A 72,089-nucleotide genomic window follows, 5' to 3' on the forward strand; every position below is an offset into this window, starting at 1 on the left:
TCCCTCACTTGAGCCTCTGCATCCCTCTCTTTTGAGCCCCTGCATCCCTCTCTTGAGCCTCTGCATCCCTCTCTTGAGCCTCTGCATCCCTCTCTTAAGCCTCTGCATCACTCTCGTAAGCCTCTGAATCACTCTCTTGAGCCTCTGCATAACTCTCTTAAGTCTCTCCATCACTCTCATGGGCCTCTGCATCCCTCTCTTAAGCCTTTGCATCATTCTCTTCAGCCTCTGCATCCCTCTCTTAAGCCTCTGCATCATTCTCTTCAGCCTCTGCATTCCTCTCTTAAGCCTCTGCATCACTCTCTTGATCCTCTGGATCCCTCTCTTAAGCCTCTGCATCATTCTCTTGAGCCCCTTCATTATTCTCTTGAGCCTCTGCATCAATCTCTTGAGCCTCTACATCTGTCTCTTGAGCCTCTGCATCCCTCTCTTAAGCCTCTGCATCACTCTTTTGAGCCTTTGCATCACTCTCTTCAGCCTCTGCATCCCTCTCTTAAGCCTCTGCAACACTCTCTTCAGCCTCTGCATCACTCTCTTAAGCTTCTGCATCCCTCTCTTGAGCCTCTGCGTCCCTCTCTTAAGCCTCTGCAAACACTCTCTTCAGCCTCTGCATCACTCTCTTGAGCCTTAGCATCACTCTCTTCAGCCTCTGCATCCCTCTCTTGAGCCTTTGCATCACTCTCTTAAGCCTCTGCATCCCTCACTTGAGCCTCTGCATCCCTCTCTTTTGAGCCCCTGCATCCCTCTCTTGAGCCTCTGCATCCATCCTCTTGAGCCCCTGCATCCCTCTCCTAAGCCTCTGCATCACTCTATTAAGCCACTGCATCACTCTCGTAAGCCTCTGAATCACCCTCTTGAGCCTCTGCATCCCTCTCTTGAACTCCTGCATCCCTATCATGAGCTTCTGCATCCCTCTCTTGAGCCTTTGCCTCACTCTCTTAAGCCTCTGCATCCCTCTATTGAACCTCTGCATCACTCTCAAGAGCCTCTGCATCCCTCTCTTGTGCATCTGCATCCCTCACTTGAGCCTCTGCATCCCTCTGTTGAGCCTCACCATCCCTCTCTTGGGCCTCTACATCCCTCTCTTGAGCCTCTGCATCCCTCTCTTAAGCCTCTGCATCTCTCTCTTAAGCTCTTAAGCCTATGCATCACTCTCTTAAGCCTCTTAATCACTCTCTTGAGCCTCTGCATCACTCTCTTGAGCCCCTTCATTCCTCTCTCAAGCTTATGCATCACTCTCCTGAGCCTCTACATCACCCTCTTAAGCCACTGCATTACTCTCTTGAGCCTCTGCATCTCTCTCCTAAGCCTCTGCCTCAGCCTCTGCATCACTTTCTTGAGCCTCTGCACCCCTCTCTTGAGCCTCTGCACCCCTCTCTTGAGCCTCTGCATCACTCTCTTCATCCTCTTCGTCCTCTCTTGAGCCTCTGCAACACTCTCTTCAGCCTCTGCATCCCTCTCTTAAGCCTCTGCATCCCTCTCTTAAGCCTCTGCATCACTCTTTTAAGAGTCTGCATCACTCTCTAGAGCCTCTGCATCACTCACTTTAGCCTCTGCTTCCCTCTCTTGATCGTCTGCATCACTCTCTTGAGCCTCTGCATCGCTCTCTTGATCGTCTGCATCACTCTCTTGAGCCTCTGCATCACTCTCTTGAGCTTCTCTATCACTCTCTTGAGCCTCTGCATCACTCTCTTAAGCCTCTACATCTCTCTCTTCAGCCTCTGCATCACTCTCTTGAGCCTCTGCATCAATCTCTTGAGCCTCTACATCCCTCTCTGGGCCTCTGCTTCCCTCTCTTAAGCCTCTGCATCACTCTTTTGAGCCTTTGCATCACTCTCTTCAGCCTCTGCATCCCTCTCCTAAGCCTCTGCAACACTCTCTTCAGCCTCTGCATCACTCTCTTAAGCCTCTGCATCCCTCTCTTGAGCCTCTGCGTCCCTCTCTTAAGCCTCTGCATCACTCTCTTGAGCCTTAGCATCACTCTCTTCAGCCTCTGCATCCCTCTCTTAAGCCTCTGCAAAACTCTCTTCAGCCTCTGCATCACTCTCTTAAGCATCTGCATCCCTCTCTTGAGCCTCTGCATCCCTCTCTTAAGCCTCTGCTTCCCTCTCTTGAGCCTCTGCAACACTCTCTTCAGCCTCTGCATCACTCTCTTGAGCCTCTGCATCACTCTCTTGAGCCTTTGCATCCCTCTCTTAAGACTCTGCAAACACTCTCTTCAGCCTCTGCATCACTCTCTTAAGCCTCTGCATCCCTCTCTTGAGCCTCTGCATCCCTCTTTTAAGTCTCTGCATCACTCTCTTGAGCCTTTGCATCACTCTCTTGAGCCTCTGCAACCCTCTCTTAAGCCTCTGCAACACTCTTCATCCTCTGCATCACTCTCTTGAGCCTTTGCATCACTCTCTTGAGCCTTTGCATCACTCTCTTGAGCCTCTGCATCACTCACTTAAGCCTCTGCAACACTCTCTTCAGCCTCTGCATCACTCTCTTAAGCCTCTGCATCCCTTTTTTGAGCCTCTGCATCATTCTCCTGGGCCTCTACATCCCGCTCTTGAGCCTCTGCATCCCTCTCTTAAGCCTCTGCATCACTCTCTTAAGCCTCTGCATTACTCTCTTAAACCTCTGAATCACTCTCTTGAGCCTTTGCATCACTCTCTTGAGCCCCTGCATCCCTCTCTCAAGCCTCTGCCTCACTCTCTTGAGCCTCTGCATCACCCTCTTACGCCTCTGCATTACTCTCTTGAGCCTCTGTGTCCCTCTCCTAAGCCTCTGCCTCAATGTCCCAAGCCTCTGCATCACTCTCTTGAACCTCTGCATCACTCTCTTCAGCCTCTTCATCCCTCTCTTGAGCCTCTGCAACACTCTCTTCAGCCTCTGCATCTCTCTCTTAAGTCTCTGAATACCTCTCTTGAGGCCTCTGCATAACTCACTCGAGCCTCTGCATTATTCGCAGTTTGAAATTACGACATTTTATACCGAAAATATGCCAATTACTGAGAGCGGCGATAGGTCACATATTGCCCAAACTCCCCTGCAGCTTTCAATATATCCCAAACATCTCAAATTCGACGCTTGAGCCATATGTTGGAGCCAAATTTTGGTATCCTGTACATGTTCGCAGTTTAAAATTACGACTTTTTATATCGAAAATATGCCAATTACTGAGATCGGCGATGGGTCACATTTTCCCCAAACTCTCCTGCAGTTTTCAAAATATCCCAAACATCTCAAATTCGACGCTTGAGCCATATTTTGGAGCCAAATTTTGGCATCTCTTCACTTATTCGCAGTTTAAAATTATGGCTTTTTATACCGAAAAGATGCCAATTACTGAGACAGCGCGATAGGTCACATTTTGTCCAAACCTCACTGCAGTTTTCAAACATCCTAACATCCCACATTTGACCCCTAGAGCAATATTTTGGAGCCAAATTCTGGCTCTCGTCACTTATTCGCAGTTTGAAATTACGACTTTTTATACCGAAAATATACCAATTACTGAGAACGGCGATAAGTCACATTTTGCCCCCCCCCCTGCGTTTTCAAAATATCTCAAACATCCAAATTCGACGATAAAGCCATGTTTTGGAGCCAAATTCTGGCTCTCAGCACGTATTCGCAGTTTGAAATTAGTACTTTTTAAACCGAAAATACGCCAATTACTGAGAGCGGCGATGGATCACATTTTGGCCAAACCCTCCCTGCAGTTTTCCAAATATTTCAAACATCTCTAATTCGACGCTTGAGTCATATTTTGGAGCCAAATTTCGGCTCTCTGCACGTATTCGCAGTTTGAAATTACGACTAATTATACCGAAAATATGCCAATTACTGGGAGCAGCGATGGGTCACATTTTGCCCAAACCCTCCTGCAGTTTTCAAAATATCCCAAATTCGACCCTTGAGCCATATTTTGGAGCCAAATTCTGGCTCTCTGCACGTATTCACTGTTTGATATAACGATTTTTATACAGAAAATATGTCAAAAACTGTGAGCAACGATGGGTCACATTTTGCCCAAACCTCCCTGCAGTTTTCAAAATATCCCAAACATCCCAAATTTGGCCCTTGAGTCATATTTTCGAGCCAAATTCTTGCTCTTTACACGTATTCGCAGTTATAAATTACGACTTTTTATACCGAAAATATGTCAATTACTGAAAGCGGCGATGGATCGCATTTTGCCCAAACCCTCCCTAACATCCCTAACATCCCACCCAAAACACTCTCTTCAGCCTCTGCATCACTCCCTTGAGTCTTTGCATCACTCTCTTGAACCTCTGCATCACTCTCTTAAGCCTCTGCATCTCTCTCTTCAGCCTCTGCATCCCTCTCTTGAGCCTCTGCATCACTCTCTTGAGCCTCTACATCCCTCTCTTGAGCCACTGCATCCCTCTCTTATGCATCTGCAACACTCTTCAGGCTCTGCATCACTCTCTTAAGCCTCTGCATCCCTCTCTTGAGCCTCTGCATCCGTTTCTTAAGCCTCTGCAACACTCTCTTCAGCCTCTGCATCACTCTCTTGAGCCTCTGCATGCCTTTTTTGAGCCTCTGCATCACTTACTTAAGATTCTGCATCCCTTTCTTGAGCTTTTGCATCACTCTTTTGAACTCCTGCATCCCTCTCTTCAGCCTCTGCATCCCTCTCTTGAACCTCTGCATCACTCTCTTAAGCCTCTGCATCACTCCCTTGAGTCTTTGCATCACTCTCTTGAGCCTCTGCATCCAACTCTTAAGCCTCTGCAACACTCTCTTCAGCCTCTGCATCACTCTCTTGATCCTCTGCATCACTCTCTTGAGCCTCTGCATCACTCTCTTGAGCCTTTGCTTCACTCTCTTGAGCCTCTGCATCCCTCTCTTAAGCCTCTGCATCCCTCTCCTGAGCCTTTGCATCACTCTCATAAGCCTCTGCATCCCTCTCTTGAGCCTTGGCGTCACTCTCAAGAGCCTCTGCCTCCCTCTCTTTTGCCTCTGCATCCCTCACTTGAGCCCCTGCATCCCTCTCTTGAGCCTCTGCATCCCTCGCTTGAGCCTCTGCATCCCTCTCTAAAGCCTCTGCATCACTCTCTTAAGCCTCTGCATCACACTTGTAAGCCTCTGAATCACTCTCTTCAGCCTCTGCATCCCTCTCTTGAGCCTGATTTTTTCACTGATCACTTTCTTGAGCCTCTGCATCCCTCTAATAAGCCTCTGCATCACTCTCTTGAGCCTCTGCACCCCTCTCCGTAGAATCTGCATCACTCTCTTGAGTCTCTTCATCACTCCCTTGAGTCTCTGCATCACTCTCTTGAACCTCTGCATCACTCTCTTAAACCTCTGCATCCCTCTCTTGATCCTCTGCATCACTCTCTTGAGCCTCTGCATCATTCTCTTGAGCCTCTACATCTTTCTCTTAAGCCTCTACATCATTCTCTTGAACCCCTGCATCACTCTCTTGAGCCTCTGCATCACTCTCTTTAGCCTCTGCATCTCTCTCTCCAGCCTTTGCATCACTCTCTTGATCCTCTGCATCACTCTCTTGAACCTCTGCTTCACTTTCGTGAGCCTTTGCATCACTCTCTTCAGCCTCTGCAACCCTCTCTTAAGCCTCTGCAACACTCTCTTCAGCCTCTGCATCACTCTCTTAAGCCTCTGCATCCCTCTCTTGAGCCTCTGCATCCCTCTCTTAAGCCTCTGCAACACTCTCTTCAGCCTCTGCATCACTCCCTTGAGTCTTTGCATTACTCTCTTGAGCCTCTGCATCCAACTCTTAAGCCTCTGCAACACTCTCTTCAGCCTCGGCATCACTCTCTTGATCCTCTGCATCACTCTCTTGAGCCTCTGCATCACTCTCTTGAGCCTTTGCTTCACTCTCTTGAGCCTCTGCATCCCTCTCTTAAGCCTCTGCAACACTCTCTTCAGCCTCTGCATCACTCTCGTAAGCCTCTGCATCCCTCTCTTGAGTCTCTGCATCCCTCTCTTAAGCCTCTGCATCCCTCTCATGAGCCTCTGCAACACTCTCTTGAGCCTCTGCATCACTCTCTTGAGCCTCTGCATCACTCTCTTGAGGCTCTGCATCATATTGTTGAGCCTCTACATCCTTCTCCTAAGCCTCTACATCATTCTTTTGAGCCCCTGCATCACTCTCTTGAGCCTCTGCATCACTCTCTTCAGCCTCTGCATCACTCTCTTCAGCCTTTGCATCACTCTCTTGAGCCTCTGCATCCCTCTCTTAAGCCTCTGCAACCCTCTCTTCAGCCTCTGCATCACTCTCTTAAGCCTCTGCATCCGTCTCTTGAGCCTCTGCATCCCTCTCTTAAGCCTATGCATCCCTCTCTTGAGCCTCTGCAACACTCTCTTCAGCCTCTACATCACTCTCTTGAGCCTCTCCATCACTCTCTTTAGCCTTTGCATCACTCTCTTGAGCCTCTGCATCCCTCTCTTAAGCCTCTGCAACATTCTCTTCAGCCTCTGCATCACTCTCTTAAGACTCTGATTACCTCTCTTGTGCCTCTGCATCCCTCTCTTAACCCTCTGCATCAATCTCTTGAGCCTCTGCATCACTCTTGAACTCCTGCATCCCCCTCATGAGCCTCTGCATCCCTCTCCCGAGCATTTTCATCACTCTCTTAAGCCTCTGCATCCTTCTCTTGAGCCTCTGCGTCACTCTCAAGACCCCCTTATGATGCCTTATATGCCTTATATTCATTTTTACCAATATTTCGATTCTATTTCATGTAGTTTCACGATATGTGATTTGGCCTTCATATCTCAGATTTTCGCATAATATTGCATTTTAAGCAAGTTTTCTTGCATTTGGTTTTGTACTAAAAATCATCGAATTTAGAAATTTTTTGACGTTTGTCATCCCCTTTTCCTTTATGTGATTTAAACAAAATATCATCGAATTAGGCAATATTTTGCCGTTTTCCATGTTTTTGTGAATTTTCAGTTTATTGCTAATAATTCATTATATATACAATAAAAATGATGCAAATACATAATTGATTAGAAAAAACATTAAATACTTCATTTTCAATCAACTCTTTGTTTCTCGTTAAAATACTGAGTAAGATGTTGAAAAGGGGAGAAGTTCTATTTTTATTGCATATATCGACGTTTCAGCCGGATTAAAGCGGTTTTACGTGTACATCTTCCATCGGTAATATAAACGGAAAATCAGGAACATTTTAGTTAATTCTAATGAAAACACATTGATTTTTATCATTTGTGTTGGAAACAACATCTTTATATGTCTTTTCTAGGATATAAATAATACGAAACCTCGCTTCATGATTTGAAGTATGATTTCCTCAAATTTGGAAAAATAGCGATTTTTTCAAGTTTTTCATGTAGTGTGACATTACGAAATTATATTCGTTTTTACCAATATTTCGATACTACTTCAAGTTTTCTCACGATATGTAATTTTGCCTTCAAATCTCAGAATTTCTCAAATTTTGCATTTTTAAGCAAGTTTTCTTGCGTTTTGTTTTGTACTAAAAATCATATAATTTAGCAATATTTTGACGTTTAACATCCTCTTTTCCTTTATGTGATTTAAACAAAATACCATCGAATTAGGCAATATTTTGCAGTTTTTCCACGTTTTTGTGAATTTTCAGTGTATTGATCTGCATTTTCAGTTTATTGCTCTGCATCCCTAAAGAGAGGGATGCAGAGGCTCAAGTGAGGGATGCAGAGGCACAAGAGAGGGATGCAGAGGCTCTTGAGAGTTATGCAGAGGCTCAAGAGAGGGATGCAGTGGCTTAAGAGAGTGATGCAAATGCTGAAGAGAGGGATGCAGAGGCTCATGAGAGGGATGCAGGAGTTCAAGAGAGGGATGCATAGGCTCAAGAGAGTGATTCAGAGGCTTACAAGAGTGAGGCAGAGGCTTAAGAGAGGGATGCAGAGGCTCACGCGAGGGATGCAGAGGCTCAAGAGAGGGATGCAGGGGCTCAAATGAGGGATGCAGAGGCACAATAGAGGGAGGCAGAGGCTCTTGAGAGTGACGCAGAGGCTCAAGAGAGGGATGCAGAGGCTTAAGAGAGTGATGCAAAGGCTCAGGAGAGGGATACAGAGGCTCATGAGAGGGATGCAGAGGCTTACGAGAGTGATGAAAAGGCTTAAAAGAGTGATGCAGAGGTTCAAGAGAGGGATGCAGAGGCTGAAGAGAGGGATGCAGGAGTTCAAGAGAGTGATGCAAAAGCTCAAGAAAGGGATGCAGAATCTTAAGAAAGTGATGCAGAGGCTCAAAAAAGGGATGCAGAGGCTCAAGAGAGTGATGCAGAGGCTGAAGAGAGTGTTGCAGAGGCTTAAGAGAGGGATGCACAGGCTCAAGAGAGGGATGCAGAGGCTGAAGAGAGTGTTGCAGAGGCTTAAGAGAGGGAAGTAGAGGCCCAAGAGAGTGATGCAGAGGCTTACGAGAGTGATGAAAAGGCTTAAGAGAGTGATGCAGAGGCTTAAGAGTGATGCAGAGGTTCAAAAGAGGGATGCAGAGGCTCAAGAGAGGGATGCTGGGGCTCAAGAGAGGGATGCAGAGGCTCAAGTGAGGGATGCAGAGGCACAAGAGAGGGATGCAGAGGCTCTTGAGAGTGATGCAGAGGCTCAAGAGAGGGATGCAGAGGCTTTAGCGAATGATGCAAATGCTCAAGAGAAGGATGCAAAGGCTCATGAGAGGGATGGAGGAGTTCAAGAGAGAGATGCAGAGGCTCAAGAAAGAGATGCAGAGGCTTAAGAAAGTGATGCAGAGGCTCAAACGAGGGATGTAAAGGCTTAAGAGGGTAATACAGAGGCTCAAGAGAGTGATGCAGAGGCTCAATAGAGAGATGCAGGGGCTCAAGAGAGTGATAGAGAGACTCAAGAGAGTGATTCAGAGGTTTACGATAGTGATGCAGAGGCTTAAGAGAGTGATGCAGAGGCTTACTAGAGTGATGCAGAGGCTTAAGAGAGTGATGCACAGGCTTAAGAGAGTGATGTAGAGGCCCACGAGGGGGATGCAAAGGCTCAAGAGAGGGATGCACAGGCTTTTGAGAGTGTTGCAGAGGCTCAAGAGAGGGATGCAGAGGCTTAAGAGAGTGATGCAAATGCTCAAGAGAAGGATGCAGAGTCTCATGAGAGGGATGCAGGAGTTCAATAGAGGGATGCTGAGGCTCAAGAGAGTGATTCAGAGGCTTACGAGACTGATGCAGAGGCTTATGAGACTGATGCAGAGGCTTAAGCGAGTGATGCTGAGGCTTAAGAGACGGTTGCAGAGGTTCAAGCGAGGGATGCAGAGGCTCAGGAGAGGGATGCAGGTGCTCAAGAGAGGGATGCAGAGGCTCAAGTGAGGGATGCAGAGGCACAAGAGAGGGATGCAGAGGCTCTTGAGAGTGACGCAGAGGCTCAAGGGAAGAATGCAGAAGCTTAAGAGAGTGATGCAAAGGCTCGGGAGAGGGATGCAGAGGCTCATGAGAGGGATGCAGGAGTTCAAGAGAGTGATGCAGAGGCTCAAGAGAGTGATGCAGAGGGTTAAGAGAGGGATGCAGAGGCTCAAGAGAGGTAATCAGAGGCTTAAGAGAGTGTTGCAGAGGCTTAAGAGAGGCAAAATGTGACCCATCGCCGCTCCATGTAATTGGCATATTTTGGGTATAAAAAGTCGTAATTTCAAACTGCGAATACGTGCAGAGAGAAAGAATTTGGCTCCTAAATATGGCTCAAGCGTCGAATTTGGGATGTTTAGGATATTTTGAAAACTGCAGTGAAGGTTTGGGCAAATAAATGTAAAATTTTGAGGCTAGGTAATGATGATAGTGTTACAAGATACGAGCTAGATGGTGTTGAGATTGCGAAATCGGATTACGAAAGGGATCTGGGAGTTAGGATTAGTAAGAATTTAAAACCAAAGGATCAATGCATGAATGTTCGTAATAAAGCAAATAGGACACTGGGATTTATTAATCGCAGCGTCAGTAACAAGACACATGATGTGCTTCTTCAGCTATATCTTGCTCTGGTTAGGCACCATTTAGATTATGCAGTTCAGTTTTGGTCGCCATATTATAGAATGGATATAAATTCACTTGAACGTGTCCAGCGTAGGATGACAAAGTTAATTCCCCAAATTAGAAATCTTTCATATGAAGAAAGATTAACAAAGCTTAAATTGCATTCACTGGAAAGGCGAAGAGTTATGGGTGACATGATTGAGGTTTACAAGTGGATGAATGAACATAAGAAAGGGGATATTAATAGAGTATTAAAAGTATCAACTCAAGACAGAACACGAAACAATGGATATAAATTGGATAAGTTTAGATTTAGGAAAGACTTGGGTAAATACTGGTTCGGTAACAGGGTTGTTGATTTGTGGAACCAATTACCATGAAACGTAATGGAGGTGGGGTCCCTCGATTGTTTCAAGCGTGGGTTGGACATGTATATGAGTGGGATTGGTTGGTTATAAATAGGAACTGCCTTGTATGGGCCAATAGGTTTTCTGGAGTTACCTTTATTCTTATGTTCTTAAAATGCGATCCATCGCTGCTTTCAGTAATTGGCATATTTTCGGTATAAAATGTCGTAATTTCAAACTGCGAATACGTGCAGAGAGCCAGAATTTGGCTCCAAAATATGCCTCAAGGGTCGAATTTGGCATATTTGTGATATATTTTAAAACTGCAGTGGGGTTTTGGCAAAATGTGACCTGTCGCTGCTCTCAGTAATTGGCATATTTTCGGTGTAAAAAGTCGTAATTTCAATCTGCGAATATTTGCAGAGAGATAGAATTTGGCTCTAAAATATGGATCAAGGGTCGAATTTGGGATGGTTTGGTTATTTTGAAAACTGCAGGGAGGGTTTGGGCAAAATGCGACCCATCGATCCGTTCAGTAATTGGCATATTTTCGGTATAAAATTTCGAAATTTCAAACTGCGAATATTTGCAGAGAGCCAGAATTTGGCTCCAAAATATGGCTCAAGGGTCGAATTTGTGATGTTTCGGATATTTTGAAAACTGCAGGGGGGTTTGGGCAAAATGTGACCTATCGCTGCTCTCAGTAATTGGCTTATTTTTGGTATAAAAAGTCGTAATTTCAAACTGCGAATACGTGCAGAGAGCCAGAATTTGGCTCCAAAATATGGCTCAAGGGTCGAATTTGGAATATTTGTGATATATTTTAAAAATGCAGGAAGGTTTTGGCAAAATGTGACCCATCGCTGCTCTTAGTAATTGGCATATTTTCGGTATAAAAAGTCGTAATTTCAAACTGCGAATACATGCCGAGAGCCAGAATTTGGCTCCAAAATATGGCTCAAGCGTCCAATTTGAGAAGTTTCATATATTTTTAAAACTGCAGGGAGGGTTTGGGCAAAATGCGATCTATCGCTTCTTTCAGTAATTGGCATATTTTCGGTATAAAAAATCGTAATTTCAAAGTGAGAATACGTGCAGAGAGCAAGAATTTGGCTCCAAAATATGGCTCTAGCGTCGAATTTTGGGTTTTTGGGATATTTTGAAAACTGCAGGGAGGGTTTTGGCAAAATGGGATCCATCGACGCTTTCAGTAATTGGCATCTTTTCGGTATAAAAAGTTGTAATTTCAAACTACAAATACGTGCAGAGAGCCAGAATTTGGTTCCAAAATATGGCTCAAGGGTTTAATTTGGGATGTTTGGAATATTTTGAAAACTGCAGTGGGGGTTTGGGCAAAATATGACACATCGTCGCTCTCCGTAATTGGCATCTTTTCGGTATAAAAAGTCGTAATTTCAAACTGCGAATACGTGCAGAGAGCCAGAATATAGTTCCAAAATATGGCTCAAGGGTCGAATTAGGGATGTTTGGTATATTTTTGAAAACAGCAGTGGTGGTTTCGGCAAAATATGACACATCGTCGCTCTCTTTAGGCACATTTTCGGTATAAAAATTCGTAATTTCAAACTGCGAATACGTGCAGAGAGCCAGAATTTGGCTCCAAAATATGGCTCAAGCGTCGAATTTGGGATGTTTAAGATATCTTGAAAACTGCGATGGGGGGATTGGGCAAAATGTTACCTATCGCTGCTCTGAGTAATTGGCTTATTTTCGGTATAAAAAGTCGTAATATCAAACTGCGAATACGTGCCGAGAGTCAGAATTTGGCTCCAAAATATGGCTCAAGCGTCGAATTTGGGATGTTTTGGATATTTTGAAAACTGCAGGGAGGGTTTGGGAATAATGCGATCAATCGCTGCTTTCAGTAATTGGCATATTTTCGGTACAAAATTCGTAATTTCAAACTGCGAACACGTGCAGAGAGCCAGAATTTGGCTCCAAAATATGACTCAAGGATCGAATTTGGGATGTTTGTGATACATTTAAAATTACAGGGGGGTTTGTGAAAAATGTGACCCATCGCTGCTCTCAGTAATTACCATATTTTCAGGATAAAAAGTCGAAATTTCAAACTGCGAATACTTGCAGAGAGCCAGAATTTGTCTCTCTAATATGGATCAAGTGTAGAATTTGGGATGTTTTGAATATTTTGTAAATTGCAGGGAGGGTTTGGGCAAAATGCGATCCATCGCTGCTCTCAGTAATTGGCATATTTTCGGTATAAAAATTCGTAATTTCAAACTGCGAATACGTTCAGAGAGCCAGAATTTGGCTCCAAAATATGGCTCAAGGGTCGAATTTGGTATGTTTCGGATATTTTGAAAACTGCAGGGGGGTTTGGGGAAAATGTAACTCATCGCCGCTCTCAGTAATTGACTTAGTTTTAGTATAAAAAGTCGTAATTTCAAACTGCGAATACATGCAGAGAGCCAGAATTTGGCTCCAAAATATGGTTCAAGGGTCGAATTTGGGATATTTGTGATATATTTTAAAACTACAGGGGGGTTTTGGCAAAATGTGATCCATCGCTGCTCTCAGTAATTGGCATATTTTCGGTATAAAAAGTCGTTATTTCAAGCTGCGAATATGTGCAGAGAGAAAGAATTTGGCTCTAAAATACGGCTCAAGTGTCGAATTTGGGATGTTTGGGATATTTTGAAAACTGCAGGGAGGGTTTTGGCAAAATGCAATCCATCGGTGCTTTCAGTAATTGGCATATTTTCGGTATAAAAAGTCGTACTTTCAAATTGCGAATACGTGCAGAGAGCCAGAATTTGGCTGAAAATATTGATCAATGGTCGAATTCAGGATGTTTCGTACATTTTTAAAACTGCAGGGGGGTTTGGTCAAAATGTGACCCATCTCCGCTTTCAGTAATTGGCATATTTTCGGTATAAAAATTTGTAATTTCAAACTGCGAATACGTGCAGAGAGCCAGAATTTGGCTGTGAAATTTTGATCAATGGTCGAATTCGAGATGTTTCGTACATTTTTAAAACTGCAGGGAGGGTTTGGGCAAAATGTGAACCATCGCCGCTCACAGTAATTGGCATATTTTAGGTATAAAAAGTCGTAATTTCAAACTGCTAATACGCGCAGAGAGCCAGAATTTGGCTACAAAATATGGCACAATTTCACAGTTTAAAATTAGGACTTTTTATACCGAAAATATGCCAAATACTGAGAGCGGCGATGGGTCACATTTTGCACAAACCCCTTCCTGCAGTTTTCAAAATATTCCAAACAACCCAAATTCGACCCTTGAGCCATTTTTTGGAGCCAAATTCTGGCTCTCTGCACGTATTAGCAGTTTGAAATTACGGCTTTTTATACCGAAAATATGCCAATTACTGAGAGCAGCGATGGGTCACATTTTGCCCGAACCCTCCTGCAGTTTTCAAAATATCCCAAATTCGACCCTTGAGCCATATTTTTGAGCCAAATTCTGGCTCTCTGCACGTATTCGCAGTTTGAAATTACGACTTTTTTATTATCGAAAATATGCCAATTACTGAAAGCACCGATGGATCGCATTTTGCCCAAACCCTTCTTACAGTTTTCATAATACCCCAAACATCCCAAATTCGTCGCTAGAGCCATATTTTGGACCCAATTACTGGGTCTCTGAACGTATTCTTAGTTTGAAGTGACAACATTTTATAACGAAAAGATGCCCATTACTGAGTGCGGCGATGGGTCACATTTTGCCCAAAACCCCCTGCAGTTTTCAAAACATCCTAACATCCCAAATTCGACCCTTGAGCCATATTTTGGAGCCAAATTCTGGCTCACTGCACGTATTCGCAGTTTGAAAATACAACTTTTTTATATCGAAAATATGCCAATTACTGAAAGCAATGATGGATCGCATTTTGCCTAAACCCTCCTTACAGTTTTCAAAATACAAAAACATCCCAAATTCGACGCTTGAGCCATAGTTTTGAGCCAAATTCTGGCTCTCGTCAGTTTGAAATTCCAACTTTTTGAACCGAAAATACGCCAATTACTGAGAGCGGTGATAGGTCACATTTTGTCCAAACCCCCCTGCAGTTTTCAAAACATCCTAACATCCCAAATTCGACCCTAAAGCCATATTTTGGAGTCAAATTCTGGCTTTCTGCACGTATTCGCCGTTTGAAATTACAACTTTTTATACTGGAAATATGCAAATTTCTGAGAGCAGCGATCGGTCACTTTTTGCCCAAACAGCCCCTGCAGTTTTCAAAATATTGCAAACATCCCAAATTCGACGCTAGAGCCATATTTTGGAGCCAAATTCTGGCTCTCTGAACGTATTCGCAGTTTGAGAATACAGCTTTTTATACCGAAAACATGCCAATTACTGAGAGCAGCGATGGGTCTCATTTTGTTTAAAGCCCCATGCAAATTTCAAAATAACACAAACATCCAAAATTCGACCCTTAATCCATGTTTTGGAGCCAAATTCTGGCACTCTGCACGTATTCGCAGTTTGAAAATACGACTTTTAATACCAAAAATATGCCAATTACTGAGAGCGGCGATGAATCACATTTTGCCCAAACCCTCCCTGCAGTTTTCAACCTATCCCAAACATCTCAAATTCGACGCTTGAGTCATATTTTGGAGCCAAATTCTGGCTCTCTGCACGTATTCGCAGTTTGAAATTACGACTTTTTGTACGAAAATATGCCAATTACTGAGAGCGGCGATGGGCCACATTTTGCCCAAACCCCCTTGCAGTTTTCAAAATATCTCAAATTCGACCCTTGAGCCATATTTTGGAGCCAAATTCTGGCTCTCTGCACGTATTCGCAATTTGAGATTACGACTTTTTATACCGTAAATATGCCAAATACTGAGAGCGGCGATGGGTCACATTATGCACAACCCCCTCCCCCCCTGCAGTTTTCAAAATATTCCGAATATCCCAAATTCGACGCTTGAGCCACATTTTGGAGCCAAATTCTGGCTCAATGAACGTATTTGCAGTTTGAAGTTACGACTTTTCATACCGAAAATATGCCAATTAGTGAAAGCAGCGATGGATCACATTTTGCCCAAACTCTCACTGCAGCTTTCAAAATATCCCAAACATCGCAAATTCGACGCTTGAACAATATTTTGGAGCTAAATTCGGGCTCTCTGCGCGTATTCGCAGTTTGAAATTACGACTTTTTATACCGAAAATATGCCAAAAACTGTGAGCCGCGATGGGTCACATTTGGCCAAACCCCGCTGCAGTTTTCAAAATATCTCTTATATCCCAAATTCGACGCTTGAGCCATATTTTGGAGCCAAATTCTGGCTCTCAGCACGTATTCGCAGTTTGAAATTACGAATTTTTATACTGAATATATTCAAATTTCTGAGTGCAGAGATCGGTCACTTTTTGCCCAAACAGCCCCTGCAGTTTTCAAAATATTCCAAACATCCCTGAGGCTGAAGAGACAGATGCAGAGGCTAAAGAGAGTGATGCAGCGGCTCAAGAGAATGATGTAGAGGCTTATGAGAAGGATGTAGAGGCTCAAGAGAATGATGCAGAGGCTCAAGAGAGTGATGCAGAGGATCAAGAGAGGGATGCAGAGGTTTAAGAGAGCGAAGCAGGGGCTCAAGAGAGTGATGCAGAGGCTCGAGAGAATAATGCAGAGGCCTCAGGTGAGGGATTAAGAGGCTTAAGAGAGTGATGCAGAGGCTGAAGAGAGTGTTGCAGAGGCTCAAGAGAGGGATGAAGAGGCTGAAGAGAGTGATGCAGAGGCTCAAGAGAGGGATGCAGAAGCTGAAGAGAGTGATGCAGAGGTTTAAGAGAGTGAGGCAGAGGCTTAGGAGAGGGATGCAGAGGCTCAAGAGAGTGATGCAAATGATTAAGAGAGGGATGCAGAGGCTCAAGAGAGGGATGCAGAGGCTCAAGAGATGGATGCAGGGGCTCAAGAGAGGGATGCAGACGCTGAAGTGAGGGATGCAGAGGCACAAAAGAGGAATGCAGAGGCTCTTGAGAGTGACGCAGAGGCTCAAGAGAGGGATGCAGAGGCCGAAGAGAGTGATGCAAAGGCTCAAGAGAGTGATGCAGAGGCACAGGAGAATTATGTAGAGGCTTAAGAGAGGGATGCAGAGGCTCAAGAGAATGATGCAGGGGCTCAAGAGAATGATGCAGAGGCTTAAGAGAGAGATGCAGAGGATCAAGAGAGTGATGCAGAGGCTTAAGAGAGGAGTGCAGAGACTCAAGAGAATGATGCAGAGGCTTAAGAGAGGGATGCAGAGGCTGAAGAGAATGATGCAGAGGCTTAAGAGAGGGATGCAGATTCTCAAGAGAGTGATGGAGAGGCTCAAGAGAGTGGTGCAGAGGCTCAACAGAGTGATTCAGAGGCTTACGAGAGTGATGCAGAGGCTTAAGAGAGTGATGCAGAGGCTTAAGAGAGGGATGCAGAGGCTCAAGAGAGGGATGCAGAGGCTCAAGAGAGGGATGCAGGAGTTCAAGAGAGGGATGCAGAGGCTCAAGAGAGGGATGCATAGGCTCAAGTGAGGTATGAACGTGAGGCAATTACCTCAAATGAAGTAATGTGATTACCTCAAGTGAGGTAATGAAAACACATTGATTTTTATCATTTGTATTGGAAACAACAACTTTATATGTCTTTTCTAGGATCTAAGTAATATGGGACCCCGCTTTATGATTTGAAGTAAAAATCCTCAAATTTGGTAATTTAGCGATTTTTTTCACGTTTTCCATGTAGTGTGACATTACGTAAATATATTCGTTTTTACCAATATTTCGATAATTCTTCATGTTTTCTCACGATATGTGATTTGGCTTTCAAATCTCAGAATTTCGGAAATTTTGCATTTTAAGCAAGTTTTCTTGCATTTTGTTTTGTACTAAAAATCATCGAATTTAGCAATATTTTGACGTTTATCATCCCCTTTTCCTTTAAGTGATTTTAACAAAATATCATCGAATTAGGCAATATTTTGCCGTTTTTCCACGTTTTTGTGAATTTTCAGTTTATTGGTATTAATTCATTAAATATACGATAAAAATTATGCAAACACATAATTGATTAGAAATTAACCTTAAATACTCCATTTTCAGTCAACTATTTGTTTCTCGGTAAAATACTGAGTAAGATATTGAAAAGGGGAGAAGTTCTGTTTTTATTGCATATATCGACGTTTCAGCCAGATTAGAACGGTTTCTTCAACAGGAGTTCAAGAGAGTGATGCAGAGGCTCAAGAGACTGATTCAGAGGCTTACGAGAGTGATGCAGAGGCTTAAGAGAGTGATGCAGAGCCTTAAGAGAGGGATGCAGGGGCTCGAGAGAGGGATGCAGAGGCTCAAGTGAGGGATGCAAAGGCACAAGAGAGGGATGCAGAGGCTCTTGAGAGCGACGCAGAGGCTCAAGAGAGGGATGCAGAGGCTTAAGAGAGTGATGCAAAGGCTCAGGAGAGGGATGCAGAGGCTCATGAGAGGGATGCAGCAGTTCAAGAGAATGATGCAGAGGCTGAAGAAAGGGATGCAGAAGCTTAAGAAAGTGATGCAGAGGCTCAGAAAAGGGATGCAGAGGCTCAGAAAAGGGATGCAGAGGCTTAAGAGAGTGATGCATAGGCTGCAGAGAGTGTTGCAGATGCTTAAGAGAGGGATGCAGAGGCTCAAGACAGTGATGCAAAGGCTCAAGAGAGTGATGCAGAGGCTGAAGAGAGTGTTACAGAGGCTGAAGAGAGGGATGCAGAGGTTAAAGACAGTGATGCAATGGCTGAAGAGAGTGATGCAGAGGCTGAAGAGAGAGATGCAGAGGCTTAAGAGAGTGATGCAGAGGTTCAAGAGAGTGATGCAGAGGCACAAGAGAATGATGTAGAGGCTTAAGAGAGGGATGCAGAGGCTCAAGAAAATGATGCAGGGGCTCAAGAGAATGATGCAGAGGCTTTAGAGAGGGATGCAGAGGATCAAGGGAGTGATGCAGAGGCTTAAGAGAGTGAAGCAAAGGCTCAAGAGAGTGATAGAGAGGCTCAAGAGAGTGATGCATAGGCTCAAGAGAGTGATGCAGAGGCTCAAGAGAGTGATGCAGAGGCTCAAGAGAGTGATGCAGAGGCTTGAGAGAGGGATGCAGGGGCTCAAGAGAGTGATGCAGAGGCTGAAGAGAGTGACGCAGAGGATTAAGAGAGTGATGTAGAGGCTTAAAAGAGGGATGCAGAGGCTCAAGAGAGGGATGTAGAGGCCCAAGAGAGGGATGCAGAGGCTCAAGAGAGGGATGCAGAGGCTCAAATGAGGGATGCAGAGGCACAAGAGAGGGATGCAGAGGCTCTTGAGAGTGATGCAGAGGCTCAAGAGAGGGATGCAGAGGCTTAGGAGAGTGATGCAAAGGCTCAAGAGAGGGATGTAGAGGCTCATGAGAGGGATGCAGGAGTTCAAGAGAGGGATGCAGAGGCTCAAGAGAGTGATTTAGAGGCTTACGAGAGTGATGCAGAGGCTTAAAAAAGTGATGCAGAGGATTAAAAGTGGGATGCAGGGGCTCAAGAGAGGGATGCAGAGGCTCAAGAGAGTAATGCAGGGGCTCAAGAGAGGGATGCAGAGGCTCAAGTGAGGGATGCAGAGGGTTAAGAAAGTGATGCAGAAGCTCAAGAAAGGGATGCAGAGGCTTAAGAGAGTGATGCACAGGCTGAAGAGAGTGTTGCAGATGCTTAAGAGAGGGATGCAGAGGCTCAAGATAGTGATGCAAAGGCTCAAGAGAGTGATATAGAGGCTGAAGAGAGTGTTGCAGAGGCTTAAGAGAGGGATGCAGAGGCTCAAGATTGTGATGCAAAGGATCAAGAGAGTGATGCAGAGGTTTAAGAGAGGGATGCAGGAGCTCAAGAGTGGGATGCAGATGCTCAAGAGAGTGATGCAGAGGCTGAAGAGAGAGATGCAGAGGCTTAAGAGAGAGATGCAGAGGTTCAAGAGAGTGATGCAGAGGCACAAGAGAATGATGTAGAGGGTTAGGAGAGGGAGGCAGAGGCTCAAGAAAATGATGAAGGGGCTCAAGAGAATGATGCAGAGGCTCAAGAGAGGGATGCAGAGGCTCAAGTGAGGGATGCAGAGGCACAAGAGAGGGATGCAGAGGCTCTTGAGAGCGACGCAGAGGCTCAAGAGAGGGATGCAGAGGCTTAAGAGAGTGATGCAAAGGCTCAGGAGAGGGATGCAGAGGCTCATGAGAGGGATGCAGCAGTTCAAGAGAATGATGCAGAGGCTGAAGAAAGGGATGCAGAAGCTTAAGAAAGTGATGCAGAGGCTCAGAAAAGGGATGCAGAGGCTTAAGAGAGTGATGCATAGGCTGAAGAGAGTGTTGCAGATGCTTAAGAGAGGGATGCAGAGGCTCAAGACAGTGATGCAAAGGCTCAAGAGAGTGATGCAGAGGCTGAAGAGAGTGTTGCAGAGGCTAAAGAGAGGGATGCAGAGGTTCAAGACAGTGATGCAATGGCTGAAGAGAGTGATGCAGAGGCTGAAGAGAGAGACGCAGAGGCTTAAGAGAGTGATGCAGAGGTTCAAGAGAGTGATGCAGAGGCACAAGAGAATGATGTAGAGGCTTAAGAGAGGGATGCAGAGGCTCAAGAAAATGATGCAGGGGCTCAAGAGAATGATGCAGAGGCTTAAGAGAGGGATGCAGAGGATCAAGGGAGTGATGCAGAGGCTTAAGAGAGTGAAGCAAAGGCTCAAGAGAGTGATAGAGAGGCTCAAGAGAGTGATGCAGAGGCTCAAGAGAGTGATGCAGAGGCTCAAGGGAGTGATGCAGAGGCTTGAGAGAGGGATGCAGGGGCTCAAGAGAGTGATGCTGAGGCTGAAGAGAGTGATTCAGAGGCTTAAGAGAGTGACGCAGAGGATTAAGAGAGTGATGTAGAGGGTTAAAAGAGGGATGCAGAGGCTCATGAGAGGGATGTAGAGGCCCAAGAGAGGGATGCAGAGGCTCAAGAGAGGGATGCAGAGGCTCAAGTGAGGGATGCAGAGGCACAAGAGAGGGATGCAGAGGCTCTTGAGAGTGATGCAGAGGCTCAAGAGAGGGATGCAGAGGCTTAGGAGAGTGATGCAAAGGCTCAAGAGAGGGATGTAGAGGCTCATGAGAGGGATGCAGGAGTTCAAGAGAGGGATGCAGAGGCTCAAGAGAGTGATTTAGAGGCTTACGAGAGTGATGCAGAGGCTTAAAAGAGTGATGCAGAGGATTAAAAGTGGGATGCAGGGGCTCAAGAGAGGGATGCAGAGGATTAAAAGTGGGATGCAGGGGCTCAAGAGAGGGATGCAGAGGCTCAAGTGAGGGATGCAGAGGGTTAAGAAAGTGATGAAGAAGCTCAAGAAAGGGATGCAGAGGCTTAAGAGAGTGATGCACAGGCTGAAGAGAGTGTTGCAGATGCTTAAGAGAGGGATGCAGAGGCTCAAGATAGTGATGCAAAGGCTCAAGAGAGTGATATAGAGGCTGAAGAGTGTGTTGCAGAGGCTTAAGAGAGGGATGCAGAGGCTCAAGATTGTGATGCAAAGGATCAAGAGAGTGATGCAGAGGTTTAAGAGAGGGATGCAGGAGCTCAAGAGTGGGATGTAGATGCTCAAGAGAGTGATGCAGAGGCTGAAGAGAGAGATGCAGAGGCTTAAGAGAGAGATGCAGAGGTTCAAGAGAGTGATGCAGAGGCACAAGAGAATGATGTAGAGGGTTACGAGAGGGAGGCAGAGGCTCAAGAGAATGATGAAGGGGCTCAAGAGAATGATGCAGAGGCTTAAGAGAGGGATGCAGAGGATCAAGAGAGTGATGCAGAGGCTTAAGAGAGGAATGCAGAGGCTGAAGAGAATGATGCAGAGGCTTAAGAGAGGGATGCAGAGGCTGAAGAGAATGATGCAGAGGCTTAAGAGAGGGATGCAGAGGCCCAAGAGAGTGATGTAGAGGCTCAAGAGAGTTATGCAGAGGCTAAAGAGAGTGATTCAGAGGTTTACGAGAGTGATGCAGAGGCTTAAGAGAGGGATGCGGAGGCTCAAGAGAGGGACTCAGGGGCTCAAGAGAGGGATGTAGAGGCTCAAGAGAGGGACTCAGGGGCTCAAGAGAGGGATGCAGAGGCTCAAGTGAGGGAAGCAGAGGCACAAGAAAGGGATGCAAAGGCTCTTGAGAGCGACGCAGAGGCTCAAGAGAGGGATGCAGAGGCTTAAGAGAGTGATGCAAAGGCTCATTTGAGGGATGCAGAGGCTCAAGAGAGGGATGCAGAGGCTCAAGTGAGGGATGAAAGTGAGGTAATTACCTCAAGTGAGGTAATGAAAACACATTGATTTTTATCATTTGTATTGGAAACAACATCTTTATATGTCTTTTCTAGGATCTAAATAATACGAAACCTCGCTTTATGATTTGAAGTTAATATCCTCAAATTTGAAAAAATAGCGATTTTTTCACGTTTTTCATGTAGTGTGATTGTAGGTAAATATATTCCCTTTTACCAATATTTCGATACTACTTCATGTTTTCTCACGATATGTGATTTGGCCTTAAATTTGACCCTTAGACCATGTTTTGGAGCCAAATTCTGGCACTCTGCATGTATTCGCAGTTTGAAATTACGACTTTTAATGCCAAAAATATGCCAATTACTGAGAGCGGCGATGAATCACATTTTGCCCAAACCCTCCCTGCAGTTTTCAAAATATCCCAAGCATCCCAAATTCGAGGCTTGAGCCATATTTTGGACCCAAATTCTGGCTCTCTGCACGTATTCGCAGTTTGAAATTACGAATTTTATACCGAAAATATGTCAATTATTAAGAGCAGCGATGGGTCACATTTTACCCAAACCCTCCCTGCAGTTTTCAACCTATCCCAAATATCTCAAATTCGACGATTGAGTCATATTTTGGAGCCAAATTCTGGCTCTCTGCACGTATTCGTAGTTTGAAATTACGACTTTTTGTAGCGAAAATATACCAATTACTGAGAGCGGCGATGGGCCACATTTTGCCCAAACCCCCTTGCAGTTTTCAAAATATCTCAAATTCGACCCTTGAGCCATATTTTGGAGCCAAATTCTGGCTCTCTGCACGTATTCGCAATTTGAGATTACGACTTTATATACCGTAAATATGCCAAATACTGAGAGCGGCGATGGGTCACATTATGCACAACCCCCTCCCCCCTGCAGTTTTCAAAATATTCCAAATATCCCAAATTCGACGCTTGAGCCACATTTTGGAGACAAATTCTGGCTTACTGAACGTTTTTGCAGTTTGAAGTTACGACTTTTCATACCGAAAATATGCCAATTAGTGAAAACAGCGATAGATCACATTTTGCCCAAACTCTCACTGCAGCTTTCAAAATATCCCAAACATCGCAAATTCGACGCTTGAACAATATTTTGGAGCTAAATTCGGGCTCTCTGCGCGTATTCGCAGTTTTAAATTACGACTTTTTATACCGAAAATATGCCAAAAACTGTGAGCACCGATTGGTCACATTTGGCCAAACCCCGCTGCAGTTTTCAAAATATCCCTTATATCCCAAATTCGAACCTTGAGCCATATTTTGGAGCCAAATTCTGGCTCTCTGCACGTATTCGCAGTTTGAAATTACGACAATTTATACCGAAAATATGCCAATTACTGAGAGCGGCGATGGGTCACATTTTGCCCAAACCCTCCTGCAGTATTTAAAATATCCCAAACATCCCAAATTCAACGCTTGAGCCATATTTTGGAGCCAAATTTTGGCATCTCTTCACGTATTCGCAGTTAAAAATTTTGGCTTTTTATACCGAAAAGATGCCAATTACTGAGAGCAGCGATAAGTCACATTTTGTCCAAACCCCACTGCAGTTTTCAAAACATCCTAACATCCCACATTTGACCCCTAGAGCAATATTTTGGAGCCAAATTCTGGCTCTCGTCACTTATTCGCAGTTTGAAATTACGACTTTTTATACCGAAATTATACCAATTACTGAGAACGGCGATAAGTCACATTTTGCCCAGACACCCCCCCCCCCTTCCTTTTCAAAATATCTCAAACATCCCAAATTCGACGCTAAAGCCATGTTTTGGAGCCAAATTCTGACTCTCAGCACGTATTCGCAGTTTGAAATTACTACTTTTTAAACCGAAAATACGCCAATTACTGAGAGCGGCGATGGATCACATTTTGCCCAGACCCCCCCGCAGTTTTCAAAATATCCCAAACATCCCAAATTTGGCCCTTGAGTCACATTTTCGAGCCAAATTCTTGCTCTTTACACGTATTCGCAGTTATAAATTACGACTTTTTATACCGAAAATATGTCAATTACTGAAAGCGGCGATGGATCGCATTTTGCCCAAACCCTCCCTAACATCCCTAACATCCCACCCAAAACACTCTCTTCAGCCTCTGCATCACTCCCTTGAGTCTTTGCATCACTCTCTTGAACCTCTGCATCACTCTCTTAAGCCTCTGCATCTCTCTCTTCAGCCTCTGCATCCCTCTCTTGAGCCTCTGCATCACTCTCTTGAGCCTCTACATCCCTCTCTTAAGCCTCTGCATCACTCTCTTGAGCCTTGGCATCCCTCTCTTGAGCCTCTGTATCCCTCTCTTATGCATCTACAACACTCTCTTCAGGCTCTGCATCACTCTCTTAAGCCTCTGCATCCCTCTCTTGAGCCTCTGCATCCGTCTCTTAAGCCTCTGCAACACTCTCTTCAGCCTCTGTATCACTCTCTTGAGCCTCTGCATCCCTTTTTAGAGCCTCTGCCTCACTCTCTTGAACTCCTGCATCACTCTCTTGAACTCCTGCATCCCTCTCATGAGCCTCTGCATCCCTCTGCTGAGCCTTTGCATCACTCTCGTAAGCCTCTGCATCCCACTCTTGAGCCTCTGCGTCACTCTCAAGAGCCTCTGCCTCCCTCTCTTGTGCCTCTGCATCCCTCACTTGAGCCCCTGCATCCCTCTCTTGAGCCTCTGCATCCCTCGCTTGAGCCTCTGCATTCCTCTCTTAAGCCTCTGCATCACTCTCTTAAGCCTCTGCATCACACTTGTAAGCCTCTGAATCACTCTCTTCAGCCTCTGCATCCCTCTCTTGAACCTCTGCATCACTCTCTTAAGCCTCTGCATCACTCTCTTAAGCCTTTTCATCACTCTCGTAAGCCTCTGTATCACTCTCTTGGGCCTCTGCTTCCCTCTCTTAAGCCTCTGCAACACTCTCTTCAGCCTCTGCATCCCTCTCTTGAGCCTCTGCATCCCTCTCTTAAGCCTCTGCAACACTCTCTTGAGCCTCTGCATCACTCTCTTGAGCCTCTACATCCTTTTTTTGAGCCTCTGCATCACTTTCTTAAGATTCTGCATCACTCTCTTCAGCCTCTGCATCCCTCTCTTGAACCTCTGCATCACTCTCTTAAGCCTTTTCATCACTCTCGTAAGCCTCTGCATCCCTCTCATGAGCCTCTGCATTCCTCTCCTGAGCCTTTGCATCACTCTCTTAAGCCTCTGCATCCCTCTCTTTAGCCTCTGCGTCACTCTCAAGAGCCTCTGCCTCCCTCTCTTGTGCCTCTGCATCCCTCACTTGAGCCCCTGCATCCCTCTCTTGAGCCTCTGCATCCCTCGCGTGAGCCTCTGCATCCCTCTCTTAAGCCTCTGCATCCTCTCTTAAGCCTCTGCATCACTCTTGTAAGCCTCTGAATCACTCTCTTGAGCCTCTGCATCCCTCTCTTGAACTCCTGCATCCCTCTCATGAGCCTCTGCATCCCTCTCTTGAGCCTTTGCATCACTCGCTTAAGCCACTCTTAAGTATTTCACCGAGAAACAAATAGATGATTGAAAATGAAGTATTTAAGGTTATTATCTAATAATTATGTGTTTGTCTCATTTTTATCGTATATTTAATGAATTAATAACAATAAACTGAAAATTCACAAAAACGTTAAAAAATGGCAAAATATTGCCTAATTCGATGATAGTTTGTTTATATCACATAAAGGAAATGGGGGATGATAAACATCAAAATATTACTAATTTCGATGATTTTTAGTACGAAACAAAATGCAAGAAAACTTGCTTAAAATGCAATATTATGCGAAATTCTAAAATTTGAAGGCCAAATCACATATCGAGATTTCATGATATGACATGAAATAGTATCGAAATATTGGTAAAAAATGAATATATTTATGTAATATCAAACTACATGAAAAACGTGAAAAAAGTCACTATTATACCAAATTTAATTATTTTAACTTCGAATCATAAAGCGAGGTTTCGCTTTTCTTAGATTTAGATCTAAGAAAAGACATATGACAATGTTGTTTCCAATACAAATGATAAAAATCAATGTGTTTTCATTAGAATTTCCTAAAATGTTCCTGATTTTCCAATAATACAATTATATTACCGACGGAAGATGTACACGTAAAACCGATCAATTCCAGCTGAAAAAGCGATATATGCAATAAAAACGGAACTTCTCCCCTTTTCAATATCTTACTCAGTATTTTAACGAGAAAAAAATAGTTGATTGAAAATGAGGTATTTTAGGTTAATTTCTAATCAATTACGTGTTTGCATCATTTTTATCGTATATTTAATGAATTAATAACAATAAACTGAAAATTCACAAAAACGCTGAAAAACGGTAAAATATTTCCTAATTCGATGATATTTTGTTTAAATCACATGAAGGAAAAGGGGATTATAAACGTCAAAATATTGCTAAATTCGATGATGTTTAGTCTAAAACAAAATGCAAGAAAACTTGCTTAAAATGCAATATTATGCGAAAATCTGAGATATGAAGGCCAAATCACATATCGTAATACAACATGAAATAGTATCGAAATATTGGTAAAAATGAATATATTTACGTAATATCAAACTACATGAAAAACGTGAAAAAAGTCACTATTATGCCAAATTTGAAGATTTTAACTTCGAATCATAGAGCGAGGTTTCGTATTATTTAGATCCAAGAAAAGACATATGACAATGTTGTTTCCAATACAAAAGATAAAAATCAATGTGTTTTCATTAGAGTGAACTAAAATGTTCCTGATTTTCCGTTTATATTACCAATGGAAGATGTACACGTAAAACCGCTCAATTCCGGTTGAAACGTCGATATATGCAATAAAAACCGAACTTCTCCCTTTTTCAATATCTTACTCAGTATTTTAACGAGAAACAAATAGATAATTGAAGATGAAGTATTTAAGTTTATTATCTAATCAATTACGTGTTTGCATCATTTTTATCGTATATTTAATGAATTAATACCAATAAACTGAAAATTCACAAAAACGTTGAAAAATTGCAAAATATTGCCTAATTCGATGATATTTTGTTTATATCACATAAAGGAAAAGCGGATGATAAACGTCAAAATATTGCTCAATTCGATAATGTTTAGTCTAAAACAAAATGCAAGAAAACTTGCTTAAAATGCAATATTATGCGAAAATCTGAGATATGAAGGCCAAATCACATATCGTGATACTACATGAAATAGTATCGAAATATTGGTAAAAATGAATATATTTTCGTAATATCAAACTACATGAAAAACGTGAAAAAAGTCACTATTATTCCAAATTTGAGGATTTTAACTTCGAATCATAAAGCGAGGTTTCGTATTATTTAGATCCAAGAAAAGACATATGACAATGTTGTTTCCAATACAAATGATAAAAATCAATGTGTTTTCTTTAGAATTTCCTAAAATGTTCCTGATTTTCTGTTTATATTACCGACGGAAGATGTACACGTAAAACTGTTCAATTCCAGCTGAAACGTCGATATATGCAATAAAAACCGAACTTCTCCCTATTTCAATATCTTACTCAGTATTTCAACGAGAAACAAATAGATGATTGAAGATGAAGAATTTAAGTTTATTATCTAGTCAATTACGTGTTTGCATCATTTTTATCGTATATTTAATGAATTAATACCAATAAACTGAAAATTCACAAAAATTTTGAAAAATTGCAAAATATTGCATAATTCAATGATATTTTGTTTAAATCACATAAAGGAAAAAGGGATGATAAACGTCAAAATATTGCTAAATTTGATGATGTTTAGTCTGAAACAAAATGCAAGAAAACTTGCTTAAAATGCAATATTATGCGAAAATCTGAGATATGAAGGCCAAATCACATATCGTGATACTACATAAATTGTATCGAAATATTGGTAAAAATGAATATATTTACGTAATATCAAACTACATGAAAAACGTGAAAAAAGTCACTATTATGCAAAATTTGAGGATTTTAACTTCGAATCATAAAGCGAGGTTTCGTATTATTTAGATCCAAGAAAAGACATATGACAATGTTGTTTAGAATACAAAAGATAAAAATCAATGTGTTTTCATTAGAGTGAACTAAAATGTTCCTGATTTTCCGTTTATATTTTCGATGGAAGATGTACACGTAAAACCGCACAATTCCGGCTGAAACGTCGATATATGCAATAAAAACCAAACTTCTCCCCCTTTTCAATATCTTACCCAGTATTTCATTGAGAAACAAATAGATGATTGAAGATGAAGTATTTAAGTTTATTATCTAATCAATTACGTGTTTGCATCATTTTTATCGTATATTTAATGAATTAATAACAATAAACTGAAAATTCACAAAAACGCTGAAAAACGGTAAAATATTTCCTAATTCGATGATATTTTGTTTAAATCACATGAAGGAAAAGGGGATTATAAACGTCAAAATATTGCTAAATTCGATGATGTTTAGTCTAAAACAAAATGCAAGAAAACTTGCTTAAAATGCAATATTATGCGAAAATCTGAGATATGAAGGCCAAATCACATATCGTGATACTACATGAAATAGTATCGAAATATTGGTAAAAATGAATATATTTTCGTAATATCAAACTACATGAAAAACGTGAAAAAAGTCACTATTATGCCAAATTTGAGGATTTTAACTTCGAATCATAGAGCGAGGTTTCGTATTATTTAGATCCAAGAAAAGACATATGACAATGTTGTTTCCAATACAAAAGATAAAAATCAATGTGTTTTCATTAGAGTGAACTAAAATATTCCTGATTTTCCGTTTATATTACCAATGGAAGATGTACACGTAAAACCGCTCAATTCCGGTTGAAACGTCGATATATGCAATAAAAACCGAACTTCTCCCTTTTTCAATATCTTACTCAGTATTTTAACGAGAAACAAATAGATAATTGAAGATGAAGTATTTAAGTTTATTATCTAATCAATTACGTGTTTGCATCATTTTTATCGTATATTTAATGAATTAATACCAATAAACTGAAAATTCACAAAAACGTTGAAAAATTGCAAAATATTGCCTAATTCGATGATATTTTGTTTATATCACATAAAGGAAAAGCGGATGATAAACGTCAAAATATTGCTCAATTCGATAATGTTTAGTCTAAAACAAAATGCAAGAAAACTTGCTTAAAATGCAATATTATGCGAAAATCTGAGATATGAAGGCCAAATCACATATCGTGATACTACATGAAATAGTATCGAAATATTGGTAAAAATGAATATATTTTCGTAATATCAAACTACATGAAAAACGTGAAAAAAGTCACTATTATTCCAAATTTGAGGATTTTAACTTCGAATCATAAAGCGAGGTTTCATATTATTTAGATCCAAGAAAAGACATATGACAATGTTGTTTCCAATACAAATGATAAAAATCAATGTGTTTTCTTTAGAATTTCCTAAAATGTTCCTGATTTTCCGTTTATATTACCGACGGAAGATGTACACGTAAAACTGTTCAATTCCAGCTGAAACGTCGATATATGCAATAAAAACCGAACTTCTCCCTATTTCAATATTTTACTCAGTATTTCAACGAGAAACAAATAGATGATTGAAGATGAAGAATTTAAGTTTATTATCTAGTCAATTACGTGTTTGCATCATTTTTATCGTATATTTAATGAATTAATACCAATAAACTGAAAATTCACAAAAATGTTGAAAAATTGCAAAATATTGCATAATTCAATGATATTTTGTTTAAATCACATAAAGGAAAAAGGGATGATAAACGTCAAAATATTGCTAAATTTGATGATGTTTAGTCTGAAACAAAATGCAAGAAAACTTGCTTAAAATGCAATATTATGCGAAAATCTGAGATATGAAGGCCAAATCACATATCGTGATACTAAATAAATTGTATCGAAATATTGGTAAAAATGAATATATTTACGTAATATCAAACTACATGAAAAAAGTGAAAAAAGTCACTATTATGCAAAATTTGAGGATTTTAACTTCGAATCATAAAGCGAGGTTTCGTATTATTTAGATCCAAGAAAAGACATATGACAATGTTGTTTAGAATACAAAAAATAAAAATCAATGTGTTTTCATTAGAGTGAACTAAAATGTTCCTGATTTTCCGTTTATATTTTCGATGGAAGATGTACACGTAAAACCGCACAATTCCGGCTGAAACGTCGATATATGCAATAAAAACCAAACTTCTCCCCCTTTTCAATATCTTACCCAGTATTTCATTGAGAAACAAATAGATGATTGAAGATGAAGTATTTAAGTTTATTATCTAATCAATTACGTGTTTGCATCATTTTTATCGTATATTTAATGAATTAACACCAATAAACTGAAAATTCACAAAAACGTTGAAAAATTGCAAAATATTGCCTAATTCGATGATATTTTGTTTATATCACATAAAGGAAAAAGGGATGATAAACGTCAAAATATTGCTAAATTCGATGATGTTTAGTCTAAAACAAAATGCAAGAAAACTTGCTTAAATTGCAATATTATGCGAAAATCTGAAATATGAAGGCCAAATCACATATCGTTATACCACATGAAATAGTATCGAAATTTTGGGAAAAATTAATATCTTTACGTAATATCAAACTACTTGAAAAACGTGAAAAATGTCACTATTTTACCAATTTTGAGGATTTTAACTTCGAATCATAAAGCGAGGTTTCGTACTATTTGGATCCAAGAAAAGACATGACAATGTTGTTTCCAATACAAATGATAAAAACCAATGTGTTTTTATTAGATTGAACTAAAATTTTCCTGATTTTCCGTTTATATTACCGATGGAAGATGTACAAGTAAAACCGCACAATTCCGGCTGAAATGTCGATATATGCAATAAAAACCGAACTTCTCCCCTTTTTAATATCTTACTCAGTATTTTAACGAGAAACAAATAGATGATTGAAGATGAAGTATTTAAGTTTATTATCTACTCAATTACGTGTTTGCATCATTTTTTATCGTATATTTAATGAATTAATACCAATAAACTGAAAATTCACAAAAAACGTTGAAAAACGGCAAAATAAAACAATGATATTTTGTTTAAATAATATAAAGGAAAAGGGGATGATAAACGTCAAAATATTGCTAAATTCGATGATGTTTAGTACGAAACAAAATGCAAGAAAACTTGCTTAAAATGCAATATTATGCGAAAATCTGAGACATGAAGGCCAAATCACATATCGTGATACTACATGAAATAGTATCGAAATATTGGTAAAAATGAATACATTTACGTAATATCAAACTACATGAAAAACGTGAAAAAAGTAACTATTATGCCAAATTTGTGGATTTTAACTTCGAATCATAAAGCGAGGTTTCGTATTATTTAGATCCAAGAAAAGACATATGACAATGTTGTTTCCAATACAAATGATAAAAATCAATGTGTTTTCATTAGAATTTCCTAAAATGTTCCTGATTTTCCAATTGTATTACCGACGGAAGATGTACACGTAAAACCGTTCAATTCCAGCTGAAACGGCGATATATGCAATAAAAACCGAACTTTTCAATATCTTACTCAGTATTTTAACGAGAAACAAATAGTTGATTGAAATGAGGTATTTAAGGTTAATTTCTAATCAATTACGTGTTTGCATCATTTTTATCGTATATTTAATGAATTAACTGAAAATTTAATAAAATGAAAATTCACAAAAACGTTGAAAAACGGCAAAATATTTCCTGATTCGATGATATTTTGTTTAAATCACATAATGGAAAAGGGGATGACAAACGTCAAAATATTGCTATATTCGATGATGTTTAGTACGAAAGAAAATGCAAGAAAACTTGCTTAAAATGCAATATTATGCGAAAATCTGAAATATGAAGGCCAAATCACATATCGTTATACCACATGAAATAGTATCGAAATATTGGGGAAAATTAATATATTTACGTAATATCAAACTACATGAAAAACGTGAAAAAAGTCACTATTTTAAAAAATTTGAGGATTTTAACTTCGAATCATAAAGCGAGGTTTCGTACTATTTGGATCCAATAAAAGACATGACAATGTTGTTTCCAATACAAATGATAAAAATCAATGTGTTTTCATTAGATTGAACTAAAATGTTCCTGATTTTCCGTTTATATTACCGATGGAAGATGTACAAGTAAAACCGCACAATTCCGGTTGAAACGTCGATATATGCAATAAAAACCGAACTTCTCCCCATTTCAATATCTTACTCAGTATTTCAACGAGAAACAAATAGATGATTGAAGATGAAGTATTTAAGTTTATTATCTAATCAATTACGTGTTTGCATCATTTTTATCGTATATTTAATGAATTAATACCAATAAACTGAAAATTCACGAAAACGTTGAAAAACAGCAAAATATTGCCTAATTCGAAGATATTTTGTTTATATCACATAGAGGAAAAGGGGGATGATAAACATCAAAATATTACTAATTTCGATGAATTTTAGTACTAAACAAAATGCAAGAATATATGCTTAAAATGATATATTATGCGAAATTCTGAGATTTTTAAGGCCAAATCACATATCGTAATACTACATGAAATAGTATCGAAATATTGGTAAAAATGAATATATTTACGTAATATCAAACTACATAAAAAACGTGAAAAAAGTCACTATTATGACAAATTTGAGGATTTTTACTTCGAATCATAAAGCGAGGTTTCGTATTATTTAGATCCAAGAAAAGACATATGACACTGTTGTTTCCAATACAAATGATAAAAATCAATGTGTTTTCATTAAAAGTTCCTAAAATGTTCCTGATTTTTCGTTTATATTACCGACGGAAGATATACATGTAAAACTGTTCAATTCCAGCTGAAACGTCGATTTATGCAATAAAAACCGAACTTCTCCCCTTTTCAATATCTTACTCAGTATTTTAACGAGAAACAAACAGTTGATTGAAAATGAGGTATTTAAGGTTAATTTCTAATCAATTACGTGTTTGCATCATTTTTATCGTATATTTACTGAATTAATAACAATAAACTGAAATTTCACAAAAACGTTGAAAAACGGCAAAATATTGCCTAATTCGATGATATTTTGTTTATATCACATAAAGGAAAAGGGGGATGATAAATGACAAAATATTACTAAATTCGATGATTTTTAGTACGAAACAAAATGCAGGAAAACTTGCTTAAAATGCAATATTATGCGAAATTCTGAGATTTGAAGGCCAAATCACATATCGTGATACTACATGAAATAGTATCGAAATATTGGTAAAAATGAATATATTTACGTAATATCAAACTACATGAAAAACGCTAAAAAAGTCACTATTATACAAAATTTGAGGATTTTAACTTCGAATCATAAAGCGAGGTTTCGTATTATTTAGATCCAAGAAAAGACATATGACACTGTTGTTTCCAATTCAAATGATAAAAATCAATGTGTTTTCATTAAAATTTCCTAAAATGTTCCTGATTTTCCTTTTATATTACCGACGGAAGATATACATGTAAAACTGTTCAATTCCAGCTGAAACGTCGATTTATGCAATAAAAACCGAACTTCTCCCCTTTTCAATATCTTACTCAGTATTTTAACGAGAAACAAATAGTTGGTTGAAAATGAGGTATTTAAGGTTAATTTCTAATCAATTACGTGTTTGCATAATTTTTATCGTATATTTAATGAATTAATAACAATAAACTGAAAATTCACAAAAACGTTGAAAAACGGCAAAATATTGCCTAATTCGATGATATTTTGTTTATATCACATTGAGGAAAAGGGGGATGATAAACATCAAAATATTACTAAATTCGATGATGTTTAGTACGAAACAAAATGCAAGAAAACTTGCTTAAAATGCAATATTATGCGAAAATCTGAGATATGAAGGCCAAATCACATATCGTGATACTACATGAAATAGTATCGAAATATTGGTAAAAATGAATATATTTACGTAATATCAAACTACATGAAAAACGTGAAAAATATCACTATTATGCCAAATTTTTGGATTTTAACTTCGAATCATAAAGCGAGGTTTCGTAATATTTACATCCAAGAAAAGACATATGACAATGTTGTTTCCAGTACAAATGATAAAAATCAATGTGTTTTTATTAGAATTAACTAAAATGTTCCTGATTTTCCGTTTATATTACCGATGGAAGATGTACACGTAAAACCGCTCTATTCCGGTTTAAACGTCGATATATGCAATAAAAACCGAACTTCTCCCCTTTTCAATATCTTAGTCAGTATTTCAACGAGAAACAAATAGTTGATTCCCCTTAATCCCTTAATGAAACACAGAATTTCTGTGTAAGAATTTCTTAGAAACCTTTTAAGGTTAATTTCGAATCAATTATGTGTTTACATAATTTTCATTCGTATATATAATGAATTAATAACAATAAAATGAAAATTCACAAAAACGTTGAAAAACGGCAAAATATTGCCTAATTCAACGATATTTTGTTTATATCACATAAAGGAAAAGGGGATGATAAACGTCAAAATATTGCTAAATTCAATGATTTTTAGTACAAAACAAAATGCAAGAAAACTTGCTTAGAAATGCAATATTATGCGAAATTCTGAGATTTGAAGGCCAAATTACATATCGTGAGAAAACATGATGTATTATCGAAATATTGGTAAAAACGAATATATTTACGAAAAGTCACACTACATGAAAAACGTGAAAAAATAGCTATATTACCATATATCAGGATTTTAGCTTCAAATCATAAAGCGAGGTTTCGTATTATTTAGATCCAAGAAAAGACATATGACAATGTTGTTTCCAATACAAATGATAAAAATCAATGTGTTTTCATTAGAATTAACTAAAATGTTCCTGATTTTCCGTTTATAATACCGATGGAAGATGTACACGTAAAACCGCTCAAATCCGGCTGAAACGTCAATATATGCAATAAAAAGAGAACTTCTCCCCTTTTCAATATCATACTTAGTATTTTAACGAGAAACAAATAGTTGATTGTAAATGAAGTATTTAAGGTTAATTTCTAATCAATTATGTGTTTGCATAATTTTTATCGTATATTTAATGAAATATTAACAATAAACTGAAAATTCACAAATACGTGGAAAAACGGCAAAATATTGCCTAATTCAACGATATTTTGTTTAAATCACATAAAGAAAATGGTGATGATAAACGTCAAAATATTGCTAAATTCAAAGATTTTTGGTACAAAACAAAATGCAAGAAAACTTGCTTAAAAATGCAATATTATGCGAAATTCTGAGATTTGAAGGCCAAATTACATATTGTGAGTAAACATGATGTATTATCTAAATATTGGTAACAAACGAATGTATTTCCAACAAGTCACACTACCTGAAAAACGAGAAAAAAATCGCTATGTTACCAAATTTGAGGATTTTACCTTCAAATCATAGAGAGAGGTTTCGTATTACTTAGATCCAAGAAAAGACATATGAAAATGTTGTTTCCAATACAAATGACAAAAATCAATATGTTTTCATTAGAATTAACTCAAATGTTCCTGATTTTCCGTTTATAATACCGATGGAAGATGTACACGTAAAACCGCTCTAATCTGGCTGAAACGTCAATATATGCAATAAAAACAGAACTTCTCCCTTTTCAATACCTTACTCAGCATTTTAACGAGAAACAAATAGTTGATTGAAAATGAAGTATTTAAGGTTAATTTCGAATCAATTATGTGTTTACATAGTTTTTATCGTATATATAATGAAAATTCTGAAAACAATAAACTGAAAATTCTAAAAAACGTGGAAAAACGGCAAAATCGTTGCCTAAATCGATGATATTTTGTTTAAATCACATAAAGGAAAAGTGAATGATCAACGTCAAAATATTGCTAAATTCAATGATTTTTAGTACAAAACAAAATGCAAGAAAACTTGCTTGAAAATGCAATATTATGCGAAATTCTGAGATTTGAAGGCCAAATTATGAGAAAACATAAAGTAGTATCGAAATATTGGTAAAACGAATATATTTACGTAAAGTCACACTACATGAGAAACGTGAAAAAAATCGCTATATTACCAAATATTAGGATTTTAACTTCAAACAAGGTGTGAAGCAAGGTTTCGTATTATTTAGATCCTAGAAAAGACATATAAAGATGTTGCTTCCAATACAAATGATAAAAATCTGTGTTTTCATTAGAATTAACTAAAATGTTCCTGATTTTCAGTTTATAATACCGATGGAAGATGTACACGTAAAACTGCTCTAATCCGGCTGAAACGTCGATGTATGCAATAAAAAGAGAACTTCTCCCCTTTTTAATATCTTACTCAGTATTTTAACGAGAAACAAAAAGTTGATTGTAAATGAAGTATTTAAGGTTAATTTCGAATCAATTTTGTGTTTACATAATTTTTATTCGTATATATAATGAATTAATAACAATAAACTGAAAATTCTCAAAAACGTAGAAAAACTGCAAAATATTGCCTAATTTGATGATATTTTGTTCAAATTACATTAAGGAATAGGGGATGATAAACGTCAAAATATTGCTAAATTCAATGATTTTAATTAAAAAAAAAAATGCAAGAAAACTTGCTTAAAAAAACAATATTATGCGAAATTCTGAGATATGAAGGCCAAATTACATATCGTTAGAAAACATGAAGTGGTATCGAAATATTGATAAAAACGAATATTTTTATTTTGGAGCAAAATTCTAGCTCTCTGCACGAATTCGCAGTTTGAAATTACGAATTTTATACCAAAAATATGCCAATTTCTGAGAGCTGCGATGGGTCACATTTTGCCCAAACCCCCCCCTGCAGTTTTCAAAATATCCCAAACATCCTAAATTCGACCTTTGAGCCGTATGTTGGAGCCAAATTCTGGCTCTCTGCACGTATTCGCAGTTTGAAATTACGACTTTTTATACCGAAAATATGCCAATTACTGAAAGCAGCGATTGATCACATTTTCCTTAAACCCTCCTTGCAGTTTTCAAAATATCCCAAACATTCCAAATTCGACACTTGAGCCATATTTTGGAGCCTAATTCTGGCTCACAGCACCTATTCGCAGTTTGAAATTAAGACTTTTTATACCGATAATACGCCAATTACTGAGAGCAGCGATGGGTCATATTTTGCCCAAACCCCCCTGCAGTTTTCATATCCCAAACATCCCAAAATCGACCCTCAAGCCATGTTTTGGAGCCAAATTCTGGCTATCTGCATGTATTCGCAGTTGGAAATTATAACTTTTATACCGAAAATATGCCAATTACTGAGAGCAGCGATGGGTCACATTTTGCTCAAACCCCCCTACAGTTTTCAAAATATCCCAAACATCGCAAATTCGACCCTCAAGCCATTTTTTGGAGCCAAATTTTGGCTCTCTACACGTATTCGCAGTTTGAAATTACGAATTTTTATTCCGAAAATACGCTAATTACTGAGAGCGGCGGTAAGTCACATTTCGCTCAAACCCCCATGCAGTTTTCAAAATATCCCAAACATCCCAAATTCAACACTTGAACCATATTTTAGGGCCAAATTCTGGCTTTCTGCATGTATTCGCAGTTTGAAATTAAGACTATTTATACCGAAAATATGCCAATTGCTGAAAGCAGCGATGGATCACATTTTGACCCAAACCCTCCTTGCAGTTTTGAAAATATCCCAAACATCCCGAATTCGACCCTTGAGCCATATTTTGGAGCCAAATTCTGGCTCACAGCATCTATTCGCAGTTTGAAATTACGACATTTTATTCCGAAAAAAAGCCAATTACTGAGAGAAGCGTTGGGTAACATTTTGCCTAAACCCCTCCTGCAGTTTTAAAAATATGCCAAACATCCCAAATTCGACGCTTGAGCTATATTTTGGATCAAACTTCTGGCTATCTGCACGTATTCGCAGTTTGAGATTACCACATTTTGTTCCGAAAATAAGCCAATTACTGAGAGCGGCGATTGATCACATTTTGCCCAAACCCTCCCTGCAGTTTTCAAAATATCCCAAACATCCCAAATTCGACGCTTGAGCCATATTTTGGAGCCAAAATCTGGCTCTATAGTCGTATTCGCAGTTTGAAATTACGACTTTTTATACCGAAAATATGCCAATTACTGAGAGCAACGATGGATCCCATTTTGCCCAAACCCTCCCTGCAGTTTTCAAAATATCCCAAACATCCCAAATTCGACGCTTGAGCCATATTTTGGAGCCAAATTCTGACTTTCTACAGCTATTCGTAATTTGAAATTACGACTTTTTTTTACCGAAAATATGTCAATTACTGACAGCGGCGATAGGTCACATTTTGCCCAAACCCCCCTGCCGTTCTCAAAATATCCAAAACATTCCAAATTCGACCCTTGAGCCATTTTTTAGAGCCAAATTCTGGCTTTCTGCACGTATTCGCAGTTTGAAATTACGACGTTTTATACCGAATATATGCCAATTACTGATAGCGGCAATGGATCACATTTTAACCCAACCCCTCCCTGCAGTTTTCAAAATTCCTCAAACAACCCAAATTCGACGCTTGAGCCATATTTTGGAGCAAAATTATGGCTCTCTGCATGTATTCGCAGTTTGAAATTACGACTTTTTATATCGAAAATATGCCAATTACTCTCAGCGGAGGGAAGTCACATTTCGCCCAAACCCCCCTGCAGTTTTCAAAATATCACAAACATACCAAATTTGACCCTTGAGCCACATTTTAGGGCCAAATTCTGGCTTTCTGCACGTATTCGCAGTTTGAAATTAGGACTATTTATACCGAAAATATGCCAATTACTAAAAGCGTCGGTGGATCACATTTTGACCCAACCGCTCCCTGCAGTTTTCAAAATATCCCAAACATCCCAAATTCGACCCTTGAGCCATATTTTAGACCCAAATTCTGGGTTTCTGCACGTATTCGCAGTTTGAAATTAGGACTTTTAATACCGAAAATATGCCAATTACTAAGCGCAGCGATAGATCACATTTTGACCCAACCCTTCCCTGCAGTTTTCAAAATATCCCAAACATCCCATATTCGACGCTTGAGTCATATTTTGGAGCCAATTCTGGCTATCTGCTCGTATTCGCAGTTTGAAATTACTACTTTTTATTCCGTAAATAAGCCAATTACTGAGAGCTGCGATGGATCATATTTTTCCCAACCTCTACCCTTCTCCTGCAGTGTTCAAAATATCCCAAACATCCCAAATTCGACCATTGAGCCATATTTTGGAGCCAAAATCATGCTCTATTGTCGTATTCGCAGTTTGAAATTACGACTTTTTATACCGAAAATATGCCAATTACTGAGAGCGTTGATGGATCGCATTTTGCCCAAACCCTCCCTGCAGTTTTCAAAATATCCCAAACATCCCAAATTCGACGCTTAAGCCATATTTTGGTGCCAAATTCTGGCTCTCAGCACGTATTCGCAGTTTTAAATTACGAATTTTATACCTAAAATACGCCATTTACTGAGATCAGCGATGCGTCATATTTTCCCCAACCCCCCCTGCAGTTTTCAAAATATCCCAAACATCCCAAATTCGACCCTCAAGCCATATTTTGGAGCCAAATTCTGGCTCTCTGCACGTATTCGCAGTTTGAAATTACGAATTTTTATACCGAAAATATGCCAATTACTGAGAGAGCGGTAAGTCACATTTCGCCCATACCCCCCTGCAGTTTTCAAAATATACCAAACATCCCAAATTCGACCCTTGAGCCATATTTTAGGCCCAAATTCTGGCTTTATGCTCGTATTCGCAGTTTGAAATTAGGATTATTTATACCGAAAATATGCCAATTACTAAAAGCAGCTATGAATCACATTTTGATCCAACCCCTCTCTGCAGTTTTCAATATATCCCAAACATCCCAAATTCGACGATTGAGCCATATTTGGAGCCAAATTCTGGTTCTCTGCACGTATTCGCAGTTTGAAAATACTACTTTTTATTCCGAAAATAAGCCAATTACTGAGAGCGGCGATGGGTCACATTTTTCCGAAACCCGCCCTCCCCCTTCTGCAGTGTTCAAAATATCCCAAACATCCTAAATTCGACCCTTGAGCCATATTTTGGAGCCAAAATCTGGCTCTATAGTCGTATTTGCAGTTTGAAATTACGACTTTTTATACCGAAAATATGCCAATTACTGAGAGCGGCGATGGATCGCATTTTACGCAAACCCTCCCTGCAGATTTCAAAATAACCCAAACATCCCAAATTCGACGCTTGAGCCATATTTTGGAGCCAAATTCTGGCTTTCTACAGGTATTCGCAATTTGAAATTACGACTTTTTTTTTACCGAAAATATGTCAATTACTGACAGCGGCGATAAGTCACATTTTGCCCAAACCCCCCTTCAGTTCTCAAAATATCCCAAATATCCAAAATTCGGCCCTTGAGCCATATTTTAGAGCCTAATTCTGGCTTTCTGCACGTATTCGCAGTTTGAAATTACGACGTTTTATACCGAAAATATGCCAATTACTGAAAGTGGCAATGGATCCGATTTTAACCCAACCCCTCCCTGCAGTTTTCAAAATATCTCAAACATCCCAAATTCGACGCTTGAGCAATATTTTGGAACCAAATTCTGGCTCTGCACGTATTCGCAGTTTTAAATTACGACTTTTTATACCAAAAATATGCTATTTACTGAGAGCAGCGATGGGTCACATTTTGCCCAAACCCGCCCTGCTCTTTTCCAAATATCCCAAACATCCCAAATTCGACGCTTAAGCCATATTTTAGAACCAAATTCTGGCTCTCAGCACGTATTCGCAGTTTTAAATTACGAATTTATACCTAAAATACACCATTTACTGAGAGCAGCGATGTGTCATATTTTCCCCAACCCCCCTGCAGTTTTCAAAATATCCCAAACATCCCAAATTCGACCCTCAAGCCATATTTTGGAGCCAAATTCTGGCTCTCTGCACGTATTCGCAATTTGAAATTACGAATTTTTATACCGAAAATATGCCAATTACTGAGAGAGCGGTAAGTCACATTTCGCCCATACCCCCCTGCAGTTTTCAAAATATACCAAACATCCCAAATTCGACCCTTGAGCCATATTTTAGGCCCAAATTCTGGCTTTCTGCACGTGTTCGCAGTTTGAAATTAGGACTATTTATCCCGAAAATATGCCAATTACTAAAAGCAGCGATGGATCACATTTTGACCCAACCCCTCCCTGCAGTTTTCAAAATATCCCAAACATCCCAAATTCGACGCTTAAGCCATATTTTGGAGCCAAATTCTGGCTATCTGCACGTATTCGCAGTTTTGAAATTACTACTTTTTATTCCGAAAATAATCCAATTACTGATATTTGCGATGGGTCACATTTTTCCCAACCCCCACCCTTCTCTTGCAGTGTTCAAAATATCCCAAACATCCCAAATTCGACCCTTGAGCCATATTTGGAGCCAAAATCTGGCTCTATAGTCGTATTCTCAGTTTGAAATTACGAATTTTTATACCAAAATATGCCAATTACTGAGAGCGGTGATGGATCGCATTTTGCCCAAACCCTCCCTGCAATTTTCAAAATATCCCTAACATCCCAAATTCGACGCTTGAGCCATATTTTGGTGCCAAATTCTGGCTTTCTACAGGTATTCGCAATTTGAAATTACGACTTTTTTTTACCGAAAATATGTCAATTACTGACAGCGGCGATAAGTCACATTTTGCCCAAACCCCTCCCCTGCAGGTCTCAAAATATCCCAAATATCCCAAATTCGGCCCTTGAGCCATATTTTAGAGCCAAATTCTGGCTTTCTGCACGTATTCGCAGTTTGAAATTACGACGTTTTATACCGAAAATATGCTATTTACTGAGGTCAGCGATGGGTCACATTTTGCCCAAACCCGCCCTGCTGTTTTCAAAATATCCCAAACATCCCAAATTCGACTCTTGAGCCATATTTTGGAGCAAACTTCTGGCTCTCAGCGTGTATTCGCAGTTTGAAATTACGAATTTTTATACCGAAAATATGCCAATTAATGAGAGCGGCGATGGGTCACATTTTGCCCAAAACCCCTTACAGTTTTTAAAATATCCCAAACATCACAAATTCGACCATTGAGCCATATTTTGGAGCCAAATTCTAGCTGTCAGCACGTATTCGCAGTTTTAAATTACGAATTTTTATACCGAAAATACGTCAATTACTGAGATTGACGATGTGTCACATTTCAACCCGTCCTCTTAAAAATAACGTCACTTTTGACTCGTATGCGCGATATGGCTAAATTTGGACGTAATCTGAAATGAAATCGACTCACAGAAGTGACGTTCTGTTCCGTTTTCTATTTGAGCCGTCCGGCGTACGCGCAGAGGTTATAAGAGGACACTTTAAATTAACGTTTTTCATAACGTTTTGAAACATTATGAGAATTTCCTGCCCACCTAACCTATCAGAGGACCCTTAACATGATCCAACAATCCTAAGGCGCTTCATAGGAAAGCAAATGACCAATATTCCAGTAGCAGCTAGGAACCATACACATCTTCACAGATGGATCGGTGGACACAATATGACAGTGTTGGTGCTGTTCTTTGCACGGACAGCGAACAGGCATATTGTAGACTGGGAGGATCAGTATCATCAACCCAAACTGAGCGGTTTGCCATACAACAGGCATTCGCAAATGTGATTGCACAAACCACTCAAAATGCAATCATACATACAGACTCAAAGGCAGCCTTATCATCAAAGGCATCAAAACCTTATGATGGTTTCAGGGCTTTGCGTCACCGCGGCCCGGTCATCGCCCAGGCCTCCTTGCGGTCTGAAGCTGTACTTCATATATTAAGAAAAAGGCAATGGAAAGACAACGTAGAAATAATTACCATAATTTTGCATCTAGGAACAGTAGCTAAAGGCAAAGGACAACATAACACTAAACTGGATCCCATCTCATGTTGGAATCCCATTAAATAGGATAGCGATAAAACTGCTAAATTGGTAACTCATAATCTACAAAAAAAGCCTAGAATACATAAAAAACACCATCACCAAAAAACTCGCACACCTCAACAAAGCCCATCTACAACATAGAGTACGATTCACCCTCTGCCGTATGATATTTTCAAGTCACCATGCTAGACAGGTTAAATATCCCGAAAGGATTCCACAGGGAAATACCAGTTCAGCTTTATAAACTATGTCTAGGTTACAGAGGCAAGTGGGAAATTAATGAATCCAGATAATGCGAATGCATCTTCTGTCAAACAATCACATAAAAGCTACTACTTCACTACCTCCTGGAATGTGAGGCAACCAACGACCTTCGAAGACTTTGAAGAGCACCTGAATCTTGCAGTAACTACCCTGAAGCCGTCAACAGTGCCACTCTTCTGATAAAGAAAAGTGCCCAGCAGCTGGACATCCTCATAAATAGTCAAACAGTATCCTCCCCCGCAATAGCAGCCACATGATAAGGACGGACAGATACCAGCTCATCACACAGTATATTCTTTTACGACTAAAGATCACAATCACTTCAAACATCTACCACTTACGGTCTACTCATGCCCGTGCCACCTTTTGGGTGACTTAACCTTCATCAATCAATCAATCCTGTCCCATCACTTGAGAATTAACCTTGTAGGTTCAAGACGTTGTGTAAAATTGTAATAAGTGTAATATATTATACAGTTAGCTTTTTTGTCAACCTCAAACAAATTTCACAAATTGAGAATTCCTCTTTTAATTAAACCAAGATGCAAGAACACTAGTCTGAGGAATACAAACAAGCACTAAAGAATTAAATAATCAACTTTGAAAATGATTGGCTCATTGAATTATGGGCTAATGGCCTTCTGCAGGTTCCTTGCATCTTATGGGCAAGATTATTGATCTAACAATGACATGCGGTTTAAATGATTTGAAGTAAATATTGTGTCACGTTTCACTCTTGTTGAATCTAAAATACATGTAGTTTGTTTGTCTGTATGTATGACAATCTCGCTCTAACTAATTAACTATTTTTAATATGTTCTTCTCTTACGTCTGACTACATGTCTATAGACGTGATATCAAAGGCGTCCCTTTCCACAGAAGACAGGATGCTGAAGCCGTTTCCCTTTCAAAACGGACGAAATACCGAAACTTTCCCCTCCTGAAACGAACATGATGCTGAAACCGGCCCCTGTCTGTTACTGTTTTCTGGTATGTCAAGAGGAGTACAGACCGGATCACGGTACACTCTGTCGGCTATCATCACGATTGTTTCATCCACAGGTACGTTGGTAAACAGAGATTCTACGTCCAACGAGGCTCTTATCCCTGTGGCCCGTGTTAACCGCAGCAAGTCAACAAATTCCTTTGGAGACTTCAGGCTGAAGGCGCAAGGGACATAGGGAGTCAGCAAGCCGTTGAGTCGTTTCGCCAGTCTGTACGTGGGTTAGGCGAAACGAATCAACGGCCCTCGACTAGGGCTGCGATTCCTGGGCAGGAGCCTCATGTGACTCGCTGGTCACCCTCCTCGGTCGTCACCTCAGTGGGTGGTCTCTTCCACCAGCCAGCCCTGTATACGGCGAATCCCGTTACTGCCACTCCTCAGGCAGGCAATCATACACTCAGCAGAGTTCGTTCGGGGGTGGCTCACAGCTTCTTCAAAGCAGACTGGTGAAGAGACCTTGGCTGCCTTGGGTAGACTGACTCCATGTACCTCACAACCGTCCTAGGTTGACTCTGAAAGTAGACACGTCATCAGTACTGGGGACACTACCTGGGGCCACTAGGAAACTTCACTTTACTCTACGTCACTCGTCACTCTAGGACGTCACTCTAGGACGTTTAGACACAAACGTCCACCTATTTGCTCCATAGATGGCGTTCACTGTCCAAGCGCCACCTCACCAGAGGTCAGCAGCGGCTACGTCACGAGCTGACTAGGACAGGAATCCAGCGCCTGTTGCCAGCATCTCCTGTCACCACTAGATGGCGTTGTCCATGGTGTGGGGTTTTCGGGAGCGGACTAACAGATGGCGTTGTCGTCACTGTTCCGTGCTCCGACGATGGACTCGGGTCCGTAACACTGCCGAGTGTTACGGTGCCCTCTCCTATTTCTTTCGTTTGCCTGCTTTAAGAGTCATATCAGCTCTCCCTACTGATTCTCTGAGGTTCAGGGAGTCTATTGATATATGTGGCGACCAGACCGGCTGCCAGTTAAGGGAGGAAGTTACATTATAAGTTGTAAGTAAGGGGAAATTGGCGCCCTGATATAAAATGAAAGAGTATCCCCTACTGCAGATATGACGTTTTGGAAGGGACACTAGCCGATCGCGGATTGGCCAACTTAGGTCGCGGGCGACCAATCAGGGCCCGCCGTGACGTCACCGAGTGCCCCGGGCGGCGCCAACGTCAGAGTTGACCTGACCGTGAAGGCGAGGGGACGCACCTCGGTCAGCTCTCAAGGATTTGAGGCTCTACAAGCCTTTCTTAGTGGATTAGAGCTGGCTATTGCAGCCCATCTCATGTATTGGAGACCCCGCGCTTCTGGGAAGCAAAAAGGAACCAAGTTTATTGAGCAAAAGAGTGCCAAACTTGGAAAATATTCGGCGACGACGCTGGGCGGCGACGCTGGACGTCGTAGAGTCGGTCGGCCGAGTGGACAGCACGCGGGACTTGTGATCCTGTGGTCCTGGGTTCGATCCCAGGCGCCGGCGAGAAACAATGGGCAGAGTTTCTTTCACCCTATGCCCCTGTTACCTAGCAGTAAATTAGGTACCTGGGTGTTAGTCAGCTGTCACGGGCTGCTTCCTGGGGGTGGAGGCCTGGTCGAGGACCGGGCCGCGGGGACACTAAAAGCCCCGAAATCATCTCAAGATAACAAGATAACCTCAAGACGTTGAGGGGCCTGGAAAGGTGTGGCGGGCAAGCCTAGCTGTGACCGGGTCACATCCACTGAGGGTGTTTCCTATGTGTGTTAGTTAATTATTACGCTTAATACAGGAAATACATCCTGTTGTATTAAGGATTAGTAAATGAATATTAGATGTGTATCAAGCCTAATATAGGAAATATATCCTGTTGTATTAGGGATGAGAATAACTGTTGGAAATTTCCAACAACAACCACACAGCAAATACACATGAAAAATAACACTGGAACATGCAGTAACCGGCAAAGAAACACAAATACACACACACAAACACAGACACCAGAAAGCTCGCACACACAGACACCCAACAGCACTATAAAACAACACAGAAAACATAACATATAAAACACACATAGGAAACAAAACAGTACAGTACAAACAAAAACACAGTGCCCAAACGCGGCGAGCCAAAAACATGGATAAAAACATATAGCAGACAGGGCAACAAATACAAAAATACAGGGAGTTCACTACTCAAGCACAAGTACTATGCATATTTATCTGGGAACTCCTGCGCCAGAAAGCGCCAACAGTAGGCCTCCCAAATCAGCATGATGTCATCGGGCACCTGTCGACCAGGAGACCGCACAAGGCCGAGGCATTAAATCCGGCACCCTCATAAATAAACCCCCCTTTGCCCACGACACCCAAATAGTAGAAAAGCAACACGAGATCAGACACAACCCGATCCTCCAAAGTGAGTTCCAAGGACTGAGTCCCACGGACCACGTTCCCAGAGGCTGTGATCCCAGAGAGGGGTTCTGCTCCTAAGAGGTTTTGCACTGGGATTCGTACTGGGTTTCTCACTGGGTTTCACACTAGGCTTCTCACTAAGCTTCGCACTGGGGGGACCCGCAGAAGACGCAGATGCGCTAGGGGCCCCCGCCAGCGGGCACAGGAGCAGAGGCCACCTCCTGGGGCGCATCCTTCCTCAGCACCATAGCGATGGTCCCGATCATCAGGGGCAAACCTCCCACTGTGGGGTGCCACAGCAGGAGGCGCAGGGGGCGACACAGGCGGCAGCACAGAGCCCTCACAGCACCATCAACCACGGTGGGAGACGCCGGAGTACCATACTCCCCCCTTCACATCACGAAAGGGAGACACTCTTGGAACCCGCCTAGAGCACTTGGAGACAGGCTGCAGGTCGTCCAAGCTATCACCCCCACCATCCTGCATCACAGCAGAACTCTTCAACGGGTGCGCCTTCTAAGCACGGTCCTCTGAGTACCTCAGCTTCTACAACTGGTAGCACTGGACCACACACCGCAGGATACAGCCCCTCGCACACAACCAGAGTGACAGGAGACACCGTATCAAGAGACGGAACAGGCAGGAGGCAGCCGAGACGGAGCAGGCTGGGGCATTCAGGGGCAGGGACAGCTCAGGCATGGAACCCAGCAGCGGGGGCGGGGGCGCCCCAACCCCCATATCTACACCTACACCACCACCCACATCTGCACCCACAGGATCCAACAAAGGGGCATCATCCAGCAGGGAAGCAACACACATAGCAGCATTTGGAGACAGGTCCAGGGCCGACAACGGGGGAAAATCCTCCTCCCGGAAGAGTTTAACAGGGGTGACCCGGCGCTCCTCACACCCGCAGCCTGGTGGCCAAGGAGGCCATACCTGAACATGTCTGGGGCTGGCCCACATGAAACACACAAATAGGGAACCCCCAGCAGCATGATGGAGGACAGTATAGGATCTCTGAGGCGCCTGGGGAGAGTGCGGGGTCCCACACAGGAACCCCTTCCACCGCTCGGTGGGGACGACGTTCATCCTCACATGAAAGACCCTCCCAAAAACGGGCAAAGTCCCGACGCAGGAGGTCTTCGGGGATCTCGAAGGGCATCCCATGCACCGCCACATACATTGTTGTTGTAACACAGCAATCTGAGAAAATCACTGACCCACCATCACAAGACAGAGTGAAAGAATGCCCATCATAGCGCGCGATGAGATCATGGTAAAATCTTTTAGGAGGCAAATTTTACAATCACCCGTCCCGGTAAGCAGCTGCACACCACACACAGCCACTACAGGAACACGCAACATGTCGAGTAACACCACTTCCGCAACCTGGTAGGAAGCATTCCAGGAAAACTCCAGAACAATTGAGTCCTGCCTGACGACAGGGAGCACAGGGCCCCCCCATCCTGCAGACCGTCACAGCCCCAGGGGCCCCTCAGGAAAAATACGGCATGCAAGCCGCGTCAGCAGCTACACCCGGCCCGCACACCACGCCGGGCTGACAACAAGTGCAGGGGGCCGGACCAAACAACCGTACCCCATGGCAGGCCAGAGCGCACCACTGCCAAGTTATTGATTGGTAGCAGAAGGCCTATTGACCTTTTCCTGGCAGCTTCTATTTATATCCAGCCAAACTCATTCAGATATGTCTAAGCTTCACTTGAAACACTCAAGGAACCCTACGTCTATTATGTTACCCGGTAATTGGCTCCACAAATCGACAACCTCTTACTGAACCAGTATTTAACCAGGTCTTTCCTAAGTCCAAATTTATGCAATTTATATTCATTGCTTCGTTTTCAATTATGTGCTAATATATTTCATATTTTATTAATATCCCTTTTATTATGTCCATTCATCCACTTGAATACTTCAATCATGTCACACCAAACTCTTCGCTTTTCTAGAGAATGTAAATCAATCTTTGTCAATTTCTCATAATATAAAAGGTTTCTAATTTGTGGGATTAATTTTTTATATATATTAAAAATACCAGGTATTTTATTGACAAGCTTACAACAATTCCGAAGTGTTTGAATTAATTGAATTAAGGTGAAGAAAAGACAGAACTGTAAGAAAGAAGGAAAGAGTATATTCTACAATGGTAACAAAACGTGCATAACAAACATAATAATAACAATAATATTGGGAGTAACTGTAATAGTTCTTAAGAGAATGATATTAGTGATAATGTTAATAATAATATATTAGCAGCAGGAGTGGTGTTAGTGTTGGAAATATCGTAACGGGGGAAGAGGAAAAGAGGTAACGATGATGATGGTAATAATAAGAATAATATAGATAATGGTGTTTATGTGATTAATTACAACGATTGCAATTTGTATTGGAGAGATTGATCGTGGCATATTGAAAAAGAGCTGATGAAAACAACAAAAACAGTAACAAAACTTGAAAGTAATAATACCATTGCTAATCTTTGTTGGGATTTCAATCACATGATGGATTTTAATAATAATAGAACTGAACATAACAGCACAAAATATATATAAAAAAGAAAGGCCTACTAGAAGGGGTAATTTTAAATGTAATATAAATGGTAAAGGGCAACAAATCTTTTAGTTAAGTTTATCCGATTAACCGCAAAATTATTCTTAATGAAGCCATATTACTTATTTTGTTTAATTCCTATAAGCACAGATCATGGGGTGATACATCCACAAATCTTTATTGGTAAATAGTAAGTTAGCGGGAAGTAATGGGGTTTATGGATTAGAAGTTGGGAGCCTTCAGAGCTGAGAGAGGAAGGAAGTTGTGTGTAGTGGTAAAAAAGGTCTTAGGGAAAATATGAGAGGGCGAGTTATGGGTGATAATTGCATTTGACTTCCATATTTTTCTTATACGCTGGCATTCTCCTTTACTTTCATTACGTTGTTTCTCAATCGCTACCGCTCATGCAAGAACTCACCATCGTCTAGACCCAGCACACCCCTGAGGTCTACGGCACATCTTCTATCAGGCCGCACATGTTCAGCTTTGGTTTCCACACTCTCAATTACACATGAAATGTATATGGTTCTCTCCTTTTGAAATATTCCTTTTGTATCTTTTTTCTTGGTTTGTGAGTTTGTTAATTGGAGAGCAATATTCACTTGTTCTCAGACGAACTGCTGTTGGATAACAGCTTTTCACTAACAGTTTCATCAGGCACCTCAGCAATTCTTACTGAACTCTATTCTTGGTGGATAGATAATAGCAGGTTGTATATGTTGCAGCTGAAACGTGGACAATGATCATAAATCGACTGCATAAACTTCGACCTGGAACAACCATATAGTTGGGAGGAGAAATCTAATGTTCATTTACTGAGTTAACATTTTTATGTGATGAGGCTTGTCTCTTCACTGACGGGTTGATCGTATCAAATTCAAGCATTCAAGTAACCTAGAACCATTAGCCGCATCTCATACCTTCTCGACTACAGGGAATGCAAAGACTTATGTGAAGAACAAGTTTGCTCCCAAATTGAATATGCACCACTCTACTGGATACCATGTTCCATTACTTATCCGAGCTATTGGCAAAGTAAAGAACCCTGCATGAATACTTAACCTCTAGTCTTGACTTAATCTCGTTTGAATGGTTAGTACACTAGAGCCTTCAACACCAGAGATGTTGGTGGCTTTACTGTAAATTATAAAACTAATACACTACCCACGCTCATGAAACTGAAGGAATGTGACGATGTTTCGTTCCATTCTGGGGTCCTATCAGTAGTGTAAAAAGAGGATAGTTAAGGGGTTCATTCCGGTCTCCTTTGTATTTTTCGTGAATCTGGGCTGAGGTACGGTTTCCAACTCACCTAGATTTTCAATTAAGCTCGTGTCACGTGGGAGTGGGCCGAGGCTCTGCTAGCACTCAGCTGCTAGGGGCTCAAATGGCCGAATACTCAGCCCCTCCGACTCCCGGGATTCACCGGAGTCTCCTTGGTCACACAGGAGAGGACCAACAATGCCCACCTCCGCAGGTCTTTGCTTCCACCACAAAAGGGGTGCCACTGATTCACCCTGGAAGCCCTTCAGTCAAACACGGGGAAACTACTGTTAACAGTTCCGGCCTAGACCCGTGGAGGAGTGAAGGAAGACTCAGGCTTACCTTATAACTATAACCTCCCTGAGTCTTGCCTGCCAGACAAAAAGGTTGCAGGAACTCCTTTCCCACCTGTCTTCTCTATCTTCTTCTTAACAAGGTCGCCAGCTGGGTTATTATATCTGCACCCCAGCAATGCAGTTCAGTGGGTGTATTATATATTGTTTGTAGCCAGAAGATTGCTACTCCCATAGATCTGCTACTAGACTGTCGGCCCAGGGTACTCTCCCAGGAAGGTCTGTGTGGCTTTACCTCTCTCTAGCCACCACGTTACTAGTTGCCACCATTCAGGCACTGATACTGATCGGATGGCTAAGGGTGCACTTTTATATAGGTCCGTGCTGTCTTTACCACTCTCCAAGCAATAAGAACTTCTATAGAGAACGTAGTGTTCCCTAGGTGGTACTATAATAACCTTCGTGTATGCTCATAGAAAAATATTATAAATGGAGGCACACTTAAACACAATGATAAAACGTGTGAATTTACTGACACAAATTACATGAACACACATACAATCACAAGTAATACATGAATACGAAAATAAGGATAATAAGTCTGGAGATCGTCAGCCTCTTCTTCCACGACCTCCAACACTCCTTCAACTGGGCAGAAAGACAGGAGTCTCACACTCTCTCACAGGAGGGCCTCTTCACCACGTCGGCGCCTCTTCTTCACTGTCCTGCCATCCATACACACTGTCCCCTCTGACAGTCCTGGACACAAGCTGCCTTGCAGCCTATTCTACTACTAAAGAAATAATGTCCTATTGCCACATACATAAGTAAATATTGTGGCCTAACTAGCCTACTCACACAAGAGTAATGAGAGGGAAAATGATCTACCTTACATTCCTGGCTCACGACGCCTGTCCCTCGATGGTGTGAGGTTCCCACGCTTCCTGAGTCGATCCTTGACGATCCAGGAACGTTCCACAGGTCCTCAGGTGTCGTGGAGCCTTCGCGTCGTCGCCGTTTCAATCCCTGAGATTCAGCTGCCCCAATCCTGGTTCATCGACGGGCACTGAGCCAATCACTATTTTCCCACACTCGCCCCTTCCATAAGGCGTTGCTCCTTGTCCTAGGAACGGTGTCGTCCTTCCAAAACCCTCAGTGGATGTGACCCGGTCACAGCTAGGCTTGCCCGCCACACCTTTCCAGGCCCCTCAACGTCCAGCGTCGCCGCCCAGCGTCGTCGCCGAATATTTTCCAAGTTTGGCACTCTTTTGCTCAATAAACTTGGTTCCTTTTTGCTTCCCAGAAGCGCGGGGTCTCCAATACATGAGATGGGCTGCAATAGCCAGCTCTAATCCACTAAGAAAGGCTTGTAGAGCCTCAAATCCTTGAGAGCTGACCGAGGTGCGTCCCCTCGCCTTCACGGTCAGGTCAACTCTGACGTTGGCGCCGCCCGGGGCACTCGGTGACGTCACGGCGGGCCCTGATTGGTCGCCCGCGACCTAAGTTGGCCAATCCGCGATCGGCTAGTGTCCCTTCCAAAACGTCATATCTGCAGTAGGGGATACTCTTTCATTTTATATCAGGGCGCCAATTTCCCCTTACTTACAACTTATAATGTAACTTCCTCCCTTAACTGGCAGCCGGTCTGGTCGCCACATATATCAATAGACTCCCTGAACCTCAGAGAATCAGTAGGGAGAGCTGATATGACTCTTAAAGCAGGCAAACGAAAGAAATAGGAGAGGGCACCGTAACACTCGGCAGTGTTACGGACCCGAGTCCATCGTCGGAGCACGGAACAGTGACGACAACGCCATCTGTTAGTCCGCTCCCGAAAACCCCACACCATGGACAACGCCATCTAGTGGTGACAGGAGATGCTGGCAACAGGCGCTGGATTCCTGTCCTAGTCAGCTCGTGACGTAGCCGCTGCTGACCTCTGGTGAGGTGGCGCTTGGACAGTGAACGCCATCTATGGAGCAAATAGGTGGACGTTTGTGTCTAAACGTCCTAGAGTGACGTCCTAGAGTGACGAGTGACGTAGAGTAAAGTGAAGTTTCCTAGTGGCCCCAGGTAGTGTCCCCAGTACTGATGACGTGTCTACTTTCAGAGTCAACCTAGGACGGTTGTGAGGTACATGGAGTCAGTCTACCCAAGGCAGCCAAGGTCTCTTCACCAGTCTGCTTTGAAGAAGCTGTGAGCCACCCCCGAACGAACTCTGCTGAGTGTATGATTGCCTGCCTGAGGAGTGGCAGTAACGGGATTCGCCGTATACAGGGCTGGCTGGTGGAAGAGACCACCCACTGAGGTGACGACCGAGGAGGGTGACCAGCGAGTCACATGAGGCTCCTGCCCAGGAATCGCAGCCCTAGTCGAGGGCCGTTGATTCGTTTCGCCTAACCCACGTACAGACTGGCGAAACGACTCAACGGCTTGCTGACTCCCTATGTCCCTTGCGCCTTCAGCCTGAAGTCTCCAAAGGAATTTGTTGACTTGCTGCGGTTAACACGGGCCACAGGGATAAGAGCCTCGTTGGACGTAGAATCTCTGTTTACCAACGTACCTGTGGATGAAACAATCGTGATGATAGCCGACAGAGTGTACCGTGATCCGGTCTGTACTCCTCTTGACATACCAGAAAACAGTAACAGACAGGGGCCGGTTTCAGCATCATGTTCGTTTCAGGAGGGGAAAGTTTCGGTATTTCGTCCGTTTTGAAAGGGAAACGGCTTCAGCATCCTGTCTTCTGTGGAAAGGGACGCCTTTGATATCACGTCTATAGACATGTAGTCAGACGTAAGAGAAGAACATATTAAAAATAGTTAATTAGTTAGAGCGAGATTGTCATACATACAGACAAACAAACTACATGTATTTTAGATTCAACAAGAGTGAAACGTGACACAATATTTACTTCAAATCATTTAAACCGCATGTCATTGTTAGATCAATAATCTTGCCCATAAGATGCAAGGAACCTGCAGAAGGCCATTAGCCCATAATTCAATGAGCCAATCATTTTCAAAGTTGATTATTTAATTCTTTAGTGCTTGTTTGTATTCCTCAGACTAGTGTTCTTGCATCTTGGTTTAATTAAAAGAGGAATTCTCAATTTGTGAAATTTGTTTGAGGTTGACAAAAAAAGCTAACTGTATAATATATTACACTTATTACAATTTTACACAACGTCTTGAACCTACAAGGTTAATTCTCAAGTGATGGGACAGGATTGATTGATTGATGAAGGTTAAGTCACCCAAAAGGTGGCACGGGCATGAGTAGACCGTAAGTGGTAGATGTTTGAAGTGATTGTGATCTTTAGTCGTAAAAGAATATACTGTGTGATGAGCTGGTATCTGTCCGTCCTTATCATGTGGCTGCTATTGCGGGGGAGGATACTGTTTGACTATTTATGAGGATGTCCAGCTGCTGGGCACTTTTCTTTATCAGAAGAGTGGCACTGTTGACGGCTTCAGGGTAGTTACTGCAAGATTCAGGTGCTCTTCAAAGTCTTCGAAGGTCGTTGGTTGCCTCACATTCCAGGAGGTAGTGAAGTAGTAGCTTTTATGTGATTGTTTGACAGAAGATGCATTCGCATTATCTGGATTCATTAATTTCCCACTTGCCTCTGTAACCTAGACATAGTTTATAAAGCTGAACTGGTATTTCCCTGTGGAATCCTTTCGGGATATTTAACCTGTCTAGCATGGTGACTTGAAAATATCATACGGCAGAGGGTGAATCGTACTCTATGTTGTAGATGGGCTTTGTTGAGGTGTGCGAGTTTTTTGGTGATGGTGTTTTTTATGTATTCTAGGCTTTTTTTTGTAGATTATGAGTTACCAATTTAGCAGTTTTATCGCTATCCTATTTAATGGGATTCCAACATGAGATGGGATCCAGTTTAGTGTTATGTTGTCCTTTGCCTTTAGCTACTGTTCCTAGATGCAAAATTATGGTAATTATTTCTACGTTGTCTTTCCATTGCCTTTTTCTTAATATATGAAGTACAGCTTCAGACCGCAAGGAGGCCTGGGCGATGACCGGGCCGCGGTGACGCAAAGCCCTGAAACCATCATAAGGTTTTGATGCCTTTGATGATAAGGCTGCCTTTGAGTCTGTATGTATGATTGCATTTTGAGTGGTTTGTGCAATCACATTTGCGAATGCCTGTTGTATGGCAAACCGCTCAGTTTGGGTTGATGATACTGATCCTCCCAGTCTACAATATGCCTGTTCGCTGTCCGTGCAAAGAACAGCACCAACACTGTCATATTGTGTCCACCGATCCATCTGTGAAGATGTGTATGGTTCCTAGCTGCTACTGGAATATTGGTCATTTGCTTTCCTATGAAGCGCCTTAGGATTGTTGGATCATGTTAAGGGTCCTCTGATAGGTTAGGTGGGCAGGAAATTCTCATAATGTTTCAAAACGTTATGAAAAACGTTAATTTAAAGTGTCCTCTTATAACCTCTGCGCGTACGCCGGACGGCTCAAATAGAAAACGGAACAGAACGTCACTTCTGTGAGTCGATTTCATTTCAGATTACGTCCAAATTTAGCCATATCGCGCATACGAGCCAAAAGTGACGTTATTTTTAAGAGGACGGGTTGAAATGTGACACATCGTCAATCTCAGTAATTGACGTATTTTCGGTATAAAAATTCGTAATTTAAAACTGCGAATACGTGCTGACAGCTAGAATTTGGCTCCAAAATATGGCTCAATGGTCGAATTTGTGATGTTTGGGATATTTTAAAAACTGTAAGGGGTTTTGGGCAAAATGTGACCCATCGCCGCTCTCATTAATTGGCATATTTTCGGTATAAAAATTCGTAATTTCAAACTGCGAATACACGCTGAGAGCCAGAAGTTTGCTCCAAAATATGGCTCAAGAGTCGAATTTGGGATGTTTGGGATATTTTGAAAACAGCAGGGCGGGTTTGGGCAAAATGTGACCCATCGCTGACCTTAGTAAATAGCATATTTTCGGTATAAAACGTCGTAATTTCAAACTGCGAATACGTGCAGAAAGCCAGAATTTGGCTCTAAAATATGGCTCAAGGGCCGAATTTGGGATATTTGGGATATTTTGAGACCTGCAGGGGAGGGGTTTGGGCAAAATGTGACTTATCGCCGCTGTCAGTAATTGACATATTTTCGGTAAAAAAAAGTCGTAATTTCAAATTGCGAATACCTGTAGAAAGCCAGAATTTGGCACCAAAATATGGCTCAAGCGTCGAATTTGGGATGTTAGGGATATTTTGAAAATTGCAGGGAGGGTTTGGGCAAAATGCGATCCATCACCGCTCTCAGTAATTGGCATATTTTTGGTATAAAAATTCGTAATTTCAAACTGAGAATACGACTATAGAGCCAGATTTTGGCTCCAAAATATGGCTCAAGGGTCGAATTTGGGATGTTTGGGATATTTTGAACACTGCAAGAGAAGGGTGGGGGTTGGGAAAAATGTGACCCATCGCAAATATCAGTAATTGGATTATTTTCGGAATAAAAAGTAGTAATTTCAAACTGCGAATACGTGCAGATAGCCAGAATTTGGCTCCAAAATATGGCTTAAGCGTCGAATTTGGGATGTTTGGGATATTTTGAAAACTGCAGGGAGGGGTTGGGTCAAAATGTGATCCATCGCTGCTTTTAGTAATTGGCATATTTTCGGGATAAATAGTCCTAATTTCAAACTGCGAACACGTGCAGAAAGCCAGAATTTGGGCCTAAAATATGGCTCAAGGGTCGAATTTGGGATGTTTGGTATATTTTGAAAACTGCAGGGGGGTATGGGCGAAATGTGACTTACCGCTCTCTCAGTAATTGGCATATTTTCGGTATAAAAATTCGTAATTTCGAATTGCGAATACGTGCAGAGAGCCAGAATTTGGCTCCAAAATATGGCTTGAGGGTCGAATTTGGGATGTTTGGGATATTTTGAAAACTGCAGGGGGGTTGGGGAAAATATGACACATCGCTGCTCTCAGTAAATGGTGTATTTTAGGTATAAAATTCGTAATTTAAAACTGCGAATACGTGCTGAGAGCCAGAATTTGGTTCTAAAATATGGCTTAAGCGTCGAATTTGGGATGTTTGGGATATTTGGAAAAGAGCAGGGCGGGTTTGGGCAAAATGTGACCCATCGCTGCTCTCAGTAAATAGCATATTTTTGGTATAAAAAGTCGTAATTTAAAACTGCGAATACGTGCAGAGCCAGAATTTGGTTCCAAAATATTGCTCAAGCGTCGAATTTGGGATGTTTGAGATATTTTGAAAACTGCAGGGAGGGGTTGGGTTAAAATCGGATCCATTGCCACTTTCAGTAATTGGCATATTTTCGGTATAAAACGTCGTAATTTCAAACTGCGAATACGTGCAGAAAGCCAGAATTAGGCTCTAAAATATGGCTCAAGGGCCGAATTTTGGATATTTGGGATATTTTGAGAACTGAAGGGGGGTTTGGGCAAAATGTGACTTATCGCCGCTGTCAGTAATTGACATATTTTCGGTAAAAAAAAAGTCGTAATTTCAAATTGCGAATACCTGTAGAAAGCCAGAATTTGGGTCCAAAATATGGCTCAAGCGTCGAATTTGGGATGTTTGGGTTATTTTGAAATCTGCAGGGAGGGTTTGCGTAAAATGCGATCCATCGCCGCTCTCAGTAATTGGCATATTTTCGGTGTAAAAAGTCGTAATTTCAAACTGCAAATACGACTATAGAGCCAGATTTTGGCTCCAAAATATGGCTCAAGGGTCGAATTTGGGATGTTTGGGATATTTTGAACACTGCAGAAGGGGGAGGGCGGGTTTCGGAAAAATGTGACCCATCGCCGCTCTCAGTAATTGGCTTATTTTCGGAATAAAAAGTAGTATTTTCAAACTGCGAATACGTGCAGAGAACCAGAATTTGGCTCCAAAATATGGCTCAATCGTCGAATTTGGGATGTTTGGGATATATTGAAAACTGCAGAGAGGGGTTGGATCAAAATGTGATTCATAGCTGCTTTTAGTAATTGGCATATTTTCGGTATAAATAATCCTAATTTCAAACTGCGAATACGAGCATAAAGCCAGAATTTGGGCCTAAAATATGGCTCAAGAGTCGAATTTGGGATGTTTGGTATATTTTGAAAACTGCAGGGGGGTATGGGCGAAATGTGACTTACCGCTCTCTCAGTAATTGGCATATTTTCGGTATAAAAATTCGTAATTTCAAACTGCGAATACGTGCAGAGAGCCAGAATTTGGCTCCAAAATATGGCTTGAGGGTCGAATTTGGGATGTTTGGGATATTTTGAAAACTGCAGGGGGGGTTGGGGAAAATATGACGCATCGCTGATCTCAGTAAATGGCGTATTTTAGGTATAAAATTCGTAATTTAAAACTGCGAATACGTGCTGAGAGCCAGAATTTGGCACCAAAATATGGCTTAAGCGTCGAATTTGGGATGTTTGGGATATTTTGAAAACTGCAGGGAGGGTTTGGGCAAAATGCGATCCATCAACGCTCACAGTAATTGGCATATTTTCGGTATAAAAAGTCGTAATTTCAAACTGCGAATACGACAATAGAGCATGATTTTGGCTCCAAAATATGGCTCAATGGTCGAATTTGGGATGTTTGGGATATTTTGAACACTGCAGGAGAAGGGTAGAGGTTGGGAAAAATATGATCCATCGCAGCTCTCAGTAATTGGCTTATTTACGGAATAAAAAGTAGTAATTTCAAACTGCGAATACGAGCAGATAGCCAGAATTGGCTCCAAAATATGACTCAAGCGTCGAATATGGGATGTTTGGGATATTTTGAAAACTGCAGGGAGGGGTTGGGTCAAAATGTGATCTATCGCTGCGCTTAGTAATTGGCATATTTTCGGTATTAAAAGTCCTAATTTCAAACTGCGAATACGTGCAGAAACCCAGAATTTGGGTCTAAAATATGGCTCAAGGGTCGAATTTGGGATGTTTGGGATATTTTGAAAACTGCAGGGAGCGGTTGGGTCAAAATGTGATCCACCGACGCTTTTAGTAATTGGCATATTTTCGGTATAAATAGTCCTAATTTCAAACTGCGAATACGTGCAGAAAGCCAGAATTTGGCCCTAAAATGTGGCTCAAGGGTCAAATTTGGTATGTTTGTGATATTTTGAAAACTGCAGGGGGGTTTGGGCGAAATGTGACTTCCCTCCGCTGAGAGTAATTGGCATATTTTCGATATAAAAAGTCGTAATTTCAAACTGCGAATACATGCAGAGAGCCATAATTTTGCTCCAAAATATGGCTCAAGCGTCGAATTTGGGTTGTTTGAGGAATTTTGAAAACTGCAGGGAGGGGTTGGGTTAAAATGTGATCCATTGCCGCTATCAGTAATTGGCATATATTCGGTATAAAACGTCGTAATTTCAAACTGCGAATACGTGCAGAAAGCCAGAATTTGGCTCTAAAAAATGGCTCAAGGGTCGAATTTGGAATGTTTTGGATATTTTGAGAACGGCAGGGGGGTTTGGGCAAAATGTGACCTATCGCCGCTGTCAGTAATTGACACATTTTCGGTAAAAAAAAGTCGTAATTTCAAATTACGAATAGCTGTAGAAAGCCAGAATTTGGCTCCAAAATATGGCTCAAGCGTCGAATTTGGGATGTTTGGGATATTTTGAAAACTGCAGGGAGGGTTTGGGCAAAATGGGATCCATCGTTGCTCTCAGTAATTGGCATATTTTCGGTATAAAAAGTCGTAATTTCAAACTGCGAATACGACTATAGAGCCAGATTTTGGCTCCAAAATATGGCTCAAGCGTCGAATTTGGGATGTTTGGGATATTTTGAAAACTGCAGGGAGGGTTTGGGCAAAATGTGATCAATCGCCGCTCTCAGTAATTGGCTTATTTTCGGAACAAAATGTGGTAATCTCAAACTGCGAATACGTGCAGATAGCCAGAAGTTTGATCCAAAATATAGCTCAAGCGTCGAATTTGGGATGTTTGGCATATTTTTAAAACTGCAGGAGGGGTTTAGGCAAAATGTTACCCAACGCTTCTCTCAGTAATTGGCTTTTTTTCGGAATAAAATGTCGTAATTTCAAACTGCGAATAGATGCTGTGAGCCAGAATTTGGCTCCAAAATATGGCTCAAGGGTCGAATTCGGGATGTTTGGGATATTTTCAAAACTGCAAGGAGGGTTTGGGTCAAAATGTGATCCATCGCTGCTTTCAGCAATTGGCATATTTTCGGTATAAATAGTCTTAATTTCAAACTGCGAATACATGCAGAAAGCCAGAATTTGGCCCTAAAATATGGTTCAAGTGTTGAATTTGGGATGTTTGGGATATTTTGAAAACTGCATGGGGGTTTGAGCGAAATGTGACTTACCGCCGCTCTCAGTAATTAGCGTATTTTCGGAATAAAAATTCGTAATTTCAAACTGCGAATACGTGTAGAGAGCCAAAATTTGGCTCCAAAAAATGGCTTGAGGGTCGAATTTGCGATGTTTGGGATATTTTGAAAACTGTAGGGGGGTTTGAGCAAAATGTGACCCATCGCTGCTCTCAGTAATTGGCATATTTTCGGTATAAAAGTTATAATTTCCAACTGCGAATACATGCAGATAGCCAGAATTTGGCTCCAAAACATGGCTTGAGGGTCGATTTTGGGATGTTTGGGATATGAAAACTGCAGGGGGGTTTGGGCAAAATATGACCCATCGCTGCTCTCAGTAATTGGCGTATTATCGGTATAAAAAGTCTTAATTTCAAACTGCGAATAGGTGCTGTGAGCCAGAATTAGGCTCCAAAATATGGCTCAAGTGTCGAATTTGGAATGTTTGGGATATTTTGAAAACTGCAAGGAGGGTTTAAGGAAAATGTGATCAATCGCTGCTTTCAGTAATTGGCATATTTTCGGTATAAAAAGTCGTAATTTCAAACTGCGAATACGTGCAGAGAGCCAGAATTTGGCTCCAACATACGGCTCAAAGGTCGAATTTAGGATGTTTGGGATATTTTGAAAACTGCAGGGGGGGGTTTGGGCAAAATGTGACCCATCGCAGCTCTCAGAAATTGGCATATTTTTGGTATAAAATTCGTAATTTCAAACTGCGAATTCGTGCAGAGAGCTAGAATTTTGCTCCAAAATAAAAATATTCGTTTTTATCAATATTTCGATACCACTTCATGTTTTCTAACGATATGTAATTTGGCCTTCATATCTCAGAATTTCGCATAATATTGTTTTTTTAAGCAAGTTTTCTTGCATTTTTTTTTTAATTAAAATCATTGAATTTAGCAATATTTTGACGTTTATCATCCCCTATTCCTTAATGTAATTTGAACAAAATATCATCAAATTAGGCAATATTTTGCAGTTTTTTCTACGTTTTTGAGAATTTTCAGTTTATTGTTATTAATTCATTATATATACGAATAAAAATTATGTAAACACAAAATTGATTCGAAATTAACCTTAAATACTTCATTTACAATCAACTTTTTGTTTCTCGTTAAAATACTGAGTAAGATATTAAAAAGGGGAGAAGTTCTCTTTTTATTGCATACATCGACGTTTCAGCCGGATTAGAGCAGTTTTACGTGTACATCTTCCATCGGTATTATAAACTGAAAATCAGGAACATTTTAGTTAATTCTAATGAAAACACAGATTTTTATCATTTGTATTGGAAGCAACATCTTTATATGTCTTTTCTAGGATCTAAATAATACGAAACCTTGCTTCACACCTTGTTTGAAGTTAAAATCCTAATATTTGGTAATATAGCGATTTTTTTCACGTTTCTCATGTAGTGTGACTTTACGTAAATATATTCGTTTTACCAATATTTCGATACTACTTTATGTTTTCTCATAATTTGGCCTTCAAATCTCAGAATTTCGCATAATATTGCATTTTCAAGCAAGTTTTCTTGCATTTTGTTTTGTACTAAAAATCATTGAATTTAGCAATATTTTGACGTTGATCATTCACTTTTCCTTTATGTGATTTAAACAAAATATCATCGATTTAGGCAACGATTTTGCCGTTTTTCCACGTTTTTTAGAATTTTCAGTTTATTGTTTTCAGAATTTTCATTATATATACGATAAAAACTATGTAAACACATAATTGATTCGAAATTAACCTTAAATACTTCATTTTCAATCAACTATTTGTTTCTCGTTAAAATGCTGAGTAAGGTATTGAAAAGGGAGAAGTTCTGTTTTTATTGCATATATTGACGTTTCAGCCAGATTAGAGCGGTTTTACGTGTACATCTTCCATCGGTATTATAAACGGAAAATCAGGAACATTTGAGTTAATTCTAATGAAAACATATTGATTTTTGTCATTTGTATTGGAAACAACATTTTCATATGTCTTTTCTTGGATCTAAGTAATACGAAACCTCTCTCTATGATTTGAAGGTAAAATCCTCAAATTTGGTAACATAGCGATTTTTTTCTCGTTTTTCAGGTAGTGTGACTTGTTGGAAATACATTCGTTTGTTACCAATATTTAGATAATACATCATGTTTACTCACAATATGTAATTTGGCCTTCAAATCTCAGAATTTCGCATAATATTGCATTTTTAAGCAAGTTTTCTTGCATTTTGTTTTGTACCAAAAATCTTTGAATTTAGCAATATTTTGACGTTTATCATCACCATTTTCTTTATGTGATTTAAACAAAATATCGTTGAATTAGGCAATATTTTGCCGTTTTTCCACGTATTTGTGAATTTTCAGTTTATTGTTAATATTTCATTAAATATACGATAAAAATTATGCAAACACATAATTGATTAGAAATTAACCTTAAATACTTCATTTACAATCAACTATTTGTTTCTCGTTAAAATACTAAGTATGATATTGAAAAGGGGAGAAGTTCTCTTTTTATTGCATATATTGACGTTTCAGCCGGATTTGAGCGGTTTTACGTGTACATCTTCCATCGGTATTATAAACGGAAAATCAGGAACATTTTAGTTAATTCTAATGAAAACACATTGATTTTTATCATTTGTATTGGAAACAACATTGTCATATGTCTTTTCTTGGATCTAAATAATACGAAACCTCGCTTTATGATTTGAAGCTAAAATCCTGATATATGGTAATATAGCTATTTTTTCACGTTTTTCATGTAGTGTGACTTTTCGTAAATATATTCGTTTTTACCAATATTTCGATAATACATCATGTTTTCTCACGATATGTAATTTGGCCTTCAAATCTCAGAATTTCGCATAATATTGCATTTCTAAGCAAGTTTTCTTGCATTTTGTTTTGTACTAAAAATCATTGAATTTAGCAATATTTTGACGTTTATCATCCCCTTTTCCTTTATGTGATATAAACAAAATATCGTTGAATTAGGCAATATTTTGCCGTTTTTCAACGTTTTTGTGAATTTTCATTTTATTGTTATTAATTCATTATATATACGAATGAAAATTATGTAAACACATAATTGATTCGAAATTAACCTTAAAAGGTTTCTAAGAAATTCTTACACAGAAATTCTGTGTTTCATTAAGGGATTAAGGGGAATCAACTATTTGTTTCTCGTTGAAATACTGACTAAGATATTGAAAAGGGGGAGAAGTTCGGTTTTTATTGCATATATCGACGTTTAAACCGGAATAGAGCGGTTTTACGTGTACATCTTCCATCGGTAATATAAACGGAAAATCAGGAACATTTTAGTTAATTCTAATAAAAACACATTGATTTTTATCATTTGTACTGGAAACAACATTGTCATATGTCTTTTCTTGGATGTAAATATTACGAAACCTCGCTTTATGATTCGAAGTTAAAATCCAAAAATTTGGCATAATAGTGATATTTTTCACGTTTTTCATGTAGTTTGATATTACGTAAATATATTCATTTTTACCAATATTTCGATACTATTTCATGTAGTATCACGATATGTGATTTGGCCTTCATATCTCAGATTTTCGCATAATATTGCATTTTAAGCAAGTTTTCTTGCATTTTGTTTCGTACTAAACATCATCGAATTTAGTAATATTTTGATGTTTATCATCCCCCTTTTCCTCTATGTGATATAAACAAAATATCATCGAATTAGGCAATATTTTGCCGTTTTTCAACGTTTTTGTGAATTTTCAGTTTATTGTTATTAATTCATTAAATATACGATAAAAATTATGCAAACACGTAATTGATTAGAAATTAACCTTAAATACCTCATTTTCAACCAACTATTTGTTTCTCGTTAAAATACTGAGTAAGATATTGAAAAGGGGAGAAGTTCGGTTTTTATTGCATAAATCGACGTTTCAGCTGGAATTGAACAGTTTTACATGTATATCTTCCGTCGGTAATATAAAAGGAAAATCAGGAACATTTTAGGAAATTTTAATGAAAACACATTGATTTTTATCATTTGAATTGGAAACAACAGTGTCATATGTCTTTTCTTGGATCTAAATAATACGAAACCTCGCTTTATGATTCGAAGTTAAAATCCTCAAATTTTGTATAATAGTGACTTTTTTAGCGTTTTTCATGTAGTTTGATATTACGTAAATATATTCATTTTTACCAATATTTCGATAATATTTCATGTAGTATCACGATATGTGATTTGGCCTTCAAATCTCAGAATTTCGCATAATATTGCATTTTAAGCAAGTTTTCCTGCATTTTGTTTCGTACTAAAAATCATCGAATTTAGTAATATTTTGTCATTTATCATCCCCCTTTTCCTTTATGTGATATAAACAAAATATCATCGAATTAGGCAATATTTTGCCGTTTTTCAACGTTTTTGTGAAATTTCAGTTTATTGTTATTAATTCAGTAAATATACGATAAAAATGATGCAAACACGTAATTGATTAGAAATTAACCTTAAATACCTCATTTTCAATCAACTGTTTGTTTCTCGTTAAAATACTGAGTAAGATATTGAAAAGGGGAGAAGTTCGGTTTTTATTGCATAAATCGACGTTTCAGCTGGAATTGAACAGTTTTACATGTATATCTTCCGTCGGTAATATAAACGAAAAATCAGGAACATTTTAGGAACTTTTAATGAAAACACATTGATTTTTATCATTTGTATTGGAAACAACAGTGTCATATGTCTTTTCTTGGATCTAAATAATACGAAACCTCGCTTTATGATTCGAAGTAAAAATCCTCAAATTTGTCATAATAGTGACTTTTTTCACGTTTTTTATGTAGTTTGATATTACGTAAATATATTCATTTTTACCAATATTTCGATACTATTTCATGTAGTATTACGATATGTGATTTGGCCTTAAAAATCTCAGAATTTCGCATAATATATCATTTTAAGCATATATTCTTGCATTTTGTTTAGTACTAAAATTCATCGAAATTAGTAATATTTTGATGTTTATCATCCCCCTTTTCCTCTATGTGATATAAACAAAATATCTTCGAATTAGGCAATATTTTGCTGTTTTTCAACGTTTTCGTGAATTTTCAGTTTATTGGTATTAATTCATTAAATATACGATAAAAATGATGCAAACACGTAATTGATTAGATAATAAACTTAAATACTTCATCTTCAATCATCTATTTGTTTCTCGTTGAAATACTGAGTAAGATATTGAAATGGGGAGAAGTTCGGTTTTTATTGCATATATCGACGTTTCAACCGGAATTGTGCGGTTTTACTTGTACATCTTCCATCGGTAATATAAACGGAAAATCAGGAACATTTTAGTTCAATCTAATGAAAACACATTGATTTTTATCATTTGTATTGGAAACAACATTGTCATGTCTTTTATTGGATCCAAATAGTACGAAACCTCGCTTTATGATTCGAAGTTAAAATCCTCAAATTTTTTAAAATAGTGACTTTTTTCACGTTTTTCATGTAGTTTGATATTACGTAAATATATTAATTTTCCCCAATATTTCGATACTATTTCATGTGGTATAACGATATGTGATTTGGCCTTCATATTTCAGATTTTCGCATAATATTGCATTTTAAGCAAGTTTTCTTGCATTTTCTTTCGTACTAAACATCATCGAATATAGCAATATTTTGACGTTTGTCATCCCCTTTTCCATTATGTGATTTAAACAAAATATCATCGAATCAGGCAATATTTTGCCGTTTTTCAACGTTTTTGTGAATTTTCATTTTATTAAATTTTCAGTTAATTCATTAAATATACGATAAAAATGATGCAAACACGTAATTGATTAGAAATTAACCTTAAATACCTCATTTCAATCAACTATTTGTTTCTCGTTAAAATACTGAGTAAGATATTGAAAAGTTCGGTTTTTATTGCATATATCGCCGTTTCAGCTGGAATTGAACGGTTTTACGTGTACATCTTCCGTCGGTAATACAATTGGAAAATCAGGAACATTTTAGGAAATTCTAATGAAAACACATTGATTTTTATCATTTGTATTGGAAACAACATTGTCATATGTCTTTTCTTGGATCTAAATAATACGAAACCTCGCTTTATGATTCGAAGTTAAAATCCACAAATTTGGCATAATAGTTACTTTTTTCACGTTTTTCATGTAGTTTGATATTACGTAAATGTATTCATTTTTACCAATATTTCGATACTATTTCATGTAGTATCACGATATGTGATTTGGCCTTCATGTCTCAGATTTTCGCATAATATTGCATTTTAAGCAAGTTTTCTTGCATTTTGTTTCCTACTAAACATCATCGAATTTAGCAATATTTTGACGTTTATCATCCCCTTTTCCTTTATATTATTTAAACAAAATATCATTGTTTTATTTTGCCGTTTTTCAACGTTTTTTGTGAATTTTCAGTTTATTGGTATTAATTCATTAAATATACGATAAAAATGATGCAAACACGTAATTGAGTAGATAATAAACTTAAATACTTCATCTTCAATCATCTATTTGTTTCTCGTTAAAATACTGAGTAAGATATTAAAAAGGGGAGAAGTTCGGTTTTTATTGCATATATCGACATTTCAGCCGGAATTGTGCGGTTTTACTTGTACATCTTCCATCGGTAATATAAACGGAAAATCAGGAACATTTTAGTTCAATCTAATAAAAACACATTGGTTTTTATCATTTGTATTGGAAACAACATTGTCATGTCTTTTCTTGGATCCAAATAGTACGAAACCTCGCTTTATGATTCGAAGTTAAAATCCTCAAAATTGGTAAAATAGTGACATTTTTCACGTTTTTCAAGTAGTTTGATATTACGTAAAGATATTAATTTTTCCCAAAATTTCGATACTATTTCATGTGGTATAACGATATGTGATTTGGCCTTCATATTTCAGATTTTCGCATAATATTGCAATTTAAGCAAGTTTTCTTGCATTTTGTTTTAGACTAAACATCATCGAATTTAGCAATATTTTGACGTTTATCATCCCTTTTTCCTTTATGTGATATAAACAAAATATCATCGAATTAGGCAATATTTTGCAATTTTTCAACGTTTTTGTGAATTTTCAGTTTATTGGTGTTAATTCATTAAATATACGATAAAAATGATGCAAACACGTAATTGATTAGATAATAAACTTAAATACTTCATCTTCAATCATCTATTTGTTTCTCAATGAAATACTGGGTAAGATATTGAAAAGGGGGAGAAGTTTGGTTTTTATTGCATATATCGACGTTTCAGCCGGAATTGTGCGGTTTTACGTGTACATCTTCCATCGAAAATATAAACGGAAAATCAGGAACATTTTAGTTCACTCTAATGAAAACACATTGATTTTTATTTTTTGTATTCTAAACAACATTGTCATATGTCTTTTCTTGGATCTAAATAATACGAAACCTCGCTTTATGATTCGAAGTTAAAATCCTCAAATTTTGCATAATAGTGACTTTTTTCACTTTTTTCATGTAGTTTGATATTACGTAAATATATTCATTTTTACCAATATTTCGATACAATTTATGTAGTATCACGATATGTGATTTGGCCTTCATATCTCAGATTTTCGCATAATATTGCATTTTAAGCAAGTTTTCTTGCATTTTGTTTCAGACTAAACATCATCAAATTTAGCAATATTTTGACGTTTATCATCCCTTTTTCCTTTATGTGATTTAAACAAAATATCATTGAATTATGCAATATTTTGCAATTTTTCAACATTTTTGTGAATTTTCAGTTTATTGGTATTAATTCATTAAATATACGATAAAAATGATGCAAACACGTAATTGACTAGATAATAAACTTAAATTCTTCATCTTCAATCATCTATTTGTTTCTCGTTGAAATACTGAGTAAAATATTGAAATAGGGAGAAGTTCGGTTTTTATTGCATATATCGACGTTTCAGCTGGAATTGAACAGTTTTACGTGTACATCTTCCGTCGGTAATATAAACGGAAAATCAGGAACATTTTAGGAAATTCTAAAGAAAACACATTGATTTTTATCATTTGTATTGGAAACAACATTGTCATATGTCTTTTCTTGGATCTAAATAATACGAAACCTCGCTTTATGATTCGAAGTTAAAATCCTCAAATTTGGAATAATAGTGACTTTTTTCACGTTTTTCATGTAGTTTGATATTACGAAAATATATTCATTTTTACCAATATTTCGATACTATTTCATGTAGTATCACGATATGTGATTTGGCCTTCATATCTCAGATTTTCGCATAATATTGCATTTTAAGCAAGTTTTCTTGCATTTTGTTTTAGACTAAACATTATCGAATTGAGCAATATTTTGACGTTTATCATCCGCTTTTCCTTTATGTGATATAAACAAAATATCATCGAATTAGGCAATATTTTGCAATTTTTCAACGTTTTTGTGAATTTTCAGTTTATTGGTATTAATTCATTAAATATACGATAAAAATGATGCAAACACGTAATTGATTAGATAATAAACTTAAATACTTCATCTTCAATTATCTATTTGTTTCTCGTTAAAATACTGAGTAAGATATTGAAAAAGGGAGAAGTTCGGTTTTTATTGCATATATCGACGTTTCAACCGGAATTGAGCGGTTTTACGTGTACATCTTCCATTGGTAATATAAACGGAAAATCAGGAATATTTTAGTTCACTCTAATGAAAACACATTGATTTTTATCTTTTGTATTGGAAACAACATTGTCATATGTCTTTTCTTGGATCTAAATAATACGAAACCTCGCTCTATGATTCGAAGTTAAAATCCTCAAATTTGGCATAATAGTGACTTTTTTCACGTTTTTCATGTAGTTTGATATTACGTAAATATATTCATTTTTACCAATATTTCGATACTATTTCATGTTGTATTACGATATGTGATTTGGCCTTCATATCTCAGATTTTCGCATAATATTGCATTTTAAGCAAGTTTTCTTGCATTTTGTTTTAGACTAAACATCATCGAATTTAGCAATATTTTGACGTTTATAATCCCCTTTTCCTTCATGTGATTTAAACAAAATATCATCGAATTAGGAAATATTTTACCGTTTTTCAGCGTTTTTGTGAATTTTCAGTTTATTGTTATTAATTCATTAAATATACGATAAAAATGATGCAAACACGTAATTGATTAGATAATAAACTTAAATACTTCATCTTCAATCATCTATTTGTTTCTCAATGAAATACTGGGTAAGATATTGAAAAGGGGGAGAAGTTTGGTTTTTATTGCATATATCGACGTTTCAGCCGGAATTGTGCGGTTTTACGTGTACATCTTCCATCGAAAATATAAACGGAAAATCAGGAACATTTTAGTTCACTCTAATGAAAACACATTGATTTTTATCTTTTGTATTCTAAACAACATTGTCATATGTCTTTTCTTGGATCTAAATAATACGAAACCTCGCTTTATGATTCGAAGTTAAAATCCTCAAATTTTGCATAATAGTGACTTTTTTCACGTTTTTCATGTAGTTTGATATTACGTAAATATATTCATTTTTACCAATATTTCGATACAATTTATGTAGTATCACGATATGTGATTTGGCCTTCATATCTCAGATTTTCGCATAATATTGCATTTTAAGCAAGTTTTCTTGCATTTTGTTTCAGACTAAACATCATCAAATTTAGCAATATTTTGACGTTTATCATCCCTTTTTCCTTTATGTGATTTAAACAAAATATCATTGAATTATGCAATATTTTGCAATTTTTCAAAATTTTTGTGAATTTTCAGTTTATTGGTATTAATTCATTAAATATACGATAAAAATAATGCAAACACGTAATTGACTAGATAATAAACTTAAATTCTTCATCTTCAATCATCTATTTGTTTCTCGTTGAAATACTGAGTAAGATATTGAAATAGGGAGAAGTTCGGTTTTTATTGCATATATCGACGTTTCAGCTGGAATTGAACAGTTTTACGTGTACATCTTCCGTCGGTAATATAAACAGAAAATCAGGAACATTTTAGGAAATTCTAAAGAAAACACATTGATTTTTATCATTTGTATTGGAAACAACATTGTCATATGTCTTTTCTTGGATCTAAATAATACGAAACCTCGCTTTATGATTCGAAGTTAAAATCCTCAAATTTGGAATAATAGTGACTTTTTTCACGTTTTTCATGTAGTTTGATATTACGAAAATATATTCATTTTTACCAATATTTCGATACTATTTCATGTAGTATCACGATATGTGATTTGGCCTTCATATCTCAGATTTTCGCATAATATTGCATTTTAAGCAAGTTTTCTTGCATTTTGTTTTAGACTAAACATTATCGAATTGAGCAATATTTTGACGTTTATCATCCGCTTTTCCTTTATGTGATATAAACAAAATATCATCGAATTAGGCAATATTTTGCAATTTTTCAACGTTTTTGTGAATTTTCAGTTTATTGGTATTAATTCATTAAATATACGATAAAAATGATGCAAACACGTAATTGATTAGAAATTAACCTAAAATACCTCATTTTCAATCAACTATTTTTTTCTCGTTAAAATACTGAGTAAGATATTGAAAAGGGGAGAAGTTCCGTTTTTATTGCATATATCGCTTTTTCAGCTGGAATTGATCGGTTTTACGTGTACATCTTCCGTCGGTAATATAATTGTATTATTGGAAAATCAGGAACATTTTAGGAAATTCTAATGAAAACACATTGATTTTTATCATTTGTATTGGAAACAACATTGTCATATGTCTTTTCTTAGATCTAAATCTAAGAAAAGCGAAACCTCGCTTTATGATTCGAAGTTAAAATAATTAAATTTGGTATAATAGTGACTTTTTTCACGTTTTTCATGTAGTTTGATATTACATAAATATATTCATTTTTTACCAATATTTCGATACTATTTCATGTCATATCATGAAATCTCGATATGTGATTTGGCCTTCAAATTTTAGAATTTCGCATAATATTGCATTTTAAGCAAGTTTTCTTGCATTTTGTTTCGTACTAAAAATCATCGAAATTAGTAATATTTTGATGTTTATCATCCCCCTTTTCCTTTATGTGATATAAACAAACTATCATCGAATTAGGCAATATTTTGCCATTTTTTAACGTTTTTGTGAATTTTCAGTTTATTGTTATTAATTCATTAAATATACGATAAAAATGAGACAAACACATAATTATTAGATAATAACCTTAAATACTTCATTTTCAATCATCTATTTGTTTCTCGGTGAAATACTTAAGAGTGGCTTAAGCGAGTGATGCAAAGGCTCAAGAGAGGGATGCAGAGGCTCATGAGAGGGATGCAGGAGTTCAAGAGAGGGATGCAGAGGCTCAAGAGAGTGATTCAGAGGCTTACAAGAGTGATGCAGAGGCTTAAGAGAGGATGCAGAGGCTTAAGAGAGGGATGCAGAGGCTCACGCGAGGGATGCAGAGGCTCAAGAGAGGGATGCAGGGGCTCAAGTGAGGGATGCAGAGGCACAAGAGAGGGAGGCAGAGGCTCTTGAGAGTGACGCAGAGGCTAAAGAGAGGGATGCAGAGGCTTAAGAGAGTGATGCAAAGGCTCAGGAGAGGAATGCAGAGGCTCATGAGAGGGATGCAGAGGCTTACGAGAGTGATGAAAAGGCTTAAGAGAGTGATGCAGAGGTTCAAGAGAGGGATGCAGAGGCTGAAGAGAGTGATGCAGAATCTTAAGAAAGTGATGCAGAGGCTCAAAAAAAGGATGTAGAGGCTCAAGAGAGTGATGCAGAGGCTCAAGAGAGTGTTGCAGAGGCTTAAGAGAGGGATGCAGAGGCTCAAGAGAGGGATGCAGAGGCTGAAGAGAGTGTTGCAGAGGCTTAAGAGAGGGAAGCAGAGGCCCAAGAGAGTGATACAGAGGCTTACGAGAGTGATGAAAAGGCTTAAGAGAGTGATGCAGAGGCTTAAGAGAGTGATGCAGAGGTTCAAGAGAGGGATGCAGAGGCTGAAGAGAGTGATTCAGAGGCTTACAAGTGTGATGCAGAGGCTTAAGAGAGTGATGCAGAGGCTTAAGAGAGGAATGCAGAGGCTCAAGCGAGGGATGCAGAGGCTCAAGAGAGGGATGCAGGGGCTCAAGTGAGGGATGCAGAGGCACAAGAGAGGGAGGCAGAGGCTCTTGAGAGTGACGCAGAGGCTCAAGAGTGGGATGCAGAGGCTTACGAGAGTGATGCAAAGGCTCAGCAGAGGGATGCAGAGGCTCATGAGAGGGATGCAGGAGTTCAAGAGAGTGATGCAGGAGTTCAAGAGAGTGAGGCAGAGGCTCTAAAAAGGGATGCAGAGGCTCAAGAGAGTGATACAGAGGCTGAAG

This window comes from Procambarus clarkii, chromosome 29 (genome assembly GCF_040958095.1).
Source record: "Procambarus clarkii isolate CNS0578487 chromosome 29, FALCON_Pclarkii_2.0, whole genome shotgun sequence".
Taxonomy (NCBI): domain Eukaryota; kingdom Metazoa; phylum Arthropoda; class Malacostraca; order Decapoda; family Cambaridae; genus Procambarus; species Procambarus clarkii.